This window comes from Triticum urartu, chromosome 5 (assembly GCF_003073215.2).
Source record: "Triticum urartu cultivar G1812 chromosome 5, Tu2.1, whole genome shotgun sequence".
In the NCBI taxonomy this organism is placed as follows: Eukaryota; Viridiplantae; Streptophyta; class Magnoliopsida; order Poales; family Poaceae; genus Triticum; species Triticum urartu.
The window spans coordinates 476220990-476292823 of NC_053026.1; the positions used below are offsets into that span (position 1 = coordinate 476220990).

At 46.4% G+C, this 71834-nt stretch overlaps 4 protein-coding genes across 34 annotated transcripts; 3 read left to right on the top strand and 1 right to left on the bottom strand.

Moving 5' to 3' along the window:
- The first annotated feature begins 8030 nt into the window (after positions 1-8030).
- Positions 8031-17795, top strand: LOC125509953. Of its 30 annotated transcripts, none has more exons than XR_007284368.1 (9): positions 8033-8392; positions 8466-8856; positions 9061-9161; positions 9264-9342; positions 14250-14367; positions 14652-15110; positions 16307-16537; positions 16765-16817; positions 16944-17265. XR_007284368.1 is itself a non-coding variant. In XM_048675029.1 (5 exons), exons 2-5 carry the CDS (start codon positions 8476-8478, stop codon positions 13424-13426), a joined length of 372 nt encoding a protein of 123 aa, XP_048530986.1. In that variant the 5' UTR covers positions 8031-8392; positions 8466-8475; the 3' UTR covers positions 13427-13651. The 30 variants fall into 30 exon arrangements, 1 of the variants encoding a protein (XP_048530986.1); XR_007284375.1 differs by having other exon boundaries at positions 14250-14311; XR_007284381.1 differs by lacking the exon at positions 9264-9342 and having other exon boundaries at positions 14652-14701; positions 15047-15105.
- A 1333-nt stretch (positions 17796-19128) lies between these two features.
- LOC125509952 lies at positions 19129-20440 on the bottom strand. The gene has a single exon (XM_048675028.1). The coding sequence runs from the start codon at positions 20406-20408 to the stop codon at positions 19710-19712; it is 699 nt and encodes a 232-aa protein (XP_048530985.1). The 5' UTR covers positions 20409-20440; the 3' UTR covers positions 19129-19709.
- Positions 20441-21662: 1222 nt separating this feature from the next.
- Positions 21663-22848, top strand: LOC125556363. The gene is made up of 3 exons (XM_048719115.1): positions 21663-22070; positions 22172-22510; positions 22608-22848. The coding sequence occupies exons 1-3, from the start codon at positions 22065-22067 to the stop codon at positions 22659-22661; spliced, it is 399 nt and encodes a 132-aa protein (XP_048575072.1). The 5' UTR covers positions 21663-22064; the 3' UTR covers positions 22662-22848.
- A 25120-nt stretch (positions 22849-47968) lies between these two features.
- LOC125509955 (double-stranded RNA-binding protein 5-like) lies at positions 47969-49940 on the top strand. 2 transcript variants are annotated; one of them, XM_048675032.1, is made up of 3 exons: positions 47969-48587; positions 48721-48923; positions 49032-49940. In XM_048675032.1, the coding sequence occupies exons 1-3, from the start codon at positions 48342-48344 to the stop codon at positions 49606-49608; spliced, it is 1026 nt and encodes a 341-aa protein (XP_048530989.1). In that variant the 5' UTR covers positions 47969-48341; the 3' UTR covers positions 49609-49940. The 2 variants fall into 2 exon arrangements, with proteins under 2 accessions (XP_048530989.1, XP_048530987.1); XM_048675030.1 differs by having other exon boundaries at positions 47972-48587; positions 48721-48940.
- The last annotated feature ends 21894 nt before the right edge of the window (positions 49941-71834 follow it).

The window sequence follows — 71834 nt, forward strand, 5'->3', positions numbered from 1 at the left end:
CTAGTCCGTCTCACGTGATGATCGGACACGGCCTAGTCAACTCGGATCATGTTACACTTAGATGACTAGAGGGATGTCTATCTGAGTGGGAGTTCATTAAATAATATGATTAGATGAACTCAATTATCATGAACATAGTCTAAAATGTTTACAATATGTTGTAGATAAATAGCCAACGTAGTCCTCAATTCAATACGTTCCTAGAGAAAGATTAAGTTGAAAGATATTGTAAGCAATGATGCGGACTAGGTCCGTAGTTCGAGGAGTGTCCTCACTGCTACACAGAAGGCTTGCGTCTTTGATGCACCGCTCGATGTGCAAACCCCTACAATGTCGTCTGTGGATGTTGTGAACACCTGACAGACACATCCTGATGACTACTTGATAGTTTAGTGCACCATACTTTACAGCTTAGAATCGGGATTCCAATGACGTTTTGAACGCCATAGAACATATGAGATGTTCCAAGAGCTGAAATTGGGATTTCAGGCTCATGCCCGTGTTGAGAGGTGTGAGACCTCTGACAAGTTCTTTTGCCAACAAGATGGAGGAGAATAGCTCAGCTAGTGAGCATGTGCTCAGAATGTCTGGGTGCTACAATCACTTAAATAAAGTGGGAGTTAAACTTCCAGATAAGATAGTGATTGATAGAGTTCTCTAACCACTATCACTAAGCTACTAGATCTTCGTGATGAACTATGACATGCAAGGGATGGAGTTGATCCCGGAGCTGTTTGCGGTGCTTAAGACCGCAATAGGTAGAAATCAAGAAGGAGCATCAAGTGTTCATGGTTTAACAAGACCACTGGTTCCAAGAAGGGAAAGGGCTAGAAGGGAAACTTCATGGATGGCAAACCAGTTGCCGCTCCAGTGAAGGAACCCAAGGTTGAACCCAAACCCGAGACTAAATGCTTCTATTATAAGGGGAACGGTCAGTGGTAGCGGAATTACCCCAAATGCATGGTAGATAGTAAGGCTGGCAACTTCAAAGTTTATACGTGTCATTAATGTGTACCTCACTAGTACTCCTGGTAGCACTTGGGTATTGGATACCGGTTCAGTTACTATTATTGGTGACTTGAAGCAAAAGCTACGGACTAAACGGAGACTGGCTAAGGGCGAGGTGACGATGTGTGTTGGAAGTGTTTCCAAAGTTGATGAGATCACCATCGCACGCTCCATCTGCCTTCGGGATTAGTATTGAACCTAGATAAATGTTATCAGGTGTCTACGTTGAGCATGAATATGATTAGATCATGTTCATTGCAATACGGTCATTCATTTAAGTTAGAGAATAATGGTTATTCTGTCTACATGAATGATACATTTCATGGTCATGCACCCTATGTGAATGGTTCATTGAATCTCGGTCATGGTAATACACATGTTCACGCCAAAAGATGTAGAGTTAATAATGATAGTACCACTTTCTCGTGGCACTGCCGCTTAGGTCATATTGGCGAAAGATGCATGAAGAAACTCCATGTCGATGTATGTTTGGAGTCACTTGATTTTGAATCGCTTGACACATGCGAGCCATGCCTCATGGGCAGGATGACTAAGACCCCGCTTTCAGGTACAATGAAACAGGCAAGTGGCTTGTTGGAAATCATGCATGCTGATGCGTGTGATCCAATGAGAATTGAAGCGTGCGGTGGATATCGCTATTTTCTCATCTTCACTGACGATTTGAATAGATATAGGTATATTTACTTAATGAAGCACAAGCCTGAAACGTTTGAAAAGTTCAAGCGATTTCAGAGTGAAGTTAAGAATCATCATAACAAAAAGGATCATGTTCCTACGATCTGATCAAAAGGGGATTTTCTGAGTTATGAGTTTGGCAATCACTTAAGACATTGTGGAATTGTTTCACAGTTGAAGCCACCTGGAACACCACAGAGTAATGGTGTGTCCGGACGTCGTAATCGAACCTTATGAGATATGGTGCGATCTATGATGTCTCTTACCGATCTACCATTTTCATTTTGAGGTTATGCGTTAGAGACAGCTGCATTCACTTTAGATAGGACACCATCTAAGTCCGTTGAGACGACATCGTATGAACATTGGTTTGGCAAGAAACCAAAGTTGTAGTTTCTTAATGTTTGGGGCTGCGATGCTTAAGGCTTCAGCCGGAGAAGCTCGAACCCAAAGCGGACAAACACATCTTCATAGGATACCCAAAGGTGACAGTAGGGTATACCTTCTATCTCAGATCCGAGGGCAAATTGTTTGCCGCTAAGAACGGCTCCTTTCTCGAGAAGTAGTTTCTCTCGAAAGAATTGAGTGGGAGGAAGATAGAACTTGATGAGGTTGTCGAACCTTTACTTCAATCAGAGAGTGATGCAACATAGAAAGATGTCTTCTGTGGCGCCTACGTCTGTTGAATAGGAAGTTAATGATAGTGATCATGAAGCTTCAGATCAAGTTGCTATCGAACCTCGTAGGTCGACAAGGATATGTACTACTCCTAAGTGGTACGGTAATCCTGTCTTAGACATCATGTTGTTAGACAACATTGAACCTACGATCTATGGAGAAGCGATGGTGGGCCCGTATTCCGACAAATGGTTAGAAGCCATGAAATCCGAGATAGGATTCATATATCAGAACAAAGTATGGACTTTGGTGGACTTGTCCGATGATCGACAAGCCATTGAGATAAATGGATCTTTAAGAAGAAGACGGACGTGGGCGGTAATGTTACTGTCTATGAAGCTCGACTTGTGGGAAAGAGTCTTTTCACAAGTTCAAGGAGTTGACTACGATGAGAATTTCTCACTCGTAGCGATGCTTGAGTCCGTCGGAATTATGATAGCATTAGCTGTATTTTTCGATTATGAAATCTTACAGATGGATGTCAAAACAAGTTTTCTTACCAGTTTTTCGTAAGAAAAGTTGTATGTGATACAATAAAGGGTTTTGTCGATCCTAAGGATGCTAAAAGGTATGCTGGCTCCAGCGATCCTTCTATGGACTAGAGCAAGCATCTCGGAATCGGAATATATGCTTTGATGGAGTGATCAAAGCTTTTAGGTTTATACAATGTTTGCTAGAAACTTGTATTTACAAGAAAGTGAGTGGGAGCACTACAACATTTCTGATAAGTATATGTGGATGACATATTGTTGATTCAAAATGATGTAGAATTTCTGAAAAGCATAAATAGTTGTTTGAAGAGTGATTTTCAAAGGAAGACCTAGATAAAGCTGCTTACATATTGGGCATCAAGATCTATAGAGATAGATCAAAACGCCTGATGATACTTTCAAAGAACGCACACCTTGACATGTTTTTGAAGGAGTTCAAAATAGATCAGTCAAAGAAGGGGTTCTTACCTGAGTTGTAAGGTGTGAAGTTGAGTAAGACTCAAAGCTTGACCACGGTAGAAGAAAGGGGAAGGACGAAGGTCGTCCCCTATGCTCTTGTCATAGGCTCTATACGGTATGCCATGCTGAGTACCGCACCTGATGTGTGCCTTGCCACATGTCTGGCAAGAGGGTATAAAGGTGATCTAGGACTGGATCACCAGATAGCGGTCAAAATTGTCCATAAAGGAATAAGGAAATGTTTCTCGGTTATGGAGGTGGTAAAGAGTTCGACGTAAAGAGTTACGTCGATGCAAGCTTAACACCTATCCGGATAGCTCTGAGTAGAGATACCGGATACGTATAATGGAGCAATAATTTGGAATAGCTCCAAGTGGAACGTGGTAGCAGCATCTACGATATGACATAAAGTTTTGCGAAATACATAGGGATCTGAATATGGCAAGACCCGTTGACTACAACCTCTCTCACAAGCATAACATGATCAAACCCAGAACTCTTTGAGTGTTTATCACATAGTGATGTGAACTAGATCATTGAGTCTAGTAGACTCTTGGATGTTGGTCACATGGCGATGTGACCTGTGAGTGTTAATCACATGGCGATGTGAACTAGATTATTGACTCTAGTGCAAGTGGGAGACTGTTGGAAATATGCCCTAGAGGCAATAATAAATTAGTTATTATTATTATATTTCATTGTTCATGATAATCATTTATTATCCATGCTAGAATTGTATTGATAGGAAACTCAGATACATGTGTGGATATATAGACAACACCATGTCCCTAGTAAGCCTCTAGTTGACTAGCTCGTTGATCAATAGATGGTTACGGTTTCCTGACCATGGACATTGGATGTCGTTGATAACGGGATCACATCATTAGGAGAATGATGTGATGGACAAGACCCAATCCTAAGCCCAGCACAAGATCGTGTAGTTCGTTTGCTAAAGCTTTTCTAATGTCAAGTATCATTTCCTTAGACCATGAGATTGTGCAACTCCCGGATACCATAGGAGTGCTTTGGGTGTGCCAAACGTCACAATGTAACTGGGTGGCTATAAAGGTACACTACTGGTATCTTCGAAAGTGTCTGTTGGGTTGGCACAAATCGAGACTGGGATTTGTCACTCCGTGTAACGGAGAGGTATCTCTGGGCCCACTCGGTAGGACATCATCATAATGTGCACAATGTGACCAAGGAGTTGATCACGGGATGATGTGTTACGGAACGAGTAAAGAGACTTGCCGGTAACGAGATTGAACAGGGTATCGGGATACCGACGATCGAATCTCGGGCAAGTATGATACCGCTAGACAAAGGGAATTGAATACGGGATTAATTAAGTCCTTGACATCGTGGTTCATCCGATGAGATCATCGTGGAACATGTGGGAGCCAACATGGGTATCCAGATCCTGCTGTTGGTTATTGACCGGAGAGTTGTCTCGGCCATGTCTGCATGACTCCCGAACCCGTAGGGTCTACACACTTAAGGTTCGATGATGCTAGGGTTATAGGGAAAGTATGTACGCGGTTACCGAATGTTGTTCGGAGTCCCGGATGAGATCCCGGACGTCACGAGGAGTTCCGGAATGGTCCGGAGGTAAAAATTAATATATAGGAAGTATGGTTTTGGCCACCGGAAGTGTTCCGGGCATCATCGGTAGTGTACCGGGACCACCGAAGGGGTCCGGGGGTCCACCAGGTGGGGCCACCAGCCCCGGAGGCTTACATGGGCCAATAGTGGGAAGGGACCAGCCCCTAGGTGGGCTGGGGCGCCTCCCACCAAGGCCCAAGGCGTCCTCAAGGGGAGAGGGGGCAAACCCTAGGCATAGATGGGCCCTAAGGCCCACCCTAGGTGCGCCCCCCTCTCTCCCCCCCTTGGCCGCCTCCCAGATGGGATCTGGGGGCTGCCGCCACCCCTAGGGAGGGAACCCTAGGTGGGGGCGCAGCCCCTCCCCTTCCCCTATATATACTTGAGCAAAGGGGCAGCCCAACACACGATTCAATCTCCCTGTTGGCGCAGCCCTACCCCTCTTCCTTCTCGTCTCTCGTAGTGCTTGGCGAAGCCCTGCTGGAGTCTCGTGCTCCTCCACCACCACCACGCCGTCGTGCTGCTGCTGGATGGAGTCTGCCCCAACCTCTCCTTCTCCCCTTGCTGGATCAAGGCGTAGGAGACGTCACCGGGCTGTACGTGTGTTGATCGCGGAGGTGCCGTCCGTTCGGCACTAGGATCATCGGTGATTTGGATCACGACGAGTACGACTCCATGAACCCCGTTCACTTGAACGCTTCCGCTTAGCGATCTACAAGGGTATGTAGATGCACTCTCGTTCCCTCGTTGCTAGATTACTCCATAGACTGATCTTGGTGATGCGTAGAAAATTTTGAATTTCTGCTACGTTCCCCAACAGGGACTTCACATGATTAGATTGTATCCCTTATCATCATGCACATATGCTTGCTTGGCTTTGCAATTTGTGAATAGTTCATTATGTTCCTAAGGACATTGGAGAACTGTAGTTGAAGAATGTCACATGAATTTAAGAATATAATTGTGGTTTGATTGATTGTTGTGTTGAAGCTTTCTACTGGTAATGTGTGAACGTCCCACTTCACCATTATTGGGCTCAGACGAGAGTTCTATGTTGTAATGAATTGAAAAGGGAATGTTACAACGACAATAAGTCGTTTCTTGGATCTAGGATTTATAGCACATGGGATAGATGGAGAACATAGACCGTTAATGTTATGATTATGTTTTGTCAAACTAATTTATCATAGTAGACATGTTATTCATTGGAGAATCATAAGTATCATACAAGTAAATGATTTTATAGTATGTTAGGCTTAGGCTTCACCCACATGGCAACGAGAAAGTTGTCATAAAAGCATAGGATTATGTAATTTATTAAATAGGTAGGATCTATTGTCCTTGAGAATGACAAAAGTTTTATAAGCATGATCACTTGTTTGTCATTAAGCTCAAGTTACGGACCAAGGCATGTCTGAACTTTATGAATTTGCTTTGGTATTTATTTCTTTGCAACTATCCCAATATATCAAAAACACAACTATTACTTTATTTAACATTTTTGCACTTATTCCACAAACCAATTCTTTCTTGCGTCCCTTAACATTGTTACTCGTTAAAAAGCCACACGCAAACCCTACACTTGTGGGTATCACCATATGCAACATGAGGGTGTTACAACCGCGTTACCGACATACATGACACATGTGTTGTCATGCTTATTTGTAGTGACCCAACGGGAGGAGGCAAGTCCCTAATCCAAATTATTCATTTTGAACTTGAGTGATATAGGGATCATATTCCGAGTTTAGGAAAAAACTCGGACTATCAATTTTTTTTTGCATAAGGGTCTCATAAATCGCCAATTTCCCTCGTGTTCTTTGTTGTGTGAACCAGATTAGAAAAGGAAAAAACTTTACCTAGTGCCATCAAAACTTAACCAAGAGTAGAACACGCAATCAAGATCATGGCTTGCCAACCGAACATCATCAGGCCTTAATCTAGAACATTTAGAACCAAATAATGAGCAAGAGCTTAACCATCATCATTATAATTCCTCTTAATGTTATACAATAACATCAAGTTGCTATGATACTGATGTTATATATATGGTTAACATATTTACATGTAACCGTGAGCTAGAACAACTAGGTTGTAAAGCGGAAACGAGACTGGTCAATATCAAATATGGGATTAACCATCGGAGACGAAGGCGAGGCTGCGTGCATGCTTGGTGAAGGTCAAGGCAACAACAATGTGGTTGCATCAGGAAGTTCATCTTAGTAATGGTGTGGTTGTACAGGAGGTCCATGCAATCCACAACCAACATTTGTTTTGGCAGTGGTTATCGATGGTAGATGCTCTTCAGCATCCTTTAGTACCTCTCTAGGCTTTTGGATAGGTGTAGCTTGTGTATGTGATCTTTACCAGAAGATATATATATATATATAGAGAGAGAGAGAGGATTTCTCCTTATACATGTGTCACTGAGGAATAAGGACCAAACCCAAGAGGTGGGTCAAGCATCCTCCATCATGGCACATATGTGAGAGAGACATGGTGGGCCACACATTGTGTTATTTCTTTATCGGCTGTTAGCTGAGATCAATTCTAATACTTTCATTTCTAATTACTTTAGATGTAACATTTTCCCTCCAACCCTCCTGCATTATGTTGTGTTTTACGTTGTAACTATCCAAATTTGCCCGTGTGTCATGTAAATGGGAGATGGACCGTCACATGCAATGCATGGAGGAGGAAACGAGGAGAGCACGCCCCCACCCCTGTTCATCATAATAAATACCGCTACAACTCTTGATCCCTGCATTTGACGTAAGCTAATTCAAGGGCATATTTGTCCAAAGGAGGATGGTAAGAGCTTTTTCGGTACACACGCTTAACCTTGTACATATAATAAAGATTATAAAGATAATTAGGAACAGAGGGAGTATAGAACATAATGCATTAGCAACCATACAATGAGCTTAGCATCCTTGGGTGCTAAAAACTATTTTCGAGCTTCCAATATCTGCCAAATAGACTTTATACTGCCACAAAACACCACATTTATAGTATACTCTAATTAAAACATTTTTCTCTGTCATTTATCAGAAAGAAGATTTTCACAAGAAAAGCCGAACACATAAATGGTCCAAATGCACGGGCCGCAGACAAGAACCAGGTGGCCCTTTTTGCCCAGGCCGCAGACAAGAACCAGATTAGTTTTACCAGATCCCTTCCGCCCCCCACCCGCACTACCGCGCCCAAGAGGATTCAAAAGGGAGCGGCGGCGGCAAGAGGCCCGGCGCCGACCGCAACCCTAGCCCGAATCAGCACCCGCCGGCCGACGCTTCCGGAGGGAGCCGCTGCGGCGGCCGAGGCCGACGACGAGGCGCGGCGCCCGTTCACGGCCCTCAGCCAGGTCCACGCCGACCTCATCCTGGCGTGCGTCCCCCAGGAGCAGGCAAGCTGGCTAGATCTCGCGTCCCCGGCGGTCCCGTTCCCGTCCCTGGGGTTCGGAGGTGCGCGACTGAGATCCCGATTTTTTTTTTGATGGAGCGACTAACATTTGACACCCCTTTTGGATCGGTGCAGGAGAGGGCGGATGAACGGAGGCGGCGAGGCCAGCGATTATGGGAGCTCGGAGGGCGCGCCTCGTCGTCGGCCTCAGCCAGGTCCACGCCGACCTAGCCCTGGCGAGCAAGTTGGCTAGATCTCGCGGCCCTGGCCGTCCCGTCCCCGTAGCTCCCGCTGGGCCTGGTTGGCTGTTTGCTGATTGGCCTGGTTACTAATGTGCGTAGGCCACAACTCCAGGATGCTAAAATTGAGTGCGGTCACCACGCATACAACCAAACATAGCTACTGCATGAAATCACGATCGTACGTGGTGGAGGCGGCAGCGGCAGCGAATAGGTCATTAGGGCATGGCAGGGCGGCTGCCATGGGCCGGCGAGGTGGTGAACAGCGACTCAGCGAGGCCGTGAGGGTGAGCAGATCAGCACATGGCGTCAAAAAGAAGATCGAATATTTGTATTATGTTGCTGACTTCCGTCGATTGAAATTGTATTAGATCAAGTATTCAAATACATACTTAAGTTCTCTAGTTTTAGTTCTGTACTTGTGCATTGCATTTATTCTAGTGCTCTCACATCGTTGAAAAACTAATTGATTTGTTTCCTCTTGTTACTAGATATGGGTATATAAAGGAATTGATCTTGCTGAAATTAAGAAAGAATTTCAAAATATACCAAGAAGAATGCCTTTGCCACAGTCAATAAAGCTTTATTATAGGTATGTATTCTTTCTAACTATCTTCACTTGTATAATTTGTTTCTATCATTATATTGCACTACTTACAGATTCATGATTTGTCTATGCTTTCTATTTTTGTAGACATCTTTATGCGTGTCTTAGTTAATAATAAAGATGATAAATTGGTGATCTGTAATCCATATAATCTTCATTTAGTGAGGTATTTTGATACAAGTATTTACTTTTGGATTTCGGATGTATTTGCTGAATATAAAGTATTCTAGTGAGCTCCTGCATCGTCGTAATATACATGATTTTCTTCTTTAAAAACAACGCCACACCTGAAAATTATTCCGCCACTGCTAGTAACGAAGTTGAATTTGAGGTTTCCTCGTGCATGGGTATTAAACTGGCTTGCATAAGGAAAATGTATTAATCTTCCTTGTACAAGGGTATCAATCTTACTTCCAGTCAGACAGCTCCGGGTCTGCACCACCTTGCTCCCCACGACCACTAGTAGTTGCACCGGACACAAAAATGAAGCAAAAATGTTATGTTCAACATATGTCGCACCTGCATCTGAGCAGATGAGACACGTTGGATGAAGTACGCGGTGGTTGTTTGCAAGGATGTCTGCACGGGCTTTGGCCGCGATTCTAACCATCCTATTTAGGCGCTGCACCATGAGCTCGTTTGTCGCTGCCGATGTCGCTCGGTCGCTGCCCTGTGTCATGCTAGCAAATTGGCCCATAGGCTGTCTGCGCGACATAGATCTAGGGCCTCCAAGAAGCGTATGCCCATGAAGGAGACCAATGTTGAAGCCCATTAGCACCGTACGTTGCATAGACCCGGTGCTCGCAAGAAGCGCACGCCCATGGAGGCGACCAGCATTGAAGCTCGTCAGCTCTGTTCGGTGCATAGATCTCATGCGTAGAAGAGGCTCACCTCTATGCAGGTGGTCAACTTTGAAGTTCGTCAACTCTGCGAGCTGCACAGATCTAGTGTCTCTGAGAAATGCAAACTCGCAGATCGGCTCTCCACACGTCACGGATCCGTTGTTCATGAGAAAGGCGAGCTCATTGTCGTGCCCAATCGACTCTCTTCATTGCACAATTCTATTGCCTGCTTCTCGTGTAAGAGCGCCACGACAAGCGGAGTTGATGTTGTTGAGCAGGCTGGCACTTTGTGTTCGGCTTGATGCCGACACTCCTAGCACTAACGAAGCGTTGAGAGGATTGGAAGCCACTGGGATCGGGCCATTGAGGACGCCACACTCAACGAGGAACTGTATGGGCACCTCCTGTCCCGGTAGTGCCAAAAACCGTGAAAATGGCAGGCTTGTGCAAGTGCACAAAGGCTGGAGTGATATAGTAGGACGATTTGCCGAAACTGAGTCAAGGTAGTAGTTGGCCTGAATCTGTGCTGATGCTCTAGGGTTGATGTCGTCGTTTGGGGCCGCAAAGTGTGACTGTGGGCCTGGAAGGAGAAATGGCGGGAGCTCCGAGGCTGCATAGTCAAAGACACTGAAATGTCGTTCCCTCCGGTGGCGCAGTACCTCGCTCGATGCGCTTGCACCACATGCGACAATGTGGGGAGAAGCAGATCACAAGTCACGCCATTGTCATTGTGTGTAGATACAGTATGATCGGCGAGGAGGCCGTTAAGCTGAGAGCTCTGGACGGGGGAGACACCCACCCCGAAAGACCGAAGCGCGATGCACCTCCTCTAAAAGGACCGAGATGGGCGTAGGATGCCCTTGAAGGGACTCGGCTACTTGTCTGCGCTCCCGCAATAGCCGGAGCATTGGTGAGGAGGTAGCTAAACATATTTGTTGGTCGGGCCGGGTTCTCCCCGGTGCCTCCGATGCTTGGTTAGTCTTCCGACCGTCTCATCTTCTCATCTCTATTGCTTTGTTTCCCACACACTACAAAAATACAATTAAGAACTCATTAGCTTGACAAACTCAAAAGTATTGCTATTCTGTTATTCTTTGCACCGGTCGCGTGCACATAACCTACCCAACGTGGCGGGAGACAAATGCGTAAAGATTTAGAGGTGCTTTATTACGAATTGACATAGGCACCATTTATGGCCCCTATTAAAGTGCTATTTTACGAACGAAATCAATTCTCATATATCCAAATTAATTGTCATCTATTCACGTACAAATATACGACAACGCAAACATTAATGTGCTACCAATTATTCTCATTATGATGTTTTCGCGAGTTTTAGATGCGACTATTTATTGCAGCGCATCCATATATGGATATCAATCAAATATTTCCTAATATATCTCAGTGCACTAATTAAACAATCATCAGGATCCACTCAAAAAATAATAACATAATTAGTGTATAAACCTGAGAATCATAGTGGAGCAAAACGGCAAGTCAAAGAAAAGTTTTCATAAGACTGAAAACTAAAACATGAGAACTATCTTCCCAAGGGTTAAACCAAAGCAGGAAGGAGTAATTCTCATGTTTTAATCTTTCTTTGCCTTGCCGCTTTGCTCCATCATGATTCTCAGGTTTATACACTACTTATGTTTTATTGTCCCGCTGATCATTTCATTAGTTGACTGAGATATAGTAGGGAATATTTGATTGATATGTATATAAGGATGTGTTGCAAATAATAGTTGCATTTAAAATTCGGCAAAATATTAAAACGAGAATAATTGGTAGGACATCAATGTTGGCGCCGTCGTTTAATTTGGATATGTGTGAATTAGTTTCGTTCCTCACATAGCACTTCAGCAGGGGCTATAAATACCGCTATTTCTGTTTGTAACAGAGCACATCTAAATCTTTGCGTATTTGTTTCCCGTTCAAAGACGTACCTCGTGCAAAACAGCCTTTTTCGGCCGGGTAGGTTCTATGCACATGACCGGTGTGAAGAGTAACACAATAACAATACTCTTGAGTTTGTGAAGCTAATGTGTTCTTAATAGTAGTTTTGTAGTGTGTGGGAAACAAAACAATCGAGACGAAAAGATGAGATGGTCGGGTGGCCCACCAAGCATTGGAGGCACCGAGAACTTGACCTGACCAGGAATTATGTTCAACTATGTCCTCACCAATGCTCCGGCTATTGCAGGAGCACGAACAAGTAGCTAAGTCCCTCTGAGGACATCCTACGCTCATCGCGGTCCTTTCAGAGATGGTGCATCGCGCTTTCGTCTTTCGTCCACATATGTCTCCCTTGCACAGAGCTTCCAGCTTCATGTCCCCTCGCCAGCCATGCCATGCCAATGCAGGGAAACAACGATGTCACTTGTGATCTACTTCGATGAAATGGTGTTTCCTGGTCTTCGGCTATGCTGCCTCGGAGTGACCGCCGTTTCTCCTTCCAGACGCCACAACCACACTTCGCCCCAAGCGACGACTTCAACTAAGGGCTGTCGGCGCAAAATCATCCCAACTACTACCTGGACTCCATTTTGGCGAATCGTCCTCTTGTGCCATGCCAACCTTTGTGCACTTGCACAAGCCACTCAATTTTCCAGTTTATGCCACGACCATGACAGGAGGTGCCCTTACAGTTCCCTATGGAGCGTGGGGTCATTTGTGGCTTGATCCCAGTCGCTTCCAATTCTCTCAACGCTTCGTCTGTGCTAGGAGCGTCGGGATCAAGCCGAGTACAAAGTGTTGGCCTGCTCAACGGCATCAACTCTGCTTGTCGTGTCATGCTTCCATGAGAAACGGACAAAAAAAATTGTGGAACGGAGAGAGCCGATTTGCCGCGACAATGAGCTAGCCTTTCTCATGGGCATCGGATCCATGTCTCGTGGAGACCTGATCCGCCATGATGGCAAACTTGCATTTCTTGTAGACACGGGATTTGTGCAGCCCAGGGAGCGGACAGGCTTCTAAGTTGCCTGCCTGCATAGGGGTGCGCATCTTGTAGGCGCTAGACCTATGCACAACCAATAGAGCTGACGGGATTCGATGATGGTTGCCTCCATGGACGTCCGCTTCTTGCGGGCACCAGATCCGTGCAAAGTACGGGTCGATTGGCTTCAACATCGGTCTCCAACGCATACACCTCTTGGAGGCCCAAGATTTGTGTCATGCAGACAACCTACAAGCCTCCTTACTAGCACAACAAGGGTCGGCGACGACAAATGAGCCCATGGTGCGCCGCCTGAATAAGATTGTTAGAATCATGGAAAGACATCCTCGCAGATATCCACTACGAACTTCATCCATTGCGTCTCATCTGCTCAGAGGCAAGTGCGATACATGCTGAACACAACATTTTTGCTTCATTTTTGTGTTCGGTGCAGCCGCTCGTGGTCATGAGGGGCAAGGTGGTGCAAACCAGGAGCTGCCTGACTGGACCAGTTAACGAAGGATATGAATCTTGCTGGTTGACGCCTATCTTTTGTCAGCCAGCGTGAAGAAAAAATCTTAGATGTGTCTTTACTCTATTGGAGTATTGTTTTAAATAAATGGTCACTAGAACAATATCATGTTTTACTGCAATTTATTGCTATATCAATACTATGTAAGATGGTTTTAATTTTATTAATTTGATGTTCCTTGGTGAAATGTGATTATATATATATATATATATATATATATATATATATATACCTTTTGATTTTTCTTTCGAGTAGAATTATGTCATTTACCTTAAATGGATAAGGGGTCAAAGTTGGGCATTCTTGACCCTAAGGTTGTCTAGGAGCTTATGTCCAATGGTGATAGTTCAGATGATAGCAGTGAAGATGCAGAATTAGAAGATTGCATCATTCAGTTAGCTTCCCTTGGTCTCGTGGTAAATTTTGACAATACTCATGATGGGGGGTCACACTAGCTGGTAACCTAGATGTGATGCACACGAGACAAAGTTGATTGATTAACCTGATTGGCTAACCTGAGCTCTGCCTGGTCGCTTATCTTTGGGATTGGATATATTAGACGTTGGTTGGGGAAATAGAGGACCATCTGTGTTGCTGTGGGTGTGGTTCTCTGAGTCAAAGTGCTGTATTTGTTTGTATTGGATTGGGGTTTGCAGAAGAGAGGTGGGGGCTGGTGCCTGTTGTGGTTGCAGTTGTTTAGATTAGGGTGTTGTTCTCAAGTGCTTGGTTAATTTGGTCCTTGCTTGGCTATGTCGTCGCAGGAATGGAAAGGTCACATGGTTGAGGATCTATGCTTGTTGTGGTTGCAGTCCTGTGGATCAAGGTGTTGTTCTCGAGTGCTAGAGTAATTTGGTTATCCTGTCGGCTCCCAGCTTCCAGGTTCTAATTATATGTGGTTCCAGTCCTGTGGATCAACATGTTGTTCTTGGATGCTAGATTAATTTGGTTATCCTATCGGCTCCCAGCTTCCATTATATGAGGACTTGGTGCTTTACTGTCGGTTGTTTTGTTTGGTTCTCTTGTTTTCTGATTCTTTGCTTCATGTGTTTCGCATGTTGATATGCCTGTCCTTGTTAGGTTGCGTCGCTTGTGGCTCTGGGGTTTCTTGTTCTTCTTTGATTATGATGTTTGTTGGCTGATTCTATTCCATCTTGCTTTTTCAGGACTGTATGTTGTTGGTTGGTCTGTGCTGTTCTTCTTTTATCGTCTATAGGTGGGACATGCTCTTTACCCTGCATTTTTGTATCCTTTTTAGGCTGTCGGTTTTCCATTCCGGGTATATAAATTCCTTCTATTGGATGCTTTGGTGGACACAAAAGCTTAACACATGTTACATCGTGCTATTTGACTCCTTTCGTGTGTCATATAGAACATCCATGTGAGATAAAGCAAAAAGGCAGAGACCAAATATAAGAGCTGAGGGATATGTGGAAGAGGGACGGGATGAGCTTGCGGCTTACGAGCCATTCAAATAATCAGACATGCATGGTTTCTTGGTTTTTCACTTGTTGAATCTGTTAACCTGAAGATTTTTTTTCTTCTTTGCGGCAAATTCCAGGGTAAAATATAAAACAGAATCTGTCACCTGAAGGCATTCTGTCGAGGCCTTGCTCAGAGGTTGGGTGAGTTGATTTATCTCATCTGTATACTGATGGATGCTAATAAATAAGCTAGATCTATGAATAGTTTAGTCGCCAGTAGATGAGCTGATGAACCAATAGCATGTAGTAATGGTAGGTATGATTTGGTTCCAAGTAGTGGTTACATAATGACATATCTAGGATGGACCTTTAGCTACTGAGGCCTGAAAATAGAAAGTTGACAAAAGAATCTCATTTTATTTGGATTCTTTTTAAATTGCAGTCCATAAGTAGCACTATTAATTCCTTGGTTATCATTTGCTAGAATCTCTTGCTTTTGAAAGGAATTTAGAAGGATCTTAAGATTAGTACATTCAGTTGTTTGTCTTGATGTTCCTTACCAAAGCAGCAACCTTCTATTGCTATTTCATGTTGTGCTCTTCTTAATTTCTTATCAATGAAAAGACAGCTCAAATGAATGTCTCTTGTGAGTTATTACTTGACCGTCTATGAAACAGCAAGCTTTCAGTATCCTAGGATTTTGCTACCAATCATTGTTTTTTCGGGTGACAAACCAATCATTGATTCTTACTTAAATGCTTGCATGATATTATTCGTTCACCATATTGCACTTGGTGAGACCATTTATCATGAATCTATATTTTTCCATCTTCAGAGTGCGCCTTCATTTGTGCAAAAAAATCAGTATGGGTAAATATTAGTTTCACTTTGCATAGTAGTATAACCAGGTCTGTTGAACTGTACATTTTCTGCATGTTATCATGTTTTTGTTCGAAAGCAAGCTAATTGGAAGGCGGTGTTTATTTGCATGAATGCCTTGCCATTTTGCTGGAAGTTACTTGATGCGTGAGGTGCTCTTTATAATTTGCATGTGAGAGAGGATTAGTTTGTCAAGCTTTCTATTGATAAAACCATTTCATTAGTTTTTTTTTTTTGGGGGGGGGGGGGGTACAGTCAGGCTATCTTGGATGAAAAACATAGTTCGTGTAAGAATTCTTTAGAAAAAGTTCTCAGGGACTATTCTGAATCAGGGGCGAGGACTCAGATGTGTAGTGATTCTTTAGACAAAAGCCTAAAAGGGTCTGATTATTGTGTCTGTTCAGTGTCCACCGTCCACAAATGGTTCTATTTAAATTGGACTATGTAGTTCATTTTAGCCGATGAACTTGCTGGATCACCTCCATTGCAGGAGTTTAGCTGATATGTATTGCATGCAGATGATTACGAGCAAGATGCAAGGACACAAAAAGCTTGGGATGCAGAAAGGTTAGACGCTAGCTGCCGCTAGCGCACGGTGGCGTGCTGCATCTCCCATCGGTGCTTGCGACAGGAGAACTACATCCCTGGCCTATTCATCTATGCCTCAGCTGCTGCCTCTCCAAGTAATGCCAAACCTATAGGCTATAACAGGTGTATGGATGCCGACATTCAGACTGGTCAGCTAAGAGGTTAGAATTACCCGAATTTTCTCTTATATATAATAGTATAATACCGCAGTGGTAGCCTCTCCTGCTATTTTCTTGTCCAAAGAAGTGTGATACTAACATTTTCACTACAGTTTTATTTTACTGTTAGAAAAACAGATGGTTCCTATGCTATACAACTTTACCGCATGCTCTTTACTGCATGCATACCTGATCCTCTGTTTCCTCTGTTCTCTTGGTTGGCTTTGCAGACCAGGACACGGAATCTGGAGAGGTCCTTGGTCATCAGCTGGTCCATCATGAGGTATGTCACTGAGATCATGCATGCTCCTTCTAAGCTGGGGATAAAAGTTCTTAAGATTATCATCTAGCTGCGAGACGCCGCTTTTACTGTTAGAATAACTTGAAATCTTCTCTTCAAATAATGCAGTGTAAGGTTGATTTTGACATGTAGATGTTGATGTCCCAAGCTGAATTTCAAGATACTCGTGGCAGCAATTTCCCATAGAAGTGTTGTGGTTTAGTTCGCTATACTATTAGAATTACGCGAGGTGTGCGTGTATCATCGGGGTGGTGCTGAGTCAACTAAAAGTCAGAGGCGCTAATATGTGTGCATTACCTACTGTTGTATATTTTTCAATCATGCACTCTGTTCTCTTAATGATTAACTGTGAATGAAATGGATGAGGGCAATAATGTTCATGTGCTAGAACAGAACTCTGGAAACTTGAATGGAAAGAACCTTTAAAGCAGGTGATTACCGAGAAATTATGTTGCATATTGTTGTTATAAGTCCTATAGGTTGCCAAAATGATGGTCTCTTAAAATGCGTTTATCCTGATTATCTCACCACTTGATTGATATGAACAAATGGTAAATTCTGTAGCTTTTTGTAATGGTGGCGCAGGGCTGCAGGCTAAAATTGAGCCGGAAGACTGCATTCTGAGATCATGTTAATCTGGAATAAAAGAAAATAACACTAAGCTTCTCAACATGGACATTATTGACAGCTAGGTAATTATATAAAATATCCTTATCTCAGTTAAGTTTATGTATGCCTTTTACTGAAGTTGGAGTAATGCCAGTTCTCCACTCAGCGTAATGTCCCTGTGATATTCTACTTTTCATTGACGCAACTGATGTACTGCCACACAAGGACAAATACAGTACTTTAGTTGTGTACTATAGGAAAAACATGATTCTTCCATACCGTCGACTGGGTGGTTGTATTCAGAGAACCGCAGCATGATTCTTCCATCCCGAAACATTTCTTATGCTTGCCTTGAATGGTATACTTCAATTCCACGTGCCTAAGAATAATTAATAAGTTGACCAATTCTGGAACAGAGGAAGTTAGTAACTGGGACTTATAAACACATTATCACCTCTTGCTTAGGCAAGTACTCTACTCTTTGGAGGTTTTTGTTTCAGAACTTCGTAACGTAATCCATTAACAGCGGCACCAAATGACGCTGAATCTTTGTTTGGTTAGTTTGGGCTGTAATCACATAAGTACCACGGTATCAATTACCGACCCAGTGCAAATTTGATTTCGCTCAAAATCGTGTGTTAGCAGAAACCGGAGCGACCCTCTTGCGGCTATACTGTTACCACGTCTTCCCTGTCCAGCCCCATGGAGTTTGGCGGCTGCTCGACGTGGCGGCTGACAAGGCCGCGGTCGCCGGTGGAGACGGGAGCATGCTGGTATAGCGTCCGGTGCCGGCGATCATGAGTGCGTCGCTGACGAGCATGCGCGCCGTGACCAATTGGCCGGCGTGGGCACACTGGTGAGGATGGAGAGCGGCTGACGCCAGTGCACGCCACCATGCCCACAGCTAGCTTCGGCTGCGGGCTTCAACAACGGAGTCCTTCAACAACACATCATCCATTCTAGCTGATCGAGGTCGGAATTCTTGTTGCTATCGTTTGTGGTGGACGCCAAGGTTGAGGAAGGGGATGGCGAGGCGGTTGATGTGCTGGCCGGGGAGTTCAGGTCAGCGGCTTTAAAGGCGCTAAGAGCAACTTTAATGGGCTGACTCAAACAGACGGCGTATTTGTTCGCATTTTATTTGTTTGGGTCGCCCGTCCGCCCGGTGTTCGTCCAGTTTTGCATTTGAATCAGCAGTGCGCCCAACACGCCGACCCATTTCATGTTTGTGCTCAATTTTAAAAAAAGGCCTGCGGCCACAGATCGTCCCAGTGGCATGTAGATCACGCCGGCACCATGCCAGCGCCGGCATACATTGCCGGCTTTAAAAAATATCACCACACAGTTCATGCTGGTGCACTCGCCAGCGGCCGGCACACATGCCAGCACATAAAAGGGATGGGACTTGAGTTCGACCACGCCATCGTGGCCTCGTGGTCATGCCAGCACACAGTCGGCATACAAAAAGGGAAGGCGCTCGCGGCCACGAGATCACTCGTCGGTCAACCTGCATCTTCTCGAACTACGCCCTCTTCCTTGGCGACACGGTGTTGAGATCCACCTTCATGATCTCCACCCCGCTCATCATGCTCGCGAGAGTCACTTCTTTCGCCTTGGTCTTGGCGTTGGCGGCCTCGATCTCTAGCATCTTGGCTTGCTTCTCCGCCTCTAGCTCAAGCATCTTGGCTTGCTTCTCCGCGCCCATCTCAAGCCTCCTCCTTTGGATCTCCATGAATGCGTTCATTTGCTCTTCTTTGAAACGCCGTCGCTCCTCCTCCCTAGAGTCCTTCTTGTTCATCATGCCCTCCACGCTTGCGATCAAGGCGTTGGATGCCGCATCCCGCTTTTCCTCCTTCTTGGAGTTGGTCTTCCCCCGTGGCCGTGCCGGCTCGCCGTCCCCGATCTCCTCCACGGCTTGCTTCCCCCCACGCGACTTGAGGGCGGCATATTACGCCTTGAACTTCTCCTCGGCCTTGATGACCTGAAAGCAATGAGAAAGGTTGAAGCACTTGCCATTGTGTTGGACCTTGAATGCCTCCAAAGCTTGAAATGCCTACAAAATGTGTTGCATGGGCAAATGATATGCAAATGAGCACGCAAGTATGAACTTTATGACACAAAAGAGGGCGGCTTGCTAGCATACCATGTATTGCATGCCGATGCCGCTCACGGAGCGGGCCTTGACGCTCTCAAGAGTGGCATAGAACTTGCTGCACTCTTGTTGGATGACCCTCCATCGCTTGGAAATGGACACCCACCCGCGCGTGCTCACAATTTGGTAAGGCGGAAACTTCTTGCGCTCATGAAACTCCTGGTGGACACGGATCCAAGAGGTTGAATGCTTTTGTTCGGCGCCCGTCTTGGGTCTTGTCCAATGTCTCGCCAACACTCGCAAAGAAGCTTGTCCTCGGCAGCCGTGTATGCCTTCGTGCGCTTGCTCTTGCGCTTCGGCTTAGGACCGGCGGCTTGGTTGGCGAGCTTGTCCTCGAACAAAGGCTCCACTTCGATGTCGCACTCGTCCTCTTCCTCTTGACCGTAGTCGTCTGGGAACTCTTGGTCGAGTGGGAAGCCGTCCAAGGCCATGCCGACCTGATCACGCATGAAGGCCGCCTGATCGGGATCATAGCCAGCGACCGGCGTGAACGCCCCGCGGTCGTCCTGGCTTTGTGTCTCGTCGGGATCGTAGCCAGGGGTCGGTGCATCGCCCTCGAAGATGAGGTTCTTCATGTAGTCCTCGTCGTCGGCAGTCGGCATTCCGTTGAACAGGTTGTGGGCGTCCGGTAGCACGTCGATCGGCGTCTGCCGCGCGCGTTTCCTCGCGCCTCCAGATGACGAGCCACCGGCTACCGGGGTAGCGTTGAGGTCAATGGGCGCGGGCGCGGGCATGGAAGGCGTGACCACGCTCACGTCGGGCGAGCACTCCCTAGAGAGGCAGGAGGCCTGCGGGTACACATGGAAGTCGGGCATCGGGTTGCAAGCCGACGCGCGGGGCGAGACGGGCAGCACCATCCGAGGGAACGCCGACGAGTCGGTGCTGGCCGCGGTGACGGTGGCGTTGAGGAGGCTATGCTGGCTAGGGGTTTAACCCTAGCATGTAGAGCGCCTCCCTCGTTGCCGCTGCGACGCTGGCCGCGGTGACCTCCTGCTGCGCGGCGGCGGTGACGGCGGCAACGGCGACGGCTTCACCCCTCGCGTCCGCGGTGTACCTCTGGCCCTTCCTCTTGGCCGACTTCCTCGCCCGCTGTTCGGGCGTCAGCGCCTTCTTTGGCTTGGGCGCGGCGGCGGTCTTGCGTGGAGCACGAGGCTTGCCTTTGCCGGAGGGGGCGGTTGTCTTGCCGGACGAGGCGAGGGAGGCGAGGCCGGCGGCGGCGTCGAGGTCGAGATCGTCGTCCATGGCGGATGTGAGACGGGAGCGTGCACGGGCGGGAGGTTTTTTTGGGGGAAATGGTGATGACTCTTACCCACCGGCGGGCCCGGATAAAGGAGTCCGTCTCGTGTCCGCGCCGACGCAAATCCGGCTCAGAATTGAACCGAAAATGGGTCGCCATGCGGACACCAAGCGGACGCGCATCCGTTTGGGTCAGCACGTTGGGCCGTTTTTTCTGTCCGTGCCGATCCAAACAAAAGCCAGCGGACGAAATGGGTTGCCCCATTGTAGTTGCTATAATGTCGCTGATGGGGATGAACCGAGTGCCCGGTCATGGGGGGATTTGGACTATTTGCTCGGCTTTACATGGGGTTTTTGATGATTTACCCCAGCATTGTCTTAATGGCTAGTGGCCTGGCCCCACCTGTCAATCTGGGATTATCAAAGTTTGGAGTAAAGCGTGGGTTAAGATCAAATTCCCCGTTGTAGGGCTGATTACGTTCAGTTGATTAAAGTAACCAAACAAATTCTCATTTTTCTCGATTCCCTTTACAGTAACGGTGTAAATCGATTGCGTTTGCGTTACCTTCCGTGAACCAAACACCCCAGTCCTACGTATGCTCCTTAATCGGTGCGTCTTTCTGGAGAAGACATCTTGTCATTTGTCAACGCGTTGCCTCGGAGTCGGCAGGGCACGCACACGCAGCGTCGCAAAATTTAAAATAATATAATCAGCCGGTGATGATGCTGAAATAACACACACACACACACGGGCGCGACAGGGTCAGCTGCCAACCCGGCGCGACGCGCGGCGAGAACAGAATACGGTGCCCCGCCCCGATGGTGCGTCGCAGTAAAAGCTCGCGCGTCCAGTCAGACGAGTGCCCCTCCCTCCCTCCATTCATCTGCACCCCTGTCTTGCGCCGATGGAGTACCATAGCGGCATAGCCCGCTGCAGGCTACACTGAGCTACTGAAAAGGGTCGGCCTTCCATACCGCTCGAGCTTCCCCCCTCTCTTGCTCGCTCCTTGTCAAACGTTGCCGGTCCCGAGCCCCACTCCTCGCTTCGACGTGCTGCGTCGCTATAAATACACGCACATCCAGCCAGCCAGCCATTGGAGGAGCTTCCATTCCATTCTCTTCAACCTCGTAGCCCCACTCACTCACCGGCCCCAGCTTCCCTTCTTCTTCGTCGTCGTCCTCTTCTACTCCTACTTCGTATCTCATTCTGTCCGCTCTTCCCCGTGCTGAACCAGATGGCGGTAAGTGTCCTGTGACTGAGCCAGCCAGGCAAGGCGTCCATGCCAGTAAGTTCACTGACCCAGAATCGGAGTCCTCGTTATCCTTTTGGTCTTGCTTGCAGAAGGCGAGGAGGCGTCGCGTGCCGGCGTTCGGGGAGTGGAACTACAACTACCACCACCACGAGCAGCAGGCACTTCCGCCGGCCGTTGTTGCACCGGCCGCGTGCTATGCCACGCAGGAGCCGGAGCCGGAGGCCTGCAGCGACGTGTGGTTCAGGTACTCGCCGGCCCCGCGCAAACCCACGCCCAAGAAGCAGGCGAGGAGGCGGCACGAGGGCGACGTGTCCCGGGAGCATTCGAAGGCGTCCTGGGACGCTTCCAGGCGGGTGGTGCGCCCGGTCGACGGGGACCTGTACCAGGTGCCACCGCCGGAGCTCGCCTCCCACCGGCGGCCAACGAAGGTAAGGACGTACGGCCGCCAAGAAAGAATGTTTCTCTTTATTTTTGTCGTGATTGTTGGAGCTGATTGCTCTTTGTTTGAATGCGCTTTGAATGCAGAAGTGGAGCCTGTGGATGGGATGCCTGGGCCTCAGCTCATGCGTCGCCTCCTGAACCCAACATGCCGTGATGATAGATGGGATGCTGCGTGCGTCCTCATCGGTGGTTTTTATTTGCCCTTTCTGTTGGATAACACTCCTATATATTTCCGCCCAGTATGTAATATAGAGTGTATGTCCTGTCTCTCTCCGAGTGTATGCGCTTTCTTGGCTCGTGGCAGTAACATTACATGTCTCTAAAACGCCCTATATTGGTTTACAGAGGGGTTAGAATTCCGCTTCATTTTGTGTAAGGTGGCAACATCTTGTCTTGTGCTACTAGCACCTTGGTGTGCAAGTGAGTTTCTGGGGATTCACTCAGAGATGGCACACAGATAAACAAGCACGTACAGCCCACCGTTCTGCTGTTAGGTGAGCATGCATGAGGTGCAGCAGTTCGCGTGGGGCCGTCAAGTCTGGTGAATCTGGTACGCGCATTGATTACCGCAGCTGGGCAGTAGTTGCTGTGAACTCACTGGTTTCTTGGCGCGTGCCATGCAGACACACTGTCGCAGGCAGCCGTGTCATTCAGCTCGATCGGCCAAGCCATACACACACACACACACCGTCGCAGCCATGTGTGTCCACTGCAGTGAGTGAGACTGTGAGAGTAACTATTTTGGCATGTGGCTGCTTTTGGCATACATAAATCGAGCAAGGCCAAAAGTCACAAATCCGTACGACGACTAGAGCGAGATCGAGGTCGAGCAAAGACCTGTGGCTGTGGGTGTAGTCTTTGAACCGCATACTAGTACCAGTACAAGAACAGAACCGCAGAGATAACTCGGTCCTACTCCCTCCGTCCGCGAATAAGTATACATCTAGCTTTTATTTTAAGTCAACATTTTGAAATTTTGACCGACCTTATGAAAAATAGTAGTAACATATATAACATTGAATTGATATATTACGAAAGTATATTTCAAAATGAATCTAGTGATACTAATTTAGTGTCATAAATGTTGTTACCTTTTTCTAAAAAGTTGATCAACATATTAAAACTTTGACTTAAGATATAAGCTAGATGTACGCTTATTCGCGGATGGAGGGAGTACCTCCCCAGTCTACTAGCTACGTGCAACAGCGGACCCTTCTTGGAAAAACATGTCGTGCATTTTCCCTTCTCGTTGAGCGGCCAAATTTTGGTTCAAAATTCAAACAAAACAAGGCTTGAGTTTTCACCGGGAATGTTGCCCTGCCCTCCGGGTTTCAAGCGTGTCTTATCGGACAAGCCTGCCGACGAGACTGCTTCCATTTCCAACCGCTCTTCTCAACGATCGACGCTCTGTTCACCCCTTCCTTGACGTGACCTTTCCTATTATCACCAGTAAACCTTGTAGTCACCCTAAAAAAGTAAACCGTGCAGTCGTGTCGACGTGTTTTTGCCCCTTGATATTTTTTTAACATAGTACAAACGCAAACGCTCATATACACGTGCATACACTCATCTCTATGAACGTACACACGCACACCCTATCTCTATGAGCACCCTCGAGAGACTGAGCCGGCATATCATCTTGAAATTTATGAAGTCACCGTAGGCACCTCATCATCAACGAAAACGTCTTCTCCTGAATGCGCATCGCCGAAAATCCTGAAATAAATCCAGGAATAAATGCGAGCATCAGGATTTGAATCCTGATGGGCTGGGGATACCACAGTCCCTCTAACCATCCAACCACATGTTTGTTCGCTTGCCCTTTGATATTTGTCTATCCAACATCTAGTACCCAGACAAAATGATCGATTTGCAGTAATATTTTCTCCCTGATGGCCTTCACTGTCACGTAACTTCACTATGGATAATATGCCAAACGTAATGTCAAAATTGCATTAGTTTCTAGTATATGGTGTCGATTTTGTTTCTCGGCATGTGTTATGAATTTTGATTTTGAACATCTATTATCAATGTTGAATTTTTTCAAGAATTTTGAAAACATTTTAAGATTCGTGTTATCAATGTCGAGTTTTCTCTGACAATACAAAACTGTACTGTGCCTTACTACAGTTGACATACTTTAGCTACTGTATATAGTGCTCCCTCTGTAAGCTAATTTTGATCTAAAACGTCCTATACAGTTGATATACTTATACTTTAGCTACTATATATTTTCTATCAACTTTCACGTGCGTATGTGTTCTTCTTCATGCTTGAAATTCTACATTTTTTTCCCTGTAAGCTACTGTACAGCATGATCGTAAGATCGATCCGAACATTCTTGTTCACACCCAGCCTATACTACATCTAGAGACAAAAAGTAGGGTGATACATTATGGCATTAATGGTGGGCATTTACAGTGCTCTTTGCCGTCCATCCATCCATTTACGCTTACTTCCATCATCGTGGTTGTCTCCACCACCGGTACCGGCCAGCTGAGCGCCACGCGCATTTACCAGCAGCAAAGCTGCACCATACTTCACACAGCACCCGCATCGTCATTGGTCCTTTTGTTGACACGCAAAAATCTATAGGCTTAATTAGTCAAATTTAGACTTTGAACTCTCGATCTTTAGAATAAGAGAATGCCCCGCGCGATGCTGCGGGAATTTTTATGAAATAAAAACTGTGTTGGACTAATCAATCTAGCTAGTGTCTTTATGGTTTCTTATGTAGCAAGGTAACTTGTTTATCAATACTTTATAAATAAAGAAATGTACATCTCTATGTATACGTGCAAAATAGAAGCAAGTAAAAATATGCATGCATGCATCACTTTTCTTTCATAAAGCACCAGAGTATGAGCTGCATGCACGCGACAGTATCTTTTCCTTGATTAAAACACTCTTTTGTTGTGAGTTACTGCGTTTGCATGCATGTGTGGTTTAGAGGGTGCTTGGATCTAAGGGACTTATTTTAGTCTGACTAAAAATAGTCTTTTTAAAAGGCTAAAGTTCCAAGCACCCATGACTAAAGAGAGGCTAAATCTAGTCTTGAGACTAAAATGTTTTAGTCAGAGGTACCCCTACTAAAATATGGATTAGTCCTCTCTTTTCTCATTTAACTCCTCTCCTTTAACACAGGCGAGTTCTGGATTAGAGGGTTTGAAGGATAATAAATGCTCATTAACTTGATTTTAGTCTTTAGTATTTGGATCCAAGCATGAGTGAGGCTATCAAGTTTTAGTCCCACTACTTTTAGTCATGAGACTAAAACGTATCCAAACACCCTCTTACTATACTATACGTGGTTGGTGCACCGGCTCCCGATGTGTAGATCTTATGGCTATTGTAAACTGATCTAGTATATCCAATGATAAATTTCATTTGGGTGATGTGGCTTAAGGATAACCAAGAGAATTCTTGTAATGGGGGCTAGTTATTTAGATATACTAGATTGCCGCTATGTATTTATTGATCCTGGTTAATCATGATTCTAGAACAATTTTTCGCATCGGGAAAAGAACAAAACACAACCAGGATCACATGCTTCTATCACTGATTATTGAACGCACCCTGTGATCTCCTTGTGTAGGTCCATATGTACAATATGTTAAATGCTAAACAATTTAGACACGCGTGATTTACTCTGAACTGTCTAATTAAATGGGAGACACCACTGACGAGGTTCTCAAAGAAGTTACTAGTTCTCAATTTATCAAAACTGTGCACTCAATGTTATGGATTATCTGTATATGAGAAAATCAATGCAACTTTATATTGTCAAGAGAATAGTTGTTCGTTTGCTCTATATAGTACTAATCAACCATGTGGTCAAAGATTAGAAATTCAAAATGGACACCAATCACAAGGCATATAATCCTTAGAAGGAGAAACCTATGTTTTCTCCAACAAAAATTGCAACCTCTAAGGCCAAATATCAAGAGAGCCAAGAATTTTGTTCCCCAAGGCAATGATGAAGGCATGTCCTCTTTGGAGAAATCTATCGAACAAGAACTTGCTGATATTAGTACCACTAGTAGAAAAGGGGGCAACGGTCCAGGCCGGGTCAGCCCATTAGTCCCGGTTCAGTCTAGAACCGGGACCCATGGGGCATTGGACCCGGTTCGTGAGCCCAGGGGGGCGGCCGGGCCACGTGGGCCATTGGTCCCGATTCGTCTGGACCTTTTGGTCCCGGTTGGTGGGACGAACCGGAACCAATGGCCTCGCTCCTGGCCCATCATCATTGGTCCCGGTTGGTGGCATGAACCGGGTCCAAAGGCTCCCCTTTAGTCCCGGTTCATGCCACCAACCGAGACCAATGAGGTGCCTATATATACCCCCTCGCGTAAGAGCAGAGCACACTGCTCTGTTTTTTTCTGGCCGAGGGGGAGAGGGCTTGGTGGTGCTCTAGCTCACCTCCTATGCACACAAGGTGTTCGATGGAATGCCCGAGCCACACTACTTAAGCTTTCTCCTCTCCAAACTCGACCTTCAAGCTCCATTTTCCTTAATATTTGTCTAGATTTAGCGGTCCGTCACGCTCCGTCCCCGTCTTCACCGCCGTCGATCACCCGCGCCGAGCTCATCGCCGGCACCACCGTGGTGAGCCTCTTGTTCTTATCTTCTTTTTGAAAGGAAAAAATATTCTTACTTGTATGTTTACATAGATACTTGTATTATTTTCTTACTTTTATTATTGCATCTTATATAGTGCGATGGTTTTGGTATCCGCCCCCGTCGGCCCTCGTCCTGTCTATGATTCGGATGTGGTATATATATTATCTTTATAACCATTGATTCATTTATTGTTTATGAAAATTATGCTGACCAACGTGACATAGATTTTATTTATGTAGGATGTATGTGAATCGGAAATTCCAACCGACCCTATTGTCGAGAGGTTAAATTTAGTTGAAGAAGAAAACAATTTGTTGAAGAAAAAAATAAAAAAAATGAGGAGGAGAAGATGATATTGGAGTCGCATGTTGCGGATGTCGTCGATGACCACAAGATCAAGATGGATGCAATGCGCTTGAAGATTAGAAAGATTAGAAAATGTGCCATTCATACCGAGGATTGGTATCATTATGCCGTTGGATCAATTGTTACCTTGGTTGCGATTATGATCGCATTTGTTTTTGCATTGAAATGTTTTACATAGTTTCAATGTATGGTTTAATTAATTAGATGCTGTAGAGAGCTATATGTTGTTAGATGAGAACTATGTATGTACTTTGGTTTTAATGTGATGATGAACTTCTATTAATTTGGACACTTAATTATATATAACGCACGCAGATGAACTGGCAATGGATGTACGGTGATAGACACACCTCCGAGTACATTAAGGGCGTGCATGAGTTTCTCGATGCGGCTGAGGCAAACAAGCAGAATGGTTTTATGTGTTGTCCATGCACTGAATGTGGGAATACGAGGTCTTACTCTAACCGGAAAATCCTTCACTCCCACCTGCTTTACAAGGGTTTCATGCCACACTATAATGTTTGGACGAGGCACGGAGAAATAGGGGTTATGATGGAAGACAACGAAGAAGAAGAGTACGATGACAACTATGTGCCCCCTGAATACGGTGATGCTGCAACAGGGGGAGCTGGTGAAGATTAAGAGGAACCAGACGATGTGCCCAATGATGCTGGAACGGGTGAAGCTGCTGAAGATCAAGAGGAACCAGACGATGTGCCCAATGATGATGATCTCCGCCGGGTCATTGTCGATGCAAGGACGCAATGCGAAAGTCAAAAGGAGAAGCTGAAGTTCGATCGCATGTTAGAGGATCACAAAAAAGGGCTGTACCCCAATTGAGAAGATGGCAACACAAAGGTCGGTGCCGTACTGGAATTGCTGCAGTGGAAGGCAGAGAATGCTGTGGCTGACAAAGGATTTGAGAAGCTACTGAAAATATTGAAGAAGAAGCTTCCAAAGGATAACGAATTGCCCGACAGTACATATGCAACAAAGAAGGTCGTATGCCCTCTAGGATTGGAGGTGGAGAAGATACATGCATGCCCTAATGACCGCATCCTCTACCGCGGTACATACAAGGATCTGAACGCATGCCCGGTATGCGGTGCATTGCGGTATAAGATCAGACGAGATGACCCTGGTGATGTTGATGGCGAGCCCCCCAGGAAGAGGGTTCCTGCGAAGGTGATGTGGTATGCTCCTATAATACCACGATTGAAACGTCTGTTCAGAAACGAAGAGCATGCCAAGTTGATGCTATGGCACAGTGAGGACCGGAAGAAAGACGGGAAGTTGAGAGCACCCGCTGACGGGTCGCAGTGGAGAAAAATTGAGAGAAAGTACTGGGATGAGTTTGCAAAGGACCCAAGGAATGTATGGTTTGCTTTAAGCGCGGATGGCATTAATCCTTTCGGGGGGCAGAGCAGCAATCACAACACCTGGCCCGTGACTCTATGTATGTATAACCTTCCTCCTTGGATGTGCATGAAGCGGAAGTTCATTATGATGCCAGTTCTCATCCAAGGCCCTAAGCAACCCGGCAACGACATTGATGTGTACCTAAGGCCATTAGTTAAAGAACTTTTACAGCTGTGGAATGAAAACGGTGTACGTATGTGGGATGAGCACAGACATGAGGAATTTAACCTAAAGGCGTTGCTGTTCATGACCATCAACGATTGGCCCGCTCTCAGTAACCTTTCAGGACAGACAAACAAAGGATACCACGCATGCATGCACTGTTTAGATGACGCTGAAAGTATATACCTGGACAAATGCAGGAAGAATGTGTACCTGGGCCATCGTCGATTTCTTTCGACCAACCATCAATGTCGAAAGAAAGGCAAGCATTTCAAAGGCGAGGCAGATCACCGGAAGAAGCCCGCCATGCGTACCGGTGATCACGTACTTGCTATGGTCAATGATTTACACGTAATCTTTGGAAAGGGTCCCGACGGACTAGCTGTTCCGAATGACGCTGAGGGACACGCACCCATGTGGAAGAAGAAATCTATATTTTGGGACCTACCCTACTGGAAAGACCTAGAGGTCCGCTCTTCAATCGACGTGATGCACGTGACGAAGAATCTTTGCGTGAACCTGCTAGGCTTCTTGGGCGTGTATGGGAAGACAAAAGATACACCTGAGGCACGGGAGCACCTGCAACATTTGCACGAAAAAGACGGCATGCCTCCGAAGCAGTATAAAGGTCCTGCCAGCTACGCTCTTACGAAAGAAGAGAAAGAAATCTTCTTTGAATGCCTGCTAAGTATGAAGGTCATGACTGGCTCCTCGTCGAATATAAAGGGAATAATAAATATGCCAGAGAAAAAGTTTCAGAACCTAAAGTCTCATGACTGCCATGTGATTATGACGCAACTGCTTCCGGTTGCATTGAGGGGGCTGTTGGGGATCGTAGCAGAATTTAAAATTTTCTACGCATCACCAAGATCAATCTATGGAGTAATCTAGCAACGAGGGGAAGGAGAGTGCATCTACATACCCTTGTAGATCGCTAAGCGGAAGCGTTCAAGTGAACGGGGTTGATGGAGTCGTACTCGTTGTGATCCAAATCACCGATGATCCTAGTGCCGAACGGACGGCACCTCCGTGTTCAACACACGTACAGCCCGGTGACGTCTCCTACGCCTTGATCCAGCAAGGGGAGAAGGAGAGGTTGGGGAAGACTCCATCCAGCAGCATCACGACGGCATGGTGGTGGTGGAGGAGCACGGGACTCCAGCAGGGCTTCGCCAAGCACTACGAGAGACGAGGAGGAAGAGGGGTAGGGCTGCGCCAACAGGGGAAGGACTTCATGTGTTGGGCTACCCCTTTGCCTCCACTATATATAGGGGGAGAGGGAGGGCTGCGGCCCCACCTAGGGTTTCCACCCTAGGGGTGGCGGCAGCCCCAATCCCCATCTGGGGTGGCGGCCAAGTGGGAGGGGAGAGGGAGGCGCACCAGGCATGGGCCTTAGGGCCCATCTGCCCTTAGGGTTTGCCCCCTCTCCTCTCTAGGCACATGGGCCTTGGTGGGGAGGTGCCCCAGCCCACCTAGGGGCTGGTCCCTTCTCACACTTGGCCCATGCATGCCTCCGGGGCCCGTGGCCCCTCCCGGTGAACCCCCGGACCCCTCCGGTGGTCCCAGTACACTACTGGTGATGCCCGGAACACTTCCGGTGGCCAAAATCATACTTCCTATATATCAATCTTTACCTCTGGACCATTCCGGAACTCCTCGTGACGTCCGGGATCTCATCCGGGACTCCGAACAACATTTGGTAACCGCGTACATACTTTCCCTATAACCCTAGCGTCATCGAACCTTAAGTGTGTAGACCCTACGGGCTCGGGAGACATGCAGACATGACCGAGATGACTCTCCGGTCAATAACCAACAGCGGGATCTGGATACCCATGTTGGCTCCCACATGCTCCACGATGATCTCATTGAATGAACCACGATGTCAAGGATTTAATCAATCCCGTATACAATTCCCTTTATCTAGCGGTACGATACTTGCCCGAGATTCGATCGTCGGTATCCCGATACCTTGTTCAATCTCGTTACCGGCAAGTCTCTTTACTCGTTCCGTAACACATCATCCCGTGATCAACTCCTTGGTCACATTGTGCACATTATGATGATGTCCTACCGAGTGGGCCCAGAGATACCTCTTCGTTTACACGGAGTGACAAATCCCAGTCTCGATTCGTGCCAACCCAACAGACACTCTCGGAGATACCTGTAGTGTGACTTTATAGCCACCCAGTTACGTTGTGATGTTTGGCACACCCAAAGCATTCCTACGGTATCCGGGAGTTGCACAATCTCATGGTCTAAGGAAATGACACTTGACATTAGAAAAGCTTTAGCATACGAACTACACGATCTTTGTGCTAGGCTTAGGATTGGGTCTTGTCCATCACATCATTCTCCTAATGATGTGATCCCATTATCAACGACATCCAATGTCCATGGTCAGGAAACCGTAACCATCTATTGATCAACGAGCTAGTCAACTAGAGGCTTACTAGGGACATGGTGTTGTCTATATATCCACACATGTATCTGAGTTTCCTATCAATACAATTCTAGCATGGATAATAAATGATTATCATGAACAATGAAATATAATAATAATAACTAATTTATTATTGCCTCTAGGGCATATTTCCAACAGTCTCCCACTTGCACTAGAGTCAATAATCTAGTTCACATCGCCATGTGATTAACACTCACAGGTCATATCGCCATGTGACCAACATCCAAGAGTCTACTAGACTCAGTGATCTAGTTCACATCACTATGTGATAAACACTCAAAGAGTTCTGGGTTTGATCATGTTATGCTTGTGAGAGAGGTTGTAGTCAACGGGTCTTGCCATATTCAGATCCCTATGTATTTCGCAAAACTTTATGTCATATCGTAGATGCTGCTACCACGTTCCACTTGGAGCTATTCCAAATTATTGCTCCATTATACGTATCCGGTATCTCTACTCAGAGCTATCCGGATAGGTGTTAAGCTTGCATCGACGTAACTCTTTACGTCGAACTCTTTACCACCTCCATAACCGAGAAACATTTCCTTATTCCTTTATGGACAATTTTGACCGCTATCTGGTGATCCAGTCCTAGATCACCTTTATACCCTCTTGCCAGACATGTGGCAAGGCACACATCAGGTGCGGTACTCAGCATGGCATACCGTATAGAGCCTATGACAAGAGCATAGGGGACGACCTTCGTCCTTCCCCTTTCTTCTACCGTGGTCAAGCTTTGAGTCTTACTCAACTTCACACCTTACAACTCAGGTAAGAACCCCTTCTTTGACTGATCTATTTTGAACTCCTTCAAAAACATGTCAAGGTGTGCGTTCTTTGAAAGTATCATCAGGCGTTTTGATCTATCTCTATAGATCTTGATGCCCAATATGTAAGCAGCTTTATCTAGGTCTTCCTTTGAAAATCACTCTTCAAACAACTATTTATGCTTTTCAGAAATTCTACATCATTTTGAATCAACAATATGTCATCCACATATACTTATCAGAAATGTTGTAGTGCTCCCACCCACTTTCTTGTAAATACAAGTTTCTAGCAAACATTGTATAAACCTAAAAGCTTTGATCACTCCATCAAAGCATATATTCCGATTCCGAGATGCTTGCTCTAGTCCATAGAAGGATCGCTGGAGCCAGCATACCTTTTAGCATCCTTAGGATCGACAAAACCCTTTATTGTATCACATACAACTTTTCTTACGAAAAACTGGTAAGAAAACTTGTTTTGACATCCATCTGTAAGATTTCATAATCGAAAAATACAGCTAATGCTATCATAATTCCGACGGACTCAAGCATCGCTACGAGTGAGAAATTCTCATCGTAGTCAACTCCTTGAACTTGTGAAAAGACTCTTTCCCACAAGTCGAGCTTCATAGACAGTAACATTACCGCCCACGTCCGTCTTCTTCTTAAAGATCCATTTATCTCAATGGCTTGTCGATCATCGGACAAGTCCACCAAAGTCCATACTTTGTTCTGATATATGAATCCTATCTCGGATTTCATGGCTTCTAACCATTTGTCGGAATACGGGCCCACCATCGCTTCTCCATAGATCGTAGGTTCAATGTTGTCTAACAACATGATGTCTAAGACAGGATTACCGTACCACTTAGGAGTAGTACATATCCTTGTCGACCTACGAGGTTCGATAGCAACTTGATCTGAAGCTTCATGATCACTATCATTAACTTCCTATTCAACAGACGTAGGCGCCACAGAAGACATCTTTCTATGTTGCATCACTCTCTGATTGAAGTAAAGGTTCGACAACCTCATCAAGTTCTATCTTCCTCCCACTCAATTCTTTCGAGAGAAACTACTTCTCGAGAAAGGAGCCGTTCTTAGCGGCAAACAATTTGCCCTCGGATCTGAGATAGAAGGTATACCCTACTGTCACCTTTGGGTATCCTATGAAGATGTGTTTGTCCGCTTTGGGTTCGAGCTTCTCCGGCTGAAGCCTTAAGCATCGCAGCCCCAAACATTAAGAAACTACAACTTTGGTTTCTTGCCAAACCAATGTTCATACGATGTCGTCTCAACGGACTTAGATGGTGTCCTATCTAAAGTGAATGCAGCTGTCTCTAACGCATAACCTCAAAATGAAAATGGTAGATCGGTAAGAGACATCATAGATCGCACCATATCTCATAAGGTTCGATTACGACGTCCGGACACACCATTACTCTGTGGTGTTCCAGGTGGCTTCAACTGTGAAACAATTCCACAATGTCTTAAGTGATTGCCAAACTCATAACTCAGAAAATCCCCTTTTGATCAGATCGTAGGAACATGATCCTTTTTGTTATGATGATTCTTAACTTCACTCTGAAATCGCTTGAACTTTTCAAACGTTTCAGGCTTGTGCTTCATTAAGTAAATATACCTATATCTATTCAAATCGTCAGTGAAGATGAGAAAATAGCGATATCCACCGCACGCTTCAATTCTCATTGGATCACACGCATCAGCATGCATGATTTCCAACAAGCCACTTGCCTGTTTCATTGTACCTGAAAGCGGGGTCTTAGTCATCCTGCCCATGAGGCATGGCTCGCATGTGTCAAGCGATTCAAAATCAAGTGACTCCAAACATACATCGACATGGAGTTTCTTCATGCATCTTTCGCCAATATGACCTAAGCGGCAGTGCCACGAGAAAGTGGTACTATCATTATTAACTCTACATCTTTTGGCGTGAACATGTGTATTACCATGACCGAGATTCAATGAACCATTCACATAGGGTGCATGACCATGAAATGTATCATTCATGTAGACAGAATAACCATTATTCTCTAACTTAAATGAATGACCGTATTGCAATGAACATGATCTAATCATATTCATGCTCAACGTAGACACCTGATAACATTTATCTAGGTTCAATACTAATCCCGAAGGCAGATGGAGCGTGCGATGGTGATCTCATCAACTTTGGAAACACTTCCAACACACATCGTCACCTCGCCCTTAGCCAGTCTCCGTTTAGTCCGTAGCTTTTGCTTCAAGTCACCAATAATAGTAACTGAACCGGTATCCAATACCCAAGTGCTACCAGGAGTACTAGTGAGGTACACATTAATGACACGTATAAACTTTGAAGTTGCCAGCCTTACTATCTACCATGCATTTGGGGTAATTCCGCTACCACTGACCGTTCCCCTTATAATAGAAGCATTTAGTCTCGGGTTTGGGTTCAACCTTGGGTTCCTTCACTGGAGCGGCAACTGGTTTGCCATCCATGAAGTTTCCCTTCTAGCCCTTTCCCTTCTTGGAACCAGTGGTCTTGTTAAACCATGAACACTTGATGCTCCTTCTTGATTTCTACCTATTGCGGTCTTAAGCACCGCAAACAGCTCCGGGATCAACTCCATCCCTTGCATGTCATAGTTCATCACGAAGATCTAGTAGCTTAGTGATAGTGGTTAGAGAACTCTATCAATCACTATCTTATCTGGAAGTTTAACTCCCACTTTATTTAAGTGATTGTAGCACCCAGACATTCTGAGCACATGCTCACTAGCTGAGCTATTCTCCTCCATCTTGTTGGCAAAAGAACTTGTCAGAGGTCTCACACCTCTCAACACGGGCATGAGCCTGAAATCCCAATTTCAGCTCTTGGAACATCTCATATGTTCTATGGCGTTCAAAACGTCATTGGAATCCCGATTCTAAGCTGTAAAGTATGGTGCACTAAACTATCAAGTAGTCATCAGGATGTGTCTGTCAGGTGTTCACAACATCCACAGACGACATTGTAGGGGTTTGCACATCGAGCGGTGCATCAAAGACGCAAGCCTTCTGTGTAGCAGTGAGGACACTCCTCGAACTACGGACCTAGTCCGCATCATTGCTTACAATATCTTTCAACTTAATCTTTCTCTAGGAACGTATTGAAACAAGGAGCTACAACGTGAGCTATTTATCTACAACATATTTGCGAAGACAATTTAGACTATGTTCATGATAATTGAGTTCATCTAATCATATTATTTAATGAACTCCCACTCAGATAGACATCCCTCTAGTCATCTAAGTGAAACATGATCCGAATCGACTAGGCCGTGTCCGATCATCACGTGAGACGGACTAGTCATCAACGGTGAACATCTCATGTTGATCGTATCTTCTATACGACTCATGTTCGACCTTTCAGTCTTTCGTGTTCCGAGGCCATGTCTGTACATGCTAGGCTCGTCAAGTCCACCTAAGTGTATTACGTGTGTAAATCTGGCTTACACCCATTGTATTCGAACGTTAGAATCTATCACACCCGATCATCACGTGGTGCTTCGAAACGATGAACCTTCGCAACGGTGCACAGTTAGGGGGAACACTTTCTTGAAATTATTGCGAGGGATCATCTTATTTAAGCTACCGTCGTTATAAGCAAATAAGATGTAAAACATGATAAACATCACATGCAATCAAATAGTGACATGATATGGCCAATATCATTTTGCTCCTTTTGATCTCCATCTTCGGGGCTCCATGATCATCGTTGTCACCGGCATGACACCATGATCTCCATCATCATGATCTCCATCATCGTGTCTTCTTGAAGTTGTCTCGTCATCTATTACTTCTACTACTATGGCTAACGCTTTAGCAATAAAGTAAAGTAATTACACGACGTTTATGTTGACACGCAGGTCATAAATAAATAAAGACAACTCTTATGGCTCCTGCCGGTTGTCATACTCATCGACATGCAAGTCGTGATTCCTATTACAAGAACATGATCAATCTCATACATCACATATATCATTCATCACATCCTTTTGGCCATATCACATCACAAGGCATATGCTGCAAAAACAAGTTGGACGTCCTCTAATTGTTGTTGCAAGTTTTTACGTGGCTGCTATAGGATTCTAGCAAGAACGTTTCTTACCTACGCGAAAACCACAACGTGATATGCCAATTTTTATTTACCCTTCATAAGGACCCTTTTCATCGAATCCGATCCGAGTAAAGTGCGAGAGACAGACACCCTCTAGCCACCTTATGCAATTAGTGCATGTCAGTCGGTGGAACCAGTCTCACGTAAGAGTACGTGTAAGGTCGGTCCGGGCCGCTTCATCCCACGATGCCGCCGAATCAAGATAAGACTAGTAACGGCAAGTAAATTGACAAAATCGACGCCCACAACTGCTTTGTGTTCTACTCGTGCATAGAAACTACGCATAGACCTAGCTCATGATGCCACTGTTGGGGAACGTAGCAGAAATTCAAAATTTTCTACGCATCACCAAGATCAATCTATGGAGTAATCTAGCAACGAGGGAAGGAGAGTGCATCTATATAGCCTTGTAGATCTCTAAGCGGAAGCGTTCAAGTGAACAGGGTTGATGGAGTCGTACTCGTCGTGATCCAAATCACCGATGATCCTAGTGCCGAACGGACGGCACCTCCGCGTTCAACACACGTACAACCCGGTGACGTCTCCTACGCCTTGATCCAGCAAGGGGAGAAGGAGAGGTTGGGGAAGACTCCATCCAGCAGCAGCACGACGGCGTGGTGGTGGTGGAGGAGCGCGGGACTCCAGCAGGGCTTCGCCAAGCACTACGAGAGACGAGAAGGAAGAGGGGTAGGGCTGCGCCAACAGGGAGATTGAATCGTGTGTTGGGCTGCCCCTTTGCTCAAGTATATATAGGGGAAGGGGAGGGGCTGCGCCCCCACCTAGGGTTCCCTCCCTAGGGGTGGCGGCAGCCCCCAGATCCCATCTGGGAGGCGGCCAAGGGGGAGAGAGAGGGGGGCGCACCTAGGGTGGGCCTTAGGGCCCATCTGCGCCTAGGGTTTGCCCCCTCTCCCCTTGAGGACGCCTTGGGCCTTGGTGGGAGGTGCCCCAGCCCACCTAGGGGCTGGTCCCTTCCCACTATTGGCCCATGTAAGCCTTCGGGGCTTGTGGCCCCACCTGGTGGACCCCTGGACCCCTCCGGTGGTCCCGGTACACTACCGGTGATGGCCGGAACACTTCCGGTGGCCAAAACCATACTTCCTATATATTAATTTTTACCTCCGGACCATTCCGGAACTCCTCGTGACGTCCGGGATCTCATCCGGGACTCCGAACAACATTCGGTAACCGCGTACATACTTTCCCTATAACCCTAGCGTCATCGAACCTTAAGTGTGTAGACCCTACGGGTTCGGGAGTCATGCAGACATGGCCGAGACAACTCTCCGGTCAATAGCCAACAGCGGGATCTGGATACCCATGTTGGCTCCCATATGTTCCACGATGATCTCATCGGATGAACCATGATGTCAAGGACTTAATTAATCCCGTATTCAATTCCCTTTGTCTAGCGGTATTATACTTGCCCGAGATTCGATCGTCGGTATCCCGATACCTTGTTCAATCTCGTTACCGGCAAGTCTCTTTACTCGTTCCGTAACACATCATCCCGTGATCAACTCCTTGGTCACATTGTGCACATTATGATGATGTCCTACCGAGTGGGCCCAGAGATACTTCTCCGTTACACGGAGTGACAAATCCCAGTCTCGATTCGTGCCAACCCAACAGACACTTTCGGAGATACCTGTAGTGTACCTTTATAGCCACCCAGTTACGTTGTGACGTTTGGCACACCCAAAGCACTCCTACGGTATCCGGGAGTTGCACAATCTCATGGTCTAAGGAAATGATACTTGACATTGGAAAAGCTTTAGCAAACGAACTACACGATCTTGTGCTAGGCTTAGGATTGGGTCTTGTCCATCACATCATTCTCCTAATGATGTGATCCCGTTATCAACGACATCCAATATCCATGGTCAGGAAACCGTAACCATCTATTGATCAACGAGCTAGTCAACTAGAGGCTTACTAGGGACATGGTGTTGTCTATATATCCACACATGTATCTGAGTTTCCTATCAATACAATTCTAGCATGGATAATAAACGATTATCATGAACAATGAAATATAATAATAATAATAATAATAACTAATTTATTATTGCCTCTAGGGCATATTTCCAACAGTCCCTACCAAATAAACAAATTGTGTCAAACATAAATTTTTTTGCACCCATGTGAATAGTAAAATTCAAAACAATATAAATGTTGATTTTTTTTTCTCTCTCCAGCAAATGTGGTTTAAATTTTTGTAAAGAAATTTCATATGTAGTGCTCTAGGAAAAAACTATGCTATAAAAAAGGTTGTATTTCAAAGTATTTTGAGAAAAACTATTTTTTTGCGTAGACCACGATGAATGTCATTTCTTAGCGAATAAATTCACATAGGTAGGGCACTCAACCACTTTTTTCCCACAGAAACATTGTTTTTATATTTTGGGTACTTCTATTTTTTTGTTAACTCCAAGAGCACATGAGCTCGCGACTAGACAAACACTTTTGAATTGTATCAATAAGAGCAAAACATGATTACATGCTTTGATCTACACTAATTATATCACTACAAAGACCAAATTGACCTAAAAAAGACCCTGCTCACTTTTGTCACCTAATATAAATTTCCATCACTTAAAATGGGCTCGTGATGGTTTTAAAATGGCATGCCCATCGTCCTAGAAAATCCACGGTAGGACTTTCCATCATCAAAAATCATATTTTTCGACTACCGTTCTATGTCACTTACACTTTTTTGGGGAGGGGGGGGGGGGCAACTGGCTACAAATTAAGGTTTGGAGCTAGCAAGCAATTTTTCTAATTTTGTTGCCGAGGAAATAACATCAAGTTCTCCCATGTGTTGATTTATATTTATTTTATCGCCTTATTATTTACTTTATTTAGTTGTTTTTTATTTACTTATTTTTACTTGTATCTAAGTTTAGAAAAAAATGAGAACAACAAAAGGATTTTTATTTTAGCACACATGTGTCTCGTACAAGATCCTAATATTCATGCACAATTTCCGTCACAAAACAGATGAAATTATGTGACTAAAAATGACTAATTTTTTTGAATAAAATGAAAGAATGGAAACATTTATTTGAAAAAAATTCGTGTGGTATTGATGTGGGGATTTTTCTTTGTAAGATTTTAATGTGGTACCAATGTGGAAATTTTATTTGGAAGATATTAATGTGAGGGGGCTTTTCTTTTGAAAATTGATGTGTTACTAATGATGAATTTTTATAAGGAATATTTTAGTGTGGTGTTAATGTGGGGAATTATATTTGGAATATTTTAATCTGAAAGTTTTTTATTTGGAAGATTTAAATGTGATATTAATGTGGAAAATCTTATTTGGAAGATTTGATTGTGGTATCATTGTGAGCAATTTATTTGGAACATTTTGATGTGGTACTCATCTAGAAAACTTTATTTGGAATATTTTAATGTGATAAATTTATTTGGAAGATTTTAATGTGTTATTAAAGAGACACAGATTTGGTGAACATGGTTCCGCGTGCACCCCTTATGAATAGCAAATTCAAAAAAATAGTAGAAAAACAAAGAAAACTAAGGTTTTTATAACATGCATAGTCAACTGGCATACTAGCATATGATGTTTCACAAAGAAATGAATTTGTGGTATTCTGGGAAGAAATCACAAAATCCAAACTACATTTAAAAACATTGCTAGATGAATAGTAAGTCCCTGATTATATTTTCTCCACAAGAATACCATGGGTGTCATTTCTACATGAAACTTCACCCATGGATGCGGAGGTCGCACAGGGAATTTACTCAGGTTCGGGCCTCCGAAGAGTAATACCCTACATCTTGCTTATGTTTGTTACTCATGGTGGAGGGATACCTTTTGCTAGGGGTTACAATGGTGTAGATGAGATTGCTACTAAGAGTTGTTTCTACGGGAGTAGATGGGAATGAGAGCCCCATAGACTCCCCTTATATACACGGCGGAGGCTAGGGTATTACATGGAGATATGCGATTTAGGGTAGCAGTCGCTACCAGCTTGGAGGTTAAGTTGGTCGCCAAGGGTTTATCCCCTTCTTTGGGCTCCCTTCCATTGTTGGGCCTTGCAGGGCCTATTGCAGGCCTTCTGGTGGGGCTCCCCGCAGTGAGCCACCTCTGGTGTATGACACCGTCAGTAGCCCCCGAGCATGGCCGAGGTCGTAGGAGCAGGACTTCGGGACCTTCGGCGGGCTCCTTCTCTTACGTCGCTTGTCTCTTACGATTGTGATGTCTACTACGTAACTTTATCCTTATAGACTTGTGTTGGGCCTCCAAGCGCAGAGTTTTGTAGGACAGTAGCAATTTTCCCTCAAGTGGATGACTTAATTAAGGTTTATCAATCTGTGGGAGGCATAGGATGAAGATGGTCTCTCTCAAACAACCCTGCAACCAAAAACAAGAAATCTCTTGTGTCCCCAACACACCTAGTACAATGGCAAATTGTATAGGTGCACTAGTTCGACGAATAGATGGTGATACAAGTGAAGTGTGAATAGTAGATATAGGATTTTGTAATCTGGAAATATAAAAACAACTAGGTAGCAAGTGATAAAACGGAGCACAAACGGTATTGCAATACTTGAAAATAAGGCCTAGGGTTCACACTTTCACTAGTGCAATCTCTCAGCAATGCTAACATAATTGAATCATATAATCATCCCCCAACGTGCGACAAAGAATCACCAAAGTTCTTATCTAGCGGAAAACATAAGATGAAACCACCTCAAAGTTATCTTTTCTGATCAATCAATTGAGCCATTTCTATAAGTGTCACAAACAACCCTAGAGTTCATACTAAAATAACACCATATGATACATGATGACCCACAAGTATAGGGGATCAATCGTAGTCCTTTCGATAAGTAAGAGTGTCGAACCCAACGAGGAGCAGAAGGAAATGACAAGTGGTTTTCAGCAAGGTGTCTTCTGCAGGCACTGAAATTGCCGGTAACAGATAGTTTGATAGCAAGATAATTTGTAACAAGCAAGTAATAGTAACGGTAACAAAAGTGCAACAAGGTAACACAATCCTTATGTATTAAAGGATAGGCTGGAACGGTCTCTAATAATAGGTAAAACGTTCTTGAGGACACACGGGAATTTCATCTAGGTTCTTTCATCATGTTTGTTTGATTCACATTTGCTACTTTGATAATTTGATATGTGGGTGGACTGATACTTGAGTGTTGTTCTTATTTGAACAAGCCTCCCACTTATGATTAACTCCTCTCGCAAGCATCAGGAACTATGAAAAGATGAAATCTAACCATAGCAATAAACATATGGATCCAAATCAGCCCTTACAGAATAGCGCATAAATTTGAAGGAAATATGCCCTAGAGGCAATAATAAAGTTATTATTTATTTCCTTATATCATGATAAATGTTTATATTCATGCTAGAATTGTATTAACCGGAAACATAATACATGTGTGAATACATAGACAAACAGAGTGTCACTAGTATGCCTCTACTTGACTAGCTCGTTAATCAAAGATGGTTATGTTTCCTAACCATGGACAAAGAGTTGTTATTTGATTAACGGGATCACATCATTAGATGAATGATCTGATTGACATGACCCATTCCATTAGCTTAGCACCCGATCGTTTAGTATGTTGCTATTGCTTTCTTCATGACTTATACATGTTCCTATGACTATGAGATTATGCAACTCCCGTTTGCCGGAGGAACACTTTGTGTGCTACCAAACGTCACAACGTAACTGGGTGATTATAAAGGAGCCCTACAGGTGTCTCCAAAGGTACGTGTTGGGTTGGCGTATTTCGAGATTAGGATTTGTCATTCCGATTGTCGGAGAGGTATCTCTGGGCCCTCTCGGTAATGCACATCACATAAGCCTTGCAAGCATTGCAACTAATGAGTTAGTTGCGAGATGATGTATTACGGAACGAGTAAAGAGACTTGCCGGTAACGAGATTGAACTAGGTATTGAGATACCGACGATCGAATCTCGGGCAAGTAACATACCGATGACAAAGGGAACAACGTATGTTGTTATGCGGTCTGACCGATAAAGATCTTCGTAGAATATGTAGGAGCCAATATGAGCATCCAGGTTCCGCTATTGGTTATTGACCGGAGACGTGTCTCGGTCATGTCTACATTGTTCTCGAACCCGTAGGGTCCGCACGCTTAAGGTTTCGATGACAGTTATATTATGAGTTTATGAGTTTTGATGTACCGAAGGAGTTCGGAGTCCCGGATGAGATCGGGGACATGACGAGGAGTCTCGAAATGGTCGAAACGTAAAGATCGATATATTGGACGACTATATTCGGACATCGGAAAGGTTCTGAGTGGTTCGGGTATTTTTCGGAGTACCGGAGAGTTACGGGAATACGTATTGGGCCTTATTGGGCCATACGGGAAAGAAGAAAAAGGGCCTCAAGGGTGGCCGCACCCCTCCCCTTGGTCTGGTCCGAATTGGACTAGGGAAGGGGGGCGCACCCTTCCTTCCTTTGCCTTTTCCCTTCCTCTTTTCCTATTCCATATGGGAGGTGGAATCCTACTAGGACTAGGGAGTCCTAGTAGGACTCCACACTTGGCGCGCCCCCTCCTAGGGCCGGCCTCCTCCTCCCTTGCTCCTTTATATACGGGGGCAGGGGGCACCTCTAGACACAAGTTGATCCACGTGATCATATTCTTAGTCGTGTGCGGCGCCCCCTGCCACCATAGTCCTCGATAATATTGTAGCGGTGCTTAGGCGAAGCCCTGCGACAGTAGTACATCAAGATCGTCACCACGCCGTCGTGCTGACGGAACTCTTCCCCGACACTTTGCTGGATCGGAGTTCGGGGATCGTCATCGAGCTGAACGTGTGCTAAAACTCGAAGGTGCCGTAGTTTTGGTGCTTGATCGGTCGGGCCGTGAAGAGATACGACTACATCAACCGCGTTGTCATAACGCTTCCGCTGTCGATCTACAAGGGTACGTAGATTACACTCTCCCCTCTCGTTGCTATGCATCATCATGATCTTGCGTGTGCGTAGGAATTTTTTTGAAATTACTACGTTCCCCAACAAAATTAGGGTCTAGGGTTTTGATAACCCACAAGTATAAAGGATCACAACGGTTTTTGAGGGTAGAGTATTCAATTTAAATTTATAGATTTGATACAAGGGGAGTCAAAGAATATCCGAGCAGGGAAGAAGCATATTGAAGTCTGGATTCTTCTCCTACCACCGCCAGTTGAGGGTTGGAGTCGCCGGCCGGCGCCGTCGTCAGGCGTCAGCTAAGTTAAATAATTGGGAATCGCCCGACTGGCTGGTTCGTACGGGTGGGCTGCTCTTAGTGCTTTGCCATTTAGCCTTCAGATTGTTGCCTGCTTAACTACTTGTGGGATGTATAAGCACAAAAAACTGTGCAAAAAAATTACAAATGAAATATAATATTTAAAAAAATGTTCATCACCATACAAATGATATCCTTTTAAAAAATTTTCTTGATTTTAAAAAACACCTCAAAATAAAAAATATCCGTGCTTTCTGAACAACCAAAAAGTACTTTCATCTGATGAAATGAAAGTGCGGAGCTGAAATAGGTATGATGAACATTGTTAGGGTACATCCAATTTTCTTGGTCCAAAAAAAAATACTCAGTGTAATCTTATTTTTGACATTTGCAAAATTAGGAGTAAAAAATGTTGCATAATGGCACATGAAGTAGGTTTTAATTTTCTGCCCCGAGATCTCCTTTCGTGTCCTTTCATTTGTTCTTTCTTTTCTTTTCCTGGTCGCTGGGGGTCGAAGGGTATGCAAAACTTAATTAGGCACTGTAGAGTTGGCTGTGTGATAGGGGAAAATGACTTTGATGCTTAGCTTGGGTGTTTGCTTAGTATGCTTAGGCCTGGTACAATGGGAGGTGCTTAGGAGAGGTGCTTAGAAAAACAAATCAGACTTTCCTTAATCACTGGTGCTTATTTGTACAAGGTAGACGCTTAGTTTAAGCGTCTCTCCTATAGAAATAGGCACTGGTGCTTCAGAAAAACTTGATTTATTTTTCTAAGCACCTCTCTAAGCACCTCCCATTATACAAGGCCTTAGAGTTGGCTGTTTGCTTAGTATGCTTAAGAATTGGTGTGGTCCATGTCTGGTCTGTACCGCCCTGTTTTGGTGTTAGGTTGATTTTCCATCAGACGTGTCGAGCTGTTGTCACTGGTTTATAATGCATTGGGTTACTGTAGGCTATACCTGGCCATACCTCGGGCCGGGCCAACCCAGGCCTGAGCCTGGCCCGGCCCGGCCGTCGGGCCTGTTTTCTGGGCCCGAGCCCGGCCCGAACACGTAAAAATCCATCGGGCTTCGGGCCGGCCCGGCCCGTCCTCCAGAAAATGCGAAAACGATGGGCCCGGGCCCGGCCTTCGGGCTCAAAATCTAGGCCCGAGCCCGGCCTGGGAGCGGCGTCGGGCCGGGTTGCCCATGGCCAGGACTGTTGTAGGCTGGGTGCACAAGATTTTGTAGACCAAAACATGTCAAAAGCTAATTCGGACGAGTCTTCTGCAAATAATTTTCATCTTCAGACATGCCTTGAGTACAATATTTAATTATTTTATAAGAATCAATTTAACTTTGTATTATTGCAGCTTCATTATATATGCACTTACCAGGGCATCTAAAGGTTCAACAATGCAAAAACCACCATCAGTCTTGGCTAGATTGACATCAGAAGAAAGATAATGATGAATCATGAACTTCATATAATCCTCAGCCTAGATTGCATGCTCCTTATTTTAAAAATATTTCTTTAATGGCTGTCAAAATGGTATGCGCGAGCAAGAACCACAGTATCAATGCGAAGACTTGAGGAAGAAGGTAGTGCTATTGAGCTTACAAGTTACATTTTTTGTGTGTAACATAGTTCTTTTATAGTAAAATTTGATCTCTTTACTGGGTATGGCTTTCTACATGGCATTCGGTCTAATCTGCCAAATCTCTCCCATGCATAAATGATTTTTTTAAAGTATAGCACCGAAATGATTCACCCATGACATGTTATTGAAATTGATTTGTACTACTAATTATTCAGAACACAAGTGCTAGATTTTGTAGTCTGAAAATATGATAATAATGCCGAGAGAAGAGAGCATGCGTACAATCCATGAACATGATGTGCAACAAGAGATGGTATGACTTCTTTAGACAACCATCTTGATCCTTCTTTTTTTCCTCATAATATTGTCAACCATTAAGATTGTGGTGCGGAAGGTCGCGGGCGCTAGAGATTGTGGCACAATTTCGAGCATTGGCCGGCGGCGGAGGCGGCGACTCGGGTAGGGGGCGACGAGCAAAATATTTCAAAAGCGCGTGACAACGCACGGGCATTCTACTAGTCAAATATTTTAAAAACCCGTAACAACGCACGGGCATTCTACTAGTCAAAATATTTTAAAAGCTCATGACAACGCACGGGCGTTCCCACGACGTAAATTTCTTGTATCCGGTGAATCCATTCAAAACAACACGAAGATGATCTACCTTCAACATAGATTCAGAGTTGCATTTGTCATCCTTGTTTTCAGTGCTTGAGTCATCTCCTTGAGTGCAATAATATCTCAAATCTCTTTTACATTTTGCTGTAGCACTTGCTGAATGACCTGACTTGTACGACATACTTTAGCACTAGAACGTAAATGAAGACAATAATAAATGATAAATAAGTTTACTTCCAAATACAAGTGAATCAATATATAAAGTCTTTTCCGGCTATAGCAGTAGGTAGTATTGACAAACTTAAATACACACTCTTTCTATATGTAGACTTCTTATTAAGTTTCTACTTTTTTTCATAAACTTAAATAATGTTTGATATACATATTTTAAATTTACATCCTTCAAGTAGTTCAGAATTTATTTTCAAATTTCTTCTAAAGGTACAAGACAATAATGTGTGCTATAAGGTTTTCTCTAATTAACTAACATAACCGTGTAAGTTTTAATGTTCCGAACGTACATACTTTTCAAGTTTTTAAACTTTTTAATTCCTGATATATACAATTGAGTCCTAGATTCGTAAACCCCAGGCTTACCATATTATTTATTGTTCTACGATCTATGCCAAATTTTTTATTCCAAGAAAATTGCCTAAGGCAGAGCTTTGAGATGTTCAAGAAGGAGAAAGTGGACAAAAGAATTAAAGAAGAAAGGATCAAATATCCAACAAACTTATGTCGACACTGTGCTTACGAAAGCATTGGAAGAACAGCAAGCACACGGTCGACACTGTGCTTACAAAAACATTGGAAGAACAACACGCACACAGCGAAATACATGATTGACTACCCGTGCTGCTGACTATATGCAATACTTCGCCTTGTGCCTTCAGTCCTTGCAATACTAGCTTCAATCTGTTCTCCTCTACAGCGATGCTTCTTGAACAACAGTTCTAAGAAAGGAAGTGTTGTAAGAAGTGAAGCGGAGAGTACTTCCAGAGAACAATGAGATAGAAGAACAGAAGGAACACTTTAAGGACAACAATAACGTTTAGTACCCACTTATTACAGGAACTCTTCATCGAAATATCTATGTCTTAGAAACGGGAACCACAAGAAAACATATACTTCCTCTGTTTTCAAATATACGTTTTTTTTATAGATTTTAATACGGATTATATACAGATATATATATGGACATATTTTAGATTATAGTTTCATTCCTCTTGCTCCGTATGTAGTCTAACAGAGGGTGTAATACTTTAGTTTTATAACGAGAATACAGATATATGAGACAACATACGCTTGGTAATACAAGAAATAAGCCCCGACTATGCGAATCTTGGCGCAGATCAATGGGCTCACAATCCGCATGCCTCCGCAGTCCGCACTTGCTTGTCTTAAATCCTCTCCTCCCGCGCCTCTGTAGGACAATATTCGAAGACGAACTTAACAAAGCCGCTTGCCACATTCGAATGGGCAGTCCAGTCCTCCTCCTACGTCGCCGGCGCTGCGCCCATGGAGTGACCGCGACGGATCGACGAGCAGCGGCCAGTCTCTTGGCGCCATGCGTCACCAGAGCGAGAGGGCCATCGATCATCTGCTCGAGCGCAGCGCAGGCAGCAGCCAACAACAGTGTCTCTCGTTGCCATGCGCCGCGGCACCGTCTCACCCACGAAACGAATACCTATGCGCGCGTGCGTACACGCAGCAGGGCAGGGCACAGTCCAGCCCAGCTTTCCCCCGTGTCAAATGGAGCCAAGCCTCCGCGACTGCACGAGGCGGGCGAAGGAATCGTTGCCGCTGGCGCTGGCTCGCCGCAGCGGCGCGCATGTGCCGGCCGGCCGGCCGGTTGCGGCAGAGAGCAGCAGCAGAGAGTGGGAGAGGGTGAGGGAGAGGGAGAGGTCGGAGGCCGTGATGGCATCCTGACCGGGCCGGCTCGCCCTGGGTAAGCGTGCTGCGCAGCGCAGCGCAGGATGGTTACAAAACACCATAAATGCCCGCCATTAATACCAGAAGGTGTCTGTGCCCCCCACCCAACCCAGCCTCACTGATCCACTCTACCCCTAGCTGGACTGCCGGAGCGAGGGAGGGTGGAGCCGAGCACCGCAGACGCACAGATACAGAGGTTGTATACAGAGGCACAGTAGAGAGTGTGTGTGTGTGTGAGAGAGAGGTCTGTACCCTCACTTAAACACTCTCGCCTACCCGGGCTCGACCCCCCTCCTCCCTTCTTCTCCCTCGCCAAGAACACCGCCGCAGCCACCACGATCGATCTGTTTCTCTGTCTCCCGTGCGCGTCTGGAGCGGCGGCTGGGGTGGGCGCCATGATCCTATGAAGGAGAAGGAGAAGGAGAAGGAGGAGGAGGAGGAGAGGGGATAGATAGGTGGCTGCGTGACAAAGGGGCCGGATCGATGTACAAGAACCAGCTGCAGGAGCTGGCGCAGAGGAGCTGCTTCAGCCTGCCGTCGTACGTGTGCACGCGGGAGGGGCCCGACCATGCGCCCCGCTTCAAGGCCACCGTCACCTTCAACGGCGAGACCTTCCACGGGCCCACCTGCTGCACCACGCTCCGCCAGGCCGAGCACGCCGCCGCCGAGGTCGCGCTCGCCCGCCTCTCCACCCGCGGGCCATCCACCTACCTCACCGCCAGAGTCCTCGTAAGCTGCTTCTTCTCCTTCTCCTCCTCGATGCGCTTGCTTGCTCTGCATGTCTCGCTGGTGCGAATGGTCAATGGTGTGCTCAAAGCTCAACTGTGTTGGTCGTTGTGTCGTTGACGCCAATGGCGTGCAGGACGAGACCGGGGTGTACAAGAACCTGCTGCAGGAGACGGCGCACCGGGCGGGGCTGAAGCTGCCGGCCTACACCACCGTGCGCTCCGGCCCGGGCCACTCGCCCGTCTTCGCCTCCAGCGTCGAGCTCGCCGGCCTCAGCTTCGCCGGCGACGCCGCCAGGACCAAGAAGCAGGCGGAGAAGAACGCCGCCATGACCGCCTGGTACGCCCTGAAGCAGAGTAAGCAACTCACCACGGCCCTCCCGAATCTCAATACCACCGGATCTTTGTAGATCACAGCTAACCAATGATGTTACGGCTCCTGCTGCAGTGCCGGAGGCGCGCAAGGAGCCCGGCAACGGCTGCGGCGGCGAGGAGCAGGAGCACGTGGTCGTCGCCAGAGTGCTCGCCGCCTTGAAGCAGCGTTGCGACGGCAATGCGGCGTCGAAGCAGCACTGCCTCGCCGGCTCATCTTCTTCCTCTGCTCCGAACCCGTCGCTCTACAGACACCAATGGCTGCCTCTGAGCTCCCATGCCGCACACCCGAGGACGCGCCACGTGCAGCCGCAGTCGCAGCCGGCCGGCCCCAGGATACTGCCCCCGCTGCACATGCTGCAGCGACCGGCGCCGTCCACCTCCCGTCACGGCGCCGAGCTGGAGCGGCAGAGGAGGATCGATGCGGCCGAGCTGGTGCAGATGCTGGAGAGGGCCATGGTGACCAACAGAGAAGAGGCAATGCCGTCGGCGCCGTGCTACTACCCGCACGTCCCGGCGTACCACCACGCCGGCGCGGCGCCAAGATACTTCGCCGCGGGCGGGTTCCACTCGCCGGCGATGGCGGTGAGCGTGCGGTCGGTGATCCCCGTGTGCTCCGCGCCGCCGCAGCCGGCCGCGGCCACCAAGGATGACGATGACGATGACCGGAACGACAACCCGGCAGCACCTGCAGAGCACTAGGCGGCGAGGCGTGAGCTCGCAGCCGCCAGCTTTTGAAGATGAAGAGGACGAGGTTCAGTAGCTATATATGATCAGATCAGTCTTGGTTCTAGGAAGGGAATTTTGATCGCAAGTTGCTGTGTCTAAGCTTGTGTAAGTGACCACCTTCTGCCCGCTCTTCCTTTCTTGAAACCGCTAGGTGGTTTAGATGGAGATGGACATATTATGAATATAGCTCCTACTAGGGCTTCCTTGAGTAGAAGCCATGATCGATCCTTGCTGTGTCTGTCAAACAGCTAGCTCATCACCATTTTCTTTGGCTCCGGTTACGCATGTGTGTCCCGTGGTTCGAGTTCGTTGCTCGATCAGTCCATCCATCCATTTCCATCAATTTTAACAGCGTCAGAAACCAAGTAGGAGTATAAACTTGAGGGCTTCTGATCCGGTCCGATCGAAAAGCCAGGGCCATACAACCGCACTGACACAAGGCTAACCGATGGGATATGTGATGGCCCATCGCTGGATTCTGCAGCGCATCAATTAAGCAGCCGTGCAATGCATTGCTGCTTTGACTCCGTTCACGCGCGCATGAATGAGGGCACTGTTGCAAGCACGCATCCGAGGGAGACGAGACGACCGATCGGGCCGAGTGAAAGCAGCGGCCGTACGTACTCGTCGACATCCTCATCAGGAGTTACGCGCGCGTGCAGGAAGCTGCTTGCTGGTGCTTGGCAAGGCGATCTGCTTCCTGATCATGCACGCTGGAGGCATGCATGGAAGGAGGCGGGTACGCTACCACAGATCTCGCACGCTGGGAGCCTTCATGGCGGCCGACCCTGACCGGCGAGCGAGCAGACGGGACGGCGCCATGACGCCACGGAGAGAAGAAGTGGGGTTGCTGCCATGGCAAGGCACGGGGCCGGGGCCGGGGCCGGCCGTGAAGGAAGAGGGACGACGAGAGAGGGCTGTGTGGTGTGGTCACGCCTCACGCATACAGAAACACAGAGCAGAGACACTACTGTATTTCTTGAGCTGTGGACATTAATTGGCATGGCGCAGACATTTATGGCCTTGCGAGGGAGGAGATGAGATGAGATGGGTGGCAGGCATGGTTTAATGGAGGCCAGTGGCCGTTTAGTGGGCACTGTCTTGCTCCATCAATGCCCCCATCACTCGCTCCACTCCATCAGTAGGAGCATTGCTGCTAGTATAGTCCACACGATAAAACAGGAGGAGAAACTACTGTAGTAGTACGTACGTCGAATTTGGTCGAGCCTCACATTTACCCTGGGAAGGAATCTTGCCAAGGGGCCATGGTGTAGCTTCTGCAGGAGAGAGCAGCAGCGGTGCTGGATGGACCCGGACACCCGAGGTCCATCCAGCGACGCTTGGTTCAGAGCAGGGAAAAACGTTTGCGTAAATGTGAACCAGCAAGACTGGATTCACGGCAGGACCGGCCGGAGCACGATCTATCTAGCTAGACAGGAGCACGTCGCGTACGTGTGGCTTAAGCCAAGCGTCGCCCCAGCCGTTGAAGAAACGCCGCCCCAGGCCCCAACATCTGTTCGCGGGCGGCAGCCGGCAGGCCTACGGCGTCGACGCCCGGCCGGATGTCCGCGTGATCCTGGCGTCGGCGCGCGTGCCGTGATGATGAGCACCCATCTCACGCACGCTCGCGGCGGCCGATGCCCCGTCGACCTCGTGCGAATCGCCGTGCAGGAAGGATCGGTCCATGGATGCGCGCGTGCAGCCGGGCACGTGCGCGCTGGCCGGGCGCTTGGATCGGCGCGCACTCGCGCGCGTAGTCAACCGCGCCGGCCATTTATGCCTGTGTTTGTCGGCGCGCAAGCGGTTGCGCGGCGACGTGGGCTGTGACCGATCGGTCGCCCTATTTAAGGCGGCCTTGACGGAGGGGGCACCTGGCAGCCTGCCCCGACGACGACGGACGGGCCGACAGAGGTCGATCCTCCACCGTGCGAGCGGAGCCAACGGCTGGCGTAGTATGTATCCGAGCGCGGCGGGCGGGCTTGGCGCTGGGTGGATCGCTGCGTCTGGGTAGCGTAGGCCGCCTGATCCGTTGACGAGTGCTTTGCAACACGAGGCATGTTGCGTTTAGAGGTTTGTTAGTAGACTGCACATGCGTTGCTATAGGCTAGGCTACAATATATAAGTATAATAAACAGTTCAATCAAATAAATGATTAAGATTGTCTTTAAGATCGAAGCTCATTTCTTTCTCATACGCTCAGACGTGTTTGACCATCAAGCGAACGCTGTTCAGGAGATCAAGAATCTGCTCCTGGCTTTCAATGATGTGAAGGTGACGTGGAGGAGTTAGCTAAAGTAGGGTTAGGAGATGTTTTATGTAAACTCTAGTTTTCTGTACCCCAGAGCATATTCTGGAGTTTTTTGTCTGACGACATTCCTAGTTTCGGATATAGTTTCGGATAATATAAGGCGGCGATGTTGATCCTAAAAAAAACTATTCTATTCGTTTAGATGTATAAGTCATCTTACGAAAACCAAATAGTCATAAAATACTTAGACGCGATGCATTAACTTCTACCTCGTTTCTTGTTTCTTGACATATCAATCAATAAGAGATGAGAAGTGCGTATGCTTTTAATGACTTGAGATTACCAAACACGACATGCATTCATTGCATGTAATGCTATTAATTAGCAAATAAACATTAAAGTCTCTAGTTTTCCCCTTCTCCTTGGTCACGGTGCACAATCTAAGATGACTTAGGGCATCTTCAATAGATTGTATGTTAGTCTTGTTAGTAAAATGTCCATGTCATCAACCAACAAGCTATCATACAACTACTCCAATGGGTTGTATCTAAGGTATCCAATAGATGATAAGAAAATAAATGTGATTACTCTATTTCACCTTGGAGCTTGTGCAAAGGTTGTTGGTTATTCTACATACAACTTTGCTCTCTCTCCACATTTATTACATGCCACATCATCACTTTGTCCTAGGTGGCAAATTTACCAACACCTATCTTACAGCTGTTGGAGATGCCCTTAGGCTAGTCATAGTGGGAGTAACTTAGGGCATCTTCAACAGTTTGTATGTTAGTTTGTTGGCAAAATATGCCATGTCATCAATCAACATCTTAACATACAACAACTCCAATGGGCTGTATCTAGTTTGTCCAATAAGATGTAAGATAATAAATAATGTGCTCTCTCATTCTACATTGGAGCTTGTGCAAGGGGTGTTGGTTCATGTACATACAACCTTCCTCTCTTCCCTCATTTATTGTATGACACATCATCAAAAATCCTATGTGGCAAAGTCTACCAACAACTATCTTACAACCATTGGAGATGCCCTTAGCTAGTAACATAAGACACTTCGAGAAAATTTTGCTTATGTGGCAAGTAATTAATGAGAGATGGTAACATAATATGTTACTGTAACATAGCGCTTTTCAAGATAAGATGAGTCTACGAGCTAATAAATGAAGCCATCTATGATACTACTATTATGTTACTTTGCATTATGAAGGTAGTAACTTAGACTAGTGTCATATGCATGACACTAGTCTAAGTTACTCCTCACTATGACCAGCCTTAGGGCATCTCCAGCCGCGCCCCCAGGAAGGCCTCCCCAGGCGATTTTTTCGCGCCGGCGCCGAAAAAACGGCCCAGTCGCGCCCCAAGGAGCCCGATTTTCGCCGGCTTGGGCCGAAAACAGCGCCGGCGGACCCAGGCCGAACCCGGCGCGCTGGGGGGCACCCGGGGGCGCCGGGGCGAGCTGTTTTGGCGCGAAAAAGACGCGGGCCAGCCGCGTCAGCGACTCGGCGCCTCGTCTTCCCCCAACGGCCTCGGTTCCCGCGGGGAATCAATGGCAAGGCTGCCGCCGGTCAGCCTTGCCATTGATTCCTCATGGGCGGCGCGTCACGGGACGGCGTGCCGACGCCTCCCCTCCCTCGCACGCGTACACACGGGCGCGGCCCGGCTATAAAAGCCGGCGGCCTCCACTCGCCTGTGGCCACACCAGCCCCGCCCCTCGCCGCCGTCCAGCCCCTTCCTCTCCCTGCCTCTCCCGAGTGCCGCCGCCCAGCCCCTCCCTCTACCTCTCCCGAGCCCGCCCATCCCCGCCGTCGCCATGGCAGAATGCTTCCCCGGAGACAAGGCGGCGGCCAACGGCTTCGGTCGCCGTCATCTCCGCGAACAGGAGTCCTGGCTCCTGTTCTAGGCGAACATCCCGGCGCCGCCGGACATGCGCGCCGGGCGAATGGGGTGGAGACTCAGCGCCGGGGGAGTGCCCATTCCCCCGTTGCCCGACGCCGTGGCGAAGCCGAAGTACTTCGCCGAGGAGGTCGAGATCGTGCGCGCGTCCCTCACCGACGCCCAACTCTCCCTCCCGCAGTACGCCGCCGACAACCACGCGGCCTGGGCGGCGTATTTCGAGCGCCGCCAGCAGCAGCGCTTGGCGTCCACCAACGGCGTGCCGGTGGTCGGCGGCCGGCATAACAGCGAGGGGCGCTACCTCTGGTGGGGCGTCCCCGGCTGCACACTCGAGGGCGACAACAACCCGCCGTTGGCGTATCCCCTGGCGAGGGTGGCCGCCCCGGGGCAGCACCGACGCGTCGGGCCATGGGCGCCAAGGAGGTTCGGCGCCTCCTCTTCTTCCTCCTCATCACGCACTTCTTCACACTCCTCCGGCTCTCCGGCGCTGCTTGGCGTCAAGGCCGAGCCCGCGGCGGAGACGCCGCTTGGCCGGCGCACTCGCAGCGCCGGCATAGTCATCAACGAGGGCGGCCGGCGCGCCTCCTCCTCGTCGGCTCCTCCGCGCTTCGTCAAGCCAAAGACGGAGCCGGGGCTGGCGCCGGTGAAGGCGGAGTTCGACGACGACGACGCGACCCTCGAATGGGCGCGCCAGGACTCCATTGCGATGGAGAAGGCACGCCGGGAGAAGGAGAAGGAGCGCCAGCGCGCGGCCCTACGCCGCTTCGAGGAGCGCCGACGCGGCCGCGAGGAAGGCGGGGTCGTCGTCTTATGCGACAGCGACAACGACGACGACGCGCCACCGCCTGTTCGCCATGGCGACGCCGGGCAGGGGTCCAGCAGGGGCACCCGCGTCAAGGAGGAGAAGGCCGACGACGACGATGGCGGCGACAACTTCAGCCCCTTTCTTTTTTTAGATTAGGTTAATGTAATGTTTGGATGAGATTCGCCGAAATTTGCCATGTTTGGCCGAAATTTAACTAGTTTTTATCATAACTTCGCCGAACGGTTCTTTTTTTTATACGCGCCTGGGGGCGGCCCTGGGGGCCGACGGCTGGGGACCGACTCACCCCCAGGGCCATTTTTTGCGCCGGCTCACCCCCAGGCGGCGCTTTTAGACGCCCCCTGGAGGGCCAACGGCTGGAGATGCCATTACTCACCTAGACAGAGGGAGTACTGAGTAGTTAACCGCCCACGCCAAGTCCTAGGATCGCGGGCAGATCCAGGGTAGGCGGCAGGCCTCGGCGCCGGCGCGCGTGCAGTGATAATGAGCTCCTACATACGCCCGCGAGCGACCGATGCCTCGTGGACGTCGTCGTCCTCGTGGCCCGACGACGCTCGCTATACACCTCGTGCAAGTGGGATCGGTCCATGACTCGGTGCACATGCGCGCCGCTCGGATCACATGAGATGGTCAACAGCGCCGCCCATTTATGTAGTGGCGACGGTAGCACGTCGCGTCGGTTGTTCAGTCTCTCGGCGCGTGGCGACGTCAACTGTGATCGATCGCCTGTACGTACATACTCCAAATTAGTACATCAGTTTAATTTGAATAGTTTTATAAAGTGAGAGTACATTCCTCCAATCATCATTTGCCTTAGTTGATGAAATTTCAGATTTGAGCTCTGTAAACAGAAGATGAGGAGTATTGGGCATATCCTAGGCCCCAACCATGCCCTTTTGAAGATTTCACTCGTCACTTGAGCAAGTATTCTAAACACCATGCACAACATTTTTTGCAGTACTTATTTTTATAGTATAGCCCACGAGTCCAGCAGGGAGCATAAAGAAAATATCACATTAGCATTTATGTGTGTGTGCGCTAATGCGAATGAAGGATGAAAACTTCCAGCCCATAATGGAGAGATTCATGAAGAGATGCAACAACAGGGCTGGTAGACACATGTCCTTTGCTGCAAAAGAGGTGCACGTAAAATCAATCGTGCAGGCGCTACCAACCTTCACAATGGGGCTGTTCAAGATGCCTGTAGGTTTCTGTGAAAATTATGAGGAAGTGATACGAGAGTTTTGGTGGGGCGAAGAGGAGGGCCAAAGGAAGGTGCATTGGATGGCACGGGATAAAATGGCGAAGCCCAAGAGAGGAGGCGGTATTGGATTTAGAGATATGCATATGTTCAACCAAGCGCTGTTAGCAAGGCAAGGGTGGAGATTGTTACAGAAACCAGGAAGCCTTTGTGCGAGAGTGCTCAAATCAAAATACTATGTCACGCCCTCGATGCGGCTATATCTCCCACGTGTCGAAGCACGACTTAGAGGCATAACCGCATTGAAAGCAATGTCGCAAGTGAGATAATCTTCACACAACCCATGTAATACAATAGGGGGAAAAGATACATAGTTGGCTTACAATCGCCACTTCACACCATTACAAGAATAAAGCATTACATCAACCAAATACAATCAAGGTCCGACTACGGAACCAAAATAAAAGAAGACTACCCCAAATGCTACACAGATCCCCGATCGTCCCGACTGGGCTCCACTACTGATCAACTAGAACGAAACAACACAAAGTGAAGGAAATATGCCCTAGAGGCAATAATAAAGTTATTATTTATTTCCTTATAATCATGATAAATGTTTATTATTCATGCTAGAATTGTATTAACCGGAAACATAATACATGTGTGAATACATAGACAAACAAAGTGTCACTAGTATGCCTCTACTTGACTAGCTCGTTAATCAAAGATGGTTATGTTTCCTAACCATGAACAATGAGTTGTTATTTGATTAACGAGGTCACATCATTAGTTGAATGATCTGATTGACATGACCCATTCCATTAGCTTAGCACCCGATCGTTTAGTATGTTGCTATTGCTTTTCTTCATGACTTATACATGTTCCTATGACTATGAGATTATGCAACTCCCGTTTATCGGAGGAACACTTTGGGTGCTACCAAACGTCACAACGTAACTGGGTGATTATAAAGGAGCATTACAGGTGTCTCCAAAGGTAGATGTTGGGTTGGCGTATTTCGAGATTAGGATTTGTCACTCCGATTGTCGGAGAGGTATCTCTGGGCCCTCTCGGTAATACACATCACATAAGCCTTGCAAGCATTACAACTAATATGTTAGTTGTGAGATGATGTATTACGGAACGAGTAAAAAGACTTGCCGGTAACGAGATTGAACTAGGTATTGGATACCGACGATCGAATCTCGGGCAAGTAACATACCGATGACAAAGGGAACAACGTATGTTGTTATGCGGTCTGACCGATAAAGATCTTCGTAGAATATGTAGGAGCCAATATGGGCATCCAGGTCCCGCTATTGGTTATTGACCAGAGACATGTCTCGGTCATGTCTACATTGTTCTCGAACCCGTAGGGTCCGCACGCTTAAGGTTACGATGACAGTTACATTATGAGTTTATGCATTTTGATGTACCGAAGGTTGTTCGGAGTCCCGGATGTGATCACGGACATGACGAGGAGTCTCGAAATGGTCGAGACATAAAGATTGATATATTGGAAGCCTATGTTTGGACATCGGAAGTGTTCCGGGTGAAATCGGGATTTTACCGGAGTACCGGGAGGGTTACCGGAACCCCCCGGGAGCTAAATGGGCCATAGTGGGCCTTAGTGGAAAAGAGAAGGAGCTGCCCTAGATGGGCTGCGCGCCTCCCCCTTTCCCTAGTCCTATTAGGACTAGGAGAGGTGGCCGGCCCCCTCCTCCTCTTTTCCCCCTCCGCGAATCCTATTCCGACTAGGATTGGGGGGGGGGAATCCTACTCCCAGAGGGAGTAGGACTCTCCTGGCGCCTCCTCCTTGGCCGGCCAGCGGAGGCAGGGACACCCCAGAGAAAACACAAGTTGATCCACGTGATCATATTCTTAGCCGTGTGCGGTGCCCCCTTCCACCATAGTCCTCGATAATATTTTAGCGGTGTTTAGGCGAAGCCCTGCTACAGTAGAGCATCAAGATCGTCACCACGCCGTCGTGCTGACAGAACTCTTCCCCGACACTTTGCTGGATTGGAGTCCGGGGATCGTCATCGAGCTGAACGTGTGCTAGAACTCGGAGGTGCCGTAGTTTCGGTGCTTGATCGGTCGGGCCGTGGAGACGTATGACTACATCAACCAAACGCTTCCATTGTCGATCTACAAGGGTACGTAGATCATACTCTCCCCTCTCGTTGCTATGCATCATCATGATCTTGTGTGAGCGTAGGAAATTTTTTGAAATTACTACGAAACCCAAACAGTGGCATCCGAGCTAGGTTTTATATGTTGATGTTATATGCACGAGTAGAACACAAGTGAGTTGTGGGCGATATAAGTCATACTGCTTACCAGCATGTCATACTTTGGTTCCGTGGTATTGTTGGACGAAGCGGCCCGGACCGACATTACGCGTACGCTTAGGCGAGACAGGTTCTCCCGACGTGCTTTGCACATAGGTGGCTTGCGGGTGACAGTTTCTCCAACTTTAGTTGAACTGAGTGTGGCTACGCCCGGTCCTTGCGAAGGTTAAAACAGCACCAACTTGACAAACTATCGTTGTGGTTTTTGATGCGTAGGTAAGATTGGTTCTTGCTTAAGCCCGTAGCAGCCACGTAAAACATGCAACAACAAAGTAGAGGACGTCTAACTTGTTTTTGCAGGGCATGTTGTGATGTGATATGGTCAAGACATGATGCTAAATTTTATTGTATGAGATGATCATGTTTTGTAACCGAGTTATCGGTAACTGGAAGGAGCCATATGGTTGTCGCTTTATTGTATGCAATGCAATCGCGCTGTAATGCTTTACTTTATCACTAAGCGGTAGCGATAGTTGTGGAAGCATAAGATTGGCGAGACAACAATGATGCTACGATGGAGATCAAGGTGTCGCGCCGGTGACGATGGTGATCATGACAGTGCTTCGGAGATGGAGATCACAAGCACAAGATGATGATGGCCATATCATATCACATATTGATTACATGTGATGTTTATCTTTTATGCATCTTATCTTGCTTAGATTGACGGTAGCATTATAAGATGATCTCTCACTAATTATCAAGAAGTGTTCTCCCTGAGTATGCATCGTTGCGAAAGTTCTTCGTGCTGAGACACCACGTGATGATCGGGTGTGATAGGCTCTACGTTCAAATACAACGGGTGCAAAACAGTTGCACACGCGGAATACTCAGGTTATACTTGACGAGCCAAGCATATACAGATATGGCCTCGGAACACGGAGGCCAAAAGGTCGAGCGTGAATCATATAGTAGATATGATCAACATAGTGATGTTCACCAATGAAACTACTCCATCTCACGTGATGATCGGACATGGTTTAGTTGATTTGGATCACGTAATCACTTAGAGGATTAGAGGGATGTCTATCTAAGTGGGAGTTCTTAAGTAATATGATTAATTGAACTTAAATTTATCATGAACTTAGTACCTGATAGTATCTTGCTTGTTTTTTGATTGTAGATAGATGGCCCGTGCTGTTGTTCCGTTGAATTTTAATGCGTTCCTTGAGAAAGCAAAGTTGAAAGATGATGGTAGCAATTACACGGACTGGGTCCGTAACTTGAGGATTATCCTCATTGCTGCACAGAAGAATTACGTCCTGGAAGCACCGCTGGGTGCCAGGCCTGCTGGAGCAACACCAGATGTTATGAACGTCTGGCAGAGCAAAGCTGATGACTACGATAGTTCAGTGTGCCATGCTTTACGGCTTAGAATCGGGACTTCAACGACGTTTTGAACGTCATGGAGCATATGAGATGTTCCAGGAGTTGAAGTTAATATTTCAAGCAAATGCCCGGATTGAGAGATATGAAGTCTCCAATAAAGTTCTATAGCTGCAAGATGGAGGAGAACATTTCTGTCAGTGAGCATATACTCAAAATGTCTGGGTATAATAATCACTTGATTCAATCTGGGAGTTAATCTTCCAGATGATAGCGTCATTGACAGAATTCTTCAATCACTGCCACCAAGCTACAAGAGCTTCGTGATGAACTATAATATGCAAGGGATGAACAAGACTATTCCCGAGCTCTTCGCAATGCTGAAAGCTGCGGAGGTAGAAATCAAGAAGGAGCATCAAGTGTTGATGGTTAACAAACACTAGTTTCAAGAAAAAGGGCAAAGGGAAGAAGAAGGGGAACTTCAAGAAGAACGGCAAGCAAGTTGCTGCTCAAGAGAGAAACCCAAGTCTGGACCTAAGCCTGAAACTGAGTGCTTCTACTGCACAGACTGGTCACTGGAAGCGGAACTGCCCCAAGTATTTGGCGGATAAGAGACGATGGCAAGGTGAACAAAGGTATATGTGATATACATGTTATTGATGTGTACCTTACTAATGCTCGCAGTAGCACCTGGGTATTTGATACTGGTTCTGTTGCTAATATTTGCAACTCGAAACAGGGACTACGGATTAAGCGAAGATTGGCTAGGACGAGGTGACGATGCGCGTGGGAAATGGTTCCAAAGTCGATGTGATCGCGGTCGGCACGCTACCTCTACATCTACCTTCGGGATTAGTATTAGACCTAAATAATTGTTATTTGGTGCCAGCGTTAAGCATGAACATTATATCTGGATCTTGTTTGATGCGAGACGGTTATTCATTTAAATCCAGAGAATAATGGTTGTTCTATTTATATGATAATATCTTTTATGGTCATGCACCCTTGAAGAGTGGTCTTATTTGTGAATCTTGATAGTAGTAATACACATATTCATAATGTTGAAGCCAAAAGATGCAGAGTTGATAATGATAGTGCAACTTATTTGTGGCACTGCGTTTAGGTCATATCGGTGTAAAGCGCATGAAGAAACTCCACTGATGGACTTTTGGAACCACTTGATTATGAATCACTTGGTACTTGCGAACCGTGCCTCATGGGCAATATGACTAAAACACCGTTCTCCGGTACTATGGAGAGAGCAACAGATTTGTTGGAAATCATACATACCAGATGTATGTGGTCCGATGAATATTGAGGCTCGTGGCGGATATCGTTATTTTCTCACCTTCACAGATGATTTAAGCAGATATGGGTATATCTACTTAATGAAACATAAGTCTGAAACATTTGAAAAGTTCAAAGAATTTCAGAGTGAAGTTGAAAATCATCGTAACAAGAAAATAAAGTTTCTACGATCTGATCGTGGAGGAGAATATTTGAGTTACGAGTTTGGTGTACATTTGAAACAATGTGATAGTTTCGCAACTCACGCCACCCGGAACACCACAGCGTAATGGTGTGTCCGAACATCGTAATCGTACTTTACTAGATATGGTGCGATCTATGATGTCTCTTACTGATTTACCGCTATCGTTTTTGGGGTTATAGCTTTAGAGACGGCCGCATTCACGTTAAATAGGGCACCATCAAAATCCGTTGAGACGACGCCTTATGAACTGTGGTTTGGCAAGAAACCAAAGTTGTCGTTTCTGAAAGTTTGGGGCTGCGATGCTTATGTGAAAAAGCTTCAACCTGATAAGCTCGAACCCAAATCGGAGAAATGTGTCTTCATAGGATACCCAAAGGAACTATTGGGTACACCTTCTAATCACAGATCCGAAGGCAAGATATTCGTTGCTAAAGAAACTTTCTTAGAGAAGGAGTTTCTCTCGAAAGAAGTGAGTGGGAGGAAAGTAGAACTTGATGAGGTAACTGTACCTGCTCCCTTATTGGAAAGTAGTACATCACAGAAAAGTTTCTGTGACACCTACACCAATAGTGAGGAAGCTAATGATGATGATCATGAAACTTCAGAACAAGATACTACTGAACCTCGTAGATCAACAGAGTAAGATCCGCACCAGAGTGGTACGGTAATCCTGTTCTGGAAGTCATGCTACTAGATCATGATGAACCTACGAACTATGAAGAAGCGATGGTGAGCCCAGATTCCGCAAAGTGGCTTGAAGCCATGAAATCTGAGATGGGATCCATGTATGAGAACAAAGTATGGACTTTGGTTGACTTGCCCGATGATGCCGGCAAGCAATTGAGAATAAATGGATCTTCAAGAAGAAGACTGACGCTGATGGTAATGTTACTGTCTACAAAGCTCGACTTGTCGCGAAAGGTTTTCGACAAGTTCAAGGGATTGACTACGATGAGACCTTCTCACCCGTAGCGATGCTTAAGTCTGTCCGAATCATGTTAGCAATTGCCGCATTTTATGATTATGAAATTTGGCAGATTGATGTCAAAACTGCATTCCTGAATGGATTTCTGGAAGAAGAGTTGTATATGATGCAACCAGAAGGTTTTGTCGATCCAAAGGGAGCTAACAAAGTGTGCAAGCTCCAGCGATCCATTTATGGACTGGTGCAAGCCTCTCGGAGTTGGAATAAACGGTTTTGATAGTGTGATCAAAGCATTTGGTTTTATACAGACTTTTGGAGAAGCCTGTATTTACAAGAAAGTGAGTGGGAGCTCTGTAGCATTTCTGATATTATATGTGGATGACATATTACTAATTGGAAATGATATAGAATTTCTGGATAGCATAAAGGGATACTTGAATAAGAGTTTTTCAATGAAAGACCTCGGTGAAGCTGCTTACATATTAGGCATTAAGATCTATAGATAGATCAAGCGTTAATTGACTTATCCCAAAGCATTTACTTAAAATTTTAGAGAGTGTCAAATGGATCAGGAAACGAAGGATCTTGCCTTGTTTACAAAGATGTGTAAGTGGTAGCGTTCAATCCCGACACTGCAGAAGATAGAGGATATGAAAGATGTTCCCTATGGCATCGGCATAGGCCCTCGGCCGTGCACGAGGTGGGGGCGGGCCCTCCCGAGGGAAAATGAAAGTCATTCCCTATCTTCAGCCATAGGCTCTATCATGTATGCAATGCTGTGTACCAGACCTGATGTGTGCCTTGCTATAAGTCTAGCAGGGAGGTACAAGTAATCCAGGAGTGGATCACTGGACAGCGGTCAAGAACATCCTGAAATACCTGAAAAGACTAAGGATATGTTTCTCGTATATGGAGGTGACAAAGAGCTCATCGTAAATGGTTACGTTGATGCAAGCTTTGACACTGATCCGGACGATTCTAAATCGCAAACCGGATACGTGTTTACATAAACGGTGGAGCTGTCAGTTGGTGCAGTTCTAAACAAAGCGTGGTGCGGGATCTACATGTGAAGCGGAGTACATAGCTGCTTCGGAAGCAGCAAATGAAGGAGTCTGGATGAAGGAGTTCATATCCGATCTAGGTGTCATACCTAGTGCATCGGGTCCAATGAAAATCTTTTGTGACAATACTGGTGCAATTGCCTTGGCAAAGAAATCCAGATTTCACAAGAGAACCAAGCACATCAAGAGACGCTTCAATTCCATCCGGGATCTAGTCCAGGTGGGAGACATAGAGATTTGCAAGATACATACGGATCTGAATGTTGCAGACCCGTTGACTAAGCCTCTTCCACGAGCAAAACATGATCAGCACCAAGACTCCATGGGTGTTAGAATCATTACTATGTAATCTAGATTATTGACTCTAGTGCAAGTGGGACTGAAGGAAATATGCCCTAGAGGCAATAATAAAGTTATTATTTATTTCCTTATATTCATGATAAATGTTTATTATTCATGCTAGAATTGTATTAACCGGAAACATAATACATGTGTGAATACATAGACAAACAAAGTGTCACTAGTATGCCTCTACTTGACTAGCTCGTTAATCAAAGATGGTTATGTTTCCTAACCATGAACAATGAGTTGTTATTTGATTAACGGGATCACATCATTAAGTGAATGATCTGATTGACATGACCCATTCCATTAGCTTAGCACCCGATCGTTTAGTATGTTGCTATTGGAGAGGTATCTCTGGGCCCTCTCGGTAATACACATCACATAAGCCTTGCAAGCATTACAACTAATATGTTAGTTGTGAGATGATGTATTACGGAACGAGTAAAGAGACTTGCCGGTAACGAGATTGAACTAGGCATTGGATACCGACGATCGAATCTCGGGCAAGTAACATACCGATGACAAAGGGAACAACGTATGTTGTTATGCGGTCTGACCGATAAAGATCTTCGTAGAATATGTAGGAGCCAATATGGGCATCTAGGTCCCGCTATTGGTTATTGACCGGAGACATGTCTCGGTCATGTCTACATTGTTCTCGAACCCGTAGGGTCCGCACGCTTAAGGTTACGATGACAGCTACATTATGAGTTTATGCATTTTGATGTACCGAAGGTTGTTCGGAGTCCCGGATGTGATCACGGACATGATGAGGAGTCTCGAAATGGTCGAGACATAAAGATTGATATATTGGAAGCCTATGTTTGGACATCGGAAGTGTTCCGAGATCTTTCTGTTGGCACGATATCTTTCAGGAACTGCGGTAATCCAATCCTTGAGCTAAGGACGAATGCTTGATTTGCAATCTTTCAAGACGATTTTCTTGTGGTGAAATCGGGATTTTACCGGAGTACCGGGAGGGTTACCGGAACCCCCCGGGAGCTAAATGGGCCATAGTGGGCCTTAGTGGAAAAGAGAAGGAGCTGCCCTAGATGGGCTGCGCGCCTCCCCCTTCCCCTAGTCCTATTAGGACCAGGAGAGGTGGCCGCCCCCCTCCTCCTCTTTTCCCCCTCCGCGAATCCTATTCCGACTAGGATTGGGGGGGGGGAATCCTACTCCCAGAGGGAGTAGGACTCTCCTGGCGCCTCCTCCTTGGCCGGCAAGCCTCCCCCCTCTACTCCTTTATATACGGAGGCAGGGGACACCTCTAGACACACAAGTTGATCGACGTGATCTATTCCTTAGCCGTGTGCGGTGCCCCCTGCCACCATATACCTCGATAATACTGTAGCGGAGTTTAGGCGAAGCCCTGCTGCTGTAGTACATCAAGATCGTCACCACGCCGTCGTGCTGACGAAACTCTACCCCGACACTTTGCTGGATCGGAGTCCGGGGATCGTCATCGAGCTGAACGTGTGCTCGAACTCGGAGGTGCCGTAGTTTCGGTGCTTGATCGGTTGGATCGTGAAGACGTACGACTACTTCCTCTACGTCGTGTCATCGCTTCCGCAGTCGGTCTGCGTTCGGTACGTAGACAACACTCTCCCCCTCGTTGCTATGCATCACATGATCTTGCGTGTGCGTAGGAAATTTTTTGAAATTACTACGAAACCCAACACAAAGGACAAGATCTTCAACGAGCTCCTCCTTGAGCTTGGTTGCGTCATCTGCTCGGACTCATCGGCACCTGCAAGCTGGTTTGGAAGTAATCTGTGAGCCACGGGGACTCAGCAATCTCGCACCCTCGCGATCAAGACTATTTAAGCTTATAGGTAAGGTAAAGGTATGAGGTGGAGCTGCAGCAAGTGACTAGCATATATGGTGGCTAACATACGCAAATGAGAGCGAGAAGACAAGGCAAAGCACGGTCGAGAAACTATGATCAAGAAGTGATCCTAGAACAACCTACATCAAGCATAACTCCAACACCGTGTTCACTTCCCGGACTCCGCCGGAAAGATACCATCACGGTTACACACGCGGTTGATGCATTTTAATTAAGGTCAACTTCAGGTTTTCTACAACCGGACATTAACAAATTCCCATCTGCCCATAACCGCGGGCACGGCTTTCGAAAGTTCAAATCCCTGCAGGGGTGTCCCAACTTAGCCATCACAAGCTCTCACGGTTAACGAAGGATATTCCTTCCAGCGGGAAGACCCGATCAGACTCGGAATCCCGGTTACAAGACATTTCGACAATGGTAAAACAAGACCAGCAAAGCCACCCAGGTGTGCCTACAAATCCCGATAGGAGCTGCACATATCTCGTTCTCAGGGCACACCAGATGAGCCAGACGTCGGGTGGGCCAGCCCAGAGTTGCCCCTGGTAGCTCCGGACATCGCTCAGTTTGGACCAACACTCAGAGGAGCACTGGCCCGGGGGTTTAAAATAATGATGACCCTTGGGCGCGCGACCCCCAAGGGAAAAGAAAAGGCTAGGTGGCGAATGGTAAAACCAATGTTGGGCATTAATGGAAGAGTTTTATTCAAGGCAAACTGTCAAGGGGTTCCCATTATTGCCCAACCGCGTAAGGAACGCAAAATCCGGGAACATAACACCGATATGACGGAAACTAGGGGGCAAGAGTGGAACAAAACACCAGGCATAAGGCCGAGCCTTCCACCCTTTACCAAGTATATAGATGCATTAATTAAATAAGATATATTGTGATATCCAAACAAGTAAACATGTTCCAACAAGGAACAACATCTCCATGTTCCAACAAGGAACAAACTTCAATCTTCACCTGCAACTAACAACGCTATAAGAGGGGCTGAGCAAAGCGGTAACATAGCCAAACAACGGTTTGCTAGGACAAGGTGGGTTAGAGGCTTGGTTTCAACAATATGGGAGGCATGATAATCAAGTGGTAGGTATCACAGCATAGGCATATCAAAAGAGCGAGCATCTAGCAAAGCAAAGATAGAAGTGATTTCGAGGGTATGATCATCTTGCCTGAAATCCCGCAAGGAAGAAGAACGAGTCCATGAAGAAGACAAACGGACGTATTCGAACGGGTCCTCATAAACACGACGTTACCGGAACCAACCCGAAGGAGCAAACACCGGAAAGAAGCACACAACATAGTGAACAACCAACACATGAACAAGGTATGATATGCGAGATGCGGTATGCGATGCATATGCATGATTTGCAAAGGAGTGATGTAGCCTGGCCTCTACTTGGAAATCCAAGAGTTCCACTGGAAAGATGAGGTGATTTCGGTTGAAATCGATATAAAGAACACCGGAATCGGAGACACGGTTTGGAAATGACAAGCAATACAAATATGGCACCGGTCTGCGATAAACAGCAAGTAGCCATCTAAATGCAACAAGTTAAACATGCTACATCACTCAAACATGGAAACAAAATACATGGCAGGGATCCATTCATGATGCTTAACAAAAGATGAACACTGAGCTACGGCCAATTCATCCATTAACAGGTTCAAACAAGCATGGCAAAAGTGCAATTGGTAAACAGGTTTCAGACTTAGTGAAATTAACACTAGTCTGCAATTTCAGATCAGATAGCACACTTTGGAGCATGAAAACTATATGCTACAGCAATTTAACATGGCAAAGCAAGGCATGGCATGGAGCTACTCAAAGATCTTAACAAAAGTCCCTTAATGACCTTGAGCCAAAAGGGATCAGAAAATACAATTGCAAGCATGTGAACATGGCAAAAACATAATCAGATTACAGACTTAGAGAAAAACTGGAACATGCAAATCAGATAGCGAATAGGCATGTTTACGAGCTCGATGCACTCACTACAGAGAAAGGCATGACAAACTAAGAATACACCCATCAAGAATACATATTATATAAGCTAGACATGGCAAGAACAACAACATAGTATGCACGGATCAACAACAACATCCTCGGCAAAATCGCTAACAAGTAGACAATTTGCCAGGATTCACGAAATAACAAAAGTAGAGCTCGATTGACTCAAGCTAGGGTGCTCCATAAATGCAAACAAAGACATGGATGGATAGAGCACCACAAGGTTAACAAATCATCCTTACTGATCATCCTCAAAAGAGGCACGGATCACTAGGAAGCAACATGAACATATGGCATATTGATAAAAACAGATCAAGGACTTAGTGGAATTGCTAAGTCCCTGAAATCAGCATTAACGAATGCACCACTTTGCAAGCTTGTGCTAGTCACCACACGTATCAAAAAAAACATGGATTGCACCTCTGGAAAGATGGCATGGCATATAACAAAACACATGTAGAGCTCAGGGGCATATCATGCACACATTAATCATGGCAAAAATGACAAATAGCTATTTGGTGCAGCAGATCTGACAATTAACTCAAATAGCTCTCTTCCAACAGCATTTCGGGCATCAAGATGAGCTCAAAAGAAAACGATGCAATGAGATGAAATGATGTGCTCTCTGAGACGAACATTTTGATATGCTACACGCGCAAAACGGAGCTATGGATGCAAAGTTACGACGTGATGAACATGGGCATTTGAAACATGGCAATCTTGGGGACTTGGTAGAAATTATACCCTCCGCGAAAAGTCAACGGGACGAGGATATCTGGGACGAGGAGATCCGGATCGAGAGGGTCGCGTTTGGATGAGATCCCGGTGGATCTCGTCCCGATCCGCCGGATCTCGCCGGAGGAGATGACCGGAGACGTCTTGGCGGCGGAGGCGGCCGGAGTTGGAAGGAGAGGTCGACGCCAGCGAGGCCGGGCCGCTCGCCGGAGCACCCGGGCGAGGTGCGGTGCGCCGGTGAGGGCGGAGACCACGCGGGCGGCGGCGCGGGGACCTCGCAGCGCGGCGGGGCGGCGGAGCACGCCGGCGAGGCAGCGACATGGCGGCGCGGCGTGGCGCGCCGGTGAAGGACGAGCGGCGGCACGGGACGCCTGGCGAGGAGGCGTGGGCGCACTTGGCGGCGGCGGGCGGCGATTCGGGCCCCGCGGGCCGGATCTGGGCCGTGCGGGCCCGCGGCGGCGGAGGAGAGAGGAGATCCCGTGGGCGGCAACGTGGCGCGCGGGGGTTGGAGGAGAGCAGCAGCGGGGTGACGTGGCGCGATGCGATTCGCCGGAGTGAGGTGGCGGCGTGGACATGTCCGGCGCGGTTGGACGTGTCCGGCGGCGCGAGGAGGAAGACGCTAGGGTTTCATCCGCGAAAATTTCGGGGATGGCCACATATAAATAGGTGGAGGGAGCTAGGAGAGTCCAAATGAGGTGCGGTTTTCGGCCACGCGATCGTGATCGAACGCTCTAGATGATGGAGAGGGTTTTGGTGGGTTTTGGGACAAATTGGAGGGGTGTTGGGCTGCAACACACACGAGGCCTTTTCGGTCCCTTGGTTAACCGTTGGTGTATCAAACGAAGTCCAAATAGTACGAAACTTGACAGGCGGTCTACCGGTAGTAAACCGAGGCTGCATGACAAGTCTCGGTCCAATCCGGAAGTGTTTAACACCCGCACACGAAAAGAGGTAGAAAGGGACACCAAGTGACATAGAAGCGCTGGATTGCAAATCGGGCAACGGGGAAAATGCTCGGATGCATGAGACGAACATGTATGCAAATGAAATGCACATGATGACATGATATGCAGTGCATGACACGCAAGCAATGACAAGGCAACAATAACGAATAACTGGACGACACCTGGCACATCGGTCTCGGGGCGCTACAACACTCCACCACTATGAGAGGATCTCGTCCCGAGATCTAGAATGGCACCGGAGGGACAACGGAAGAGAAAGAGAAGAGGTAAAACTAAGTTGCTCCTTTGACAAACGAGTGAAACCAAAGAACCTTGAAAAGGTTAAGCCATATCAAGAAAAGAATACAACGGAGATAAATGAAGTTGAAAGCACTCCGGTAGGAAAGAGGAAACAAGGAATTACAAATTCGGACAGCACTTCGGTTTAAAAGAGATGAAAAACTTGATAAAATGGAAGAGCTAGAGAAAAAGGGACACAAAACTCCGGTTAAAACAAGATAGGGAAGGTATAAGAATGATATAATTTGGACAGCACTTCGACTGTAAATGGAAGAAATTGAACATGATCTTGCCAAAATGAGATGAGGAGTGAAAAGAGCAACATCAATAGACCTCCAGGAGAAAGAATAGAATAAAGATAATTGAGACAAAAGAATGTAGAAGACAATGCCAACTTCTGCTACAAAAGAGCTTGAAAAGGCATCTTTAGAAGAAGGGTTGAATGGAGTTGTTGGAACACCAACAACGAAAAGAATAAACTCGATATGGTTTTATGGAATACATGTCAAATTATGAGGTGACAACCTGCCACTCACGGGAAGAAGAATTGGATTGGTATGACCAAGGAGACGAGAACGTATTTCACCGGGAGGATAAAGAGAACTTGGGTCCTTTATAAGCACCATAAGTAGCAACAATCCTTAGGGAAGGCTTTAGGTGAAATATAACCCAGGATAACTCCAATGACGAGATTAATGGATTTAAAATACCTCATTCTTAACAATGTGTGAATCATGAAGCATGAACTCAAATTATCAAGAATGACATAATACCACCTCCAATGATACGGTAGAAAGAATTGCACTCCGGATTGCAAAATGAAGAATGATTGAGCTCCTTAGAAAAGAACGTTGATGAACGCTTTGAGAAGGAAATAAAACCTCGATGAACCATCATGTAGGACATCCATGAGGAACTCCGGTAAACAAAATGATGATAAAAGCAAGAGAAGTTGAAAACACAAGGTGAAACCTTGTAATGATTTAGAAGGAGCTTCGCGACGAGATAATGCAGAAAAGGTAGGAACTCCAGAAAAGAAAGAGCAAATGAACCCGAGAATTTGATGAGCCTCCAGAATACGGAATTAATCACTTGGATGGAACAAGAATAAGAATTACATTATGCGTATCCTTCACCAATTTAAATTGATGACAAGCAGCGGATTTGACATACTACTTATTCCGGTAGAGAGCGTTAAGATAGATATAGCGCCAACTTGAGAAGGTCTTCAACAAATCACCGGTCGGGATTGGAAAGAATGAATGAATTGATACGGAAGAGAGATCTTGAACGGACCACCGTAAGAATTGAACAACAAATGAAGTAAAAGGATGAAACACCGATAAGAATTGGAAAAGAACGAATAAAATGTGAAGAAACACCGGGAAGGATTAGAAAATGAATGAAGATGCTTGAGAGAATTTAGATACAAGTGACCGAATAGATCACGGACTGATTAGAGATCACTTGAGAGATGCACCGGTAAGATTGGAGAATGATAAATGCCAACTGAGAATGAATAAACCTGAATTGAAGGACTCTGGATAAACAAACTGAGAAGACTCTTGAATTGCTCCGGAAGAGTGAAAAGAATTCTGACAATCAAAAACAATTATGAGAGGATGGGCTCGAACTAGAATCACGAATCTCTGAGAGAACGGATAAGATATGGAGGTAAAACTCTTCTTCAGTCTCCAAATGCAGAGAATGACGATGAGGAACACCACCATGAATTGTTGAGGCACTCCGGAATGAAAATTATAAAGGTTGAACCAATAATGAAAAGAATTTGACAGATCTTGGAGGAAGGCATTTGACTGATGATAATTCATTCTTACGTCAAACTTTGAAAAAAAATTTAGGATAGCTCCGGGAAAATAAGAAGAGTCAGGTAAGATCCTGGGAAAAGACCTATGGGTTAGGGCCCACTCAAAAGAAACACCGTCGAAATGATTAAAAAAAAGAGGTTGCATCAGTTGAATTAAATGACTTGAATGAGATAACATCCTCGAAAGATCTTGAACGAATGCAGAGAGGAAAACACGAATCTTCGAGCTATCTTGAACACTTCGGAACAATTGAATAGCAAACGGGGAATGATTGAGAGGTACGCCGGCAAGAGAAGACATTTAAAACGAGGAAAGGATGTGATCAACACAGAAAACTTGAATTGAATCCACCGGAGAAGAAAACGAATGAAGAATAATGAACTTGAAGAGCATCTTCATGAGAACCGCTGGGTAAGGACATTGACAGAAAAGAATGGAGAGACTTCATAATCATAAGATAGATACTTGATAAAGAAATCTTAGTCCTTGAAGAAACAAGGGTGGGAGGGTGGGAAAAAAATGAAGGCAACTTGGAGACGGGTGAAACAAACACCGTTGAGAAGAACTAATACTTGATCTTGCGGTTGTTGAAATGATCGGATCCACTTGAAGTGAAACACGCCGGTTGAAAAGGATTTACATGACAATCTCGATTATCAAGAAGGATTAGTATTCACATCGGAGTATGAGAACACTGCTTAGGAACAGGTATGGACTCAACACTTGACTTCGAAGCAACTCGAATACCACAACTCGAAACAAAATAAAGGATTGGCTTGCGGAATAAGCCAGAACAAACATATGA

Coding starts and splice junctions, on each gene's coding strand:
- LOC125509953 (XM_048675029.1), top strand. CDS start 8,476: ATGAACGGAGGCGGCGAGGCCAGCGATTATGGGAGCTCGGAGGGCGCG. Junction 8,546..8,671: donor TCGTCGTCGGCCTCAGCCAG/GTCCACGCCGAC, acceptor TAATGTGCGTAG/GCCACAACTCCAGGATGCTA. Junction 8,857..9,060: donor GACTCAGCGAGGCCGTGAGG/GTGAGCAGATCA, acceptor TCTTGTTACTAG/ATATGGGTATATAAAGGAAT.
- LOC125509952 (XM_048675028.1), bottom strand. CDS start 20,408: ATGCCCGACTTCCATGTGTACCCGCAGGCCTCCTGCCTCTCTAGGGAG.
- LOC125556363 (XM_048719115.1), top strand. Junction 22,511..22,607: donor CCCACCGGCGGCCAACGAAG/GTAAGGACGTAC, acceptor CTTTGAATGCAG/AAGTGGAGCCTGTGGATGGG.
- LOC125509955 (XM_048675030.1), top strand. CDS start 48,342: ATGTACAAGAACCAGCTGCAGGAGCTGGCGCAGAGGAGCTGCTTCAGC. Junction 48,588..48,720: donor ACCTCACCGCCAGAGTCCTC/GTAAGCTGCTTC, acceptor AATGGCGTGCAG/GACGAGACCGGGGTGTACAA. Junction 48,941..49,031: donor CTGGTACGCCCTGAAGCAGA/GTAAGCAACTCA, acceptor CTCCTGCTGCAG/TGCCGGAGGCGCGCAAGGAG.